Raw genomic sequence first — 60,948 nt, forward strand, 5'->3', positions numbered from 1 at the left:
TAATTTTGTGAGTCACTTAGCCTTCTCTGTCAGAGAGCTCTGGTACCACAATAAACTGCAGCTCCCAGGATTCCCTAGCACTGGGCCAGGGCAGTTAAAGAGGTCTCAAACTGGATGTTTTCTGCAGTGTGCTTTGGACCTGAGTCAATCAAGGATCCCATGCTCTGAATGTACAAGACTTGAGTGGCATAGTATAGTGGGCCCACAGTAAATGCTGGGGTTTCTTTTCTTTTCTTTAATTATTTAGAGTATTTATACCCCACTCATCAGGCATGAAGGCTCTCAGAGTGGTTTACAGATTGTTAATTTGCTAGTTCCAGATTTGGTTTGGTTCCAGGACTCCCTGTGGATAACAAAATCCTTGGATGCTTAAGTCCCATTATATACAAAGGCATATAAAATGACCTGCCATATATAAAATGGCAAGATCAAGGTTTGGGTTTTTTTTGGAATTTTAAAAAATATTTTCAAGCTCTGGGTGGTTGAATCTGTGGGTAGGGAAGGCTGGCTGTATTAATTTAATAGGTATGTATATGTACGTACACACACACACACACACACACACACATATGTATTCTGCATGACAGCTATATGTGTATTTACCATGCATTTCTGTCTGGAATAATACGTATGCATGTTGTGTATGGTATGAGTCAAATTTTTTGAACAATGCTGAGATGACCAGAGGATGGACAACTCATCATGCACCAGTTGTGGGCTTCTTGGAGCAAAATGTTAGCTGACCCTAATCAACAGTTGGAGTGTTCTTCTGGGAGTCTGTGTATTATTACAACAGTACTGGCAATCCATGGTTGTATTCATTGATTGATTTTACAAGTTCAGTGTTTTCAGAAGAATGCCTTTTCTGTAGCCACTAGGTGGCACTATGCAAAATATTATGGCTTACTCAGTTCTAGTACTGTGCTGTATTTTCAAAATGTCACAAAGCAACAGCTTTGAAATTTCCCAAAAAACAGCTAATTCTTTTGGTGTTGATGTTGCTCTCATTCTGACACCAAGTGAAAATGTGATTCACTAAAGTCTTTGGGCCCTAGTTAGTTTTACACAAACCATCACCAGTACACAGTTTTAAACTATTTTAACAATCATAAAACTGTCTTTTTGAATCCTTAAATTGTGCAGCGTGTTTTTAGCCTTTTAAAATCTTTTTGTTTTTGTTTACTTTGTTTTAAATTAGTCAAGTTATTTCTATTGTATACCCCTCTGAGATCTTTATAGTGAGGGCAGGATATAACTAATTTAAACAAAGCCATAAATAACAATTCTTGGTGCAAGAATTAGGGAGAAAATTGTATTATTATTAGGACATAAATTGTGGCACATGTGTATTATAGAGCAGATTATTCAGTTGTAAACTCTGTGCCCTGCTCATATAACTTCAGAAGAGCAGAATTTAACTTAATATATCCTATAGAGGGTAAAATATAGAATAAAAAATAATGTAGGCAGTTAGAACTGTGAGTGTGTGAGTGTCAGCCGAAAACTGGCTACAGTCATGACAATCTGGCAAGAATGCCAGATACATTAGATAAGTAAAACTCCTGTTCAGCTCAGTTGTACTTAGGAAGTGCAGGTTCTCAAGAAGCAAAGACATCAGTAGGTTTCAGACAGTAGAGAAACCATTATATGTACACTAACTGTACATTAATTAGATAAGAGCTAGTAAACATCTTGATTATGAGTTAGCTGATGCAGATGTAAGGAGAGGATAAAAAGAAGCCTAGATAGAGTTATCAGAGTGGTTCAGAAATGTCTCCAATGTAGGAAGAGAAGGCAACAACATTGTATTCCAAAAATGCTTGTGGGTAACATACAAATTTACCAGTTGAGTTCAGTAAGTAAATGGGACACACCTTACAGGCATATCCACTTGTGAATCAGGAATACAGAGACCCTGGGAAAAAAAGGTTAACTTCTATTAGTTGTCCCCAAATCCCCCCTTCAGATCGCTGAAATGCATAACCTTTTTAAACCATCAGAAATTACACACCGATGTACAGTGCATAGATAATTTAATTTGTGTGGCTTAAAGTCACCGGATGCTCATGAGATCAAGTGGGAAGGCTGATGGCAGCTATGATATCTGTTTGTGACCAAAAATGTAGTGATTTGGGAAATAATCAGCACTACATCCTGAAATGTGAGTCATGAGAAGGAAATATCCACATTCCTCCTTGAAACTGCATCCAACAGCAAAGCCACAAATCCATCACCAATTATCACCAGTGCGAGAAGTTTGTGTGGATAATCAGAGGAGCCTTTCTGCATCATTTTTGTAATTTGTAACACAGTTCACAGATTCCAGACAAATCATCTATCGGACAGACAGACAAACAAGTAATGTACCATCCTTTGACCTTGATCCTGAAAAGATGGCTGATGGCTTTTGGTATTAAAGTAGATCTAACTGTCTAGGCTGCCTATTTTTTACAATCCCAACTGACAAGTTCTTATGATCCTAGTTAATAAAGTTTAAAAGGTAAAGGTAGTCCCTTGACATGAATGTCTAGTCATAACCAACTGTAGGGGACGGTGCTCATCTCTGTTTCTAAGCCGAAGAAACAGAGCTGTGGCCAGCATTGTCCAAGGACTGCTTTGGTGGTCATGTGGCTAGTATGACTCCACCGAATGCTATAACCTTACCACTGAGAAGTAGTACCTAATTATCTACTTGCATTTGCATGTTTTCAAACTGCTAGGTTGGCAGAAGCTGGGGCTAGTGACAGGAGCTCACCCCATCATGCAGCACCCGGGCCTTGAACTGCCAACTTGCCGATCTTGCAGTCAACAGCCAGCGTCTTAACTACTTGAGCCACTGCATCCCCATTAGTTAATAAAGTTACTGTCTTTAGTTAATAAAGCTACTGTTTCAGTTTTAGATTTATCAAGCAGATTTCATCTGCATTTTATATATATGGCTGATTTTACTGATTACTGTATTTTCTGGAGTATAAGACTACTTTTTAACCCAGGAAAATCTTCTCAAAAGTCGGGGGTCATCTTATACGCCGGGTGTCATCTTATAGGGCAGGTGCTGGACTGGAGAATCTGCGATTGGTGGAGGGAGCTCAAAATGGCCGCGGCCGCGTCCCCTCCATATGTGGCAACCATATGAAAGCAGGAAGGAGGCGCTGTACAAGTACGGTAGAATAAAATCTTGGAGACAGGGAGGGCTGGGCAGGCAGGGAGAACTGACCAATTCAAGCAGGCTTTGTATACAACAAGTTTTCCTGCTAAGTACCTGCATGTCATAAGCATTTGAATTAAAATTACCATATTGAAATCAAATCTGATTTTTTAAATTTTTATTTGGTGTGCGTTGGAAGAGGGGTAGTCTTGTATGGCAAGTATATCCCAAACTCTATATTTTAACTGGAAAAGTTGGGAGTCGTCTTATATGCCCAGTTGTCTTATACTCCGGAAAATATGGTACATATGTTCTGGTCTGTGATAAAGTAGTGAGAGCTTTGTGTGATGGTTTCAATTGACTACAATTCTAGAGACCAGGATGTGATTCCTCTCTCAGCCATTGAAACCCATTGAGCAACACACACTCTCAGTCCCAGAAAACTCCATTCTGTCTTATGGTGGCTCCTTCTGGTCACCATAAGACAGAAATGACTTGAAGGCACACAACTTGAAGGCACACAGCAACTAAGTGATGGGGTGGTTGTGTCACCCCATCACTAGGACTCTAGGAGCCCAGAGTTTGAATAACCACTAAGGCATGCAAACCCACTGGGTGACCTTGGGCAAGTCACATTCTCTCAGCCTTATAGAAAGGAATAGCAAACCTCTGAAATCTTGGCAACTATACTGTAGGATAGGGTTTCTGTACGTTGGAGTCACCTTGAAGGTACTGTTACCGAGTTTGCATTTTTCTAAAATTTTGGTGTGTGGTATTCCTCAGATCCTCAAATGGACCCTGCTTTGCAATCTGCCATTATTCCCAAAACAGTGGGTCATGTAGGCATTGCATTCAGATGAGGTCAGCCTCACAAGACCTCTGGAAAACAACACCTTCAGAAATTCCCCACAGGAAGTTTGAGAGTTGTTGATGGGACTATCATCATCTCCAACAAACAAATGCTTGTCTCAGATCTCTCACTTGATGAGTCTGTGACCAGACTGCCACATCTAGACAGTCTCAAGCCTTTGTTTACATCACCCAAGAAATCAAACACCTTTGTCCAGGTTTCAGCCAAACAATTACGCACCTTTTGCCAAGGCCTAGATTCTGCCTTTAAAATCCCCTAGATTTCCCCCCACAGTGTGCCAGTCTGGATTTCAGGGGAAAGTTCTGTGCCTCTGAACTCTGATTAGCTCCAGCCCAGTCATGCATTCCATGACTGTATCTCATCCCCATCACATACCAATTGGACTCTGGAAGCAAGCTTCTTCTAGAGTAAGTATCCACCCTTACTTGTGCCTCCATCTATTCAAACCTCCTCCCTAATTTCCTGAGCCCTGAATGAGTGTGTGTGTGCTTGTGTTGCTGTGTGGTTTTTCCCCTTTTAATAAAAATTAGACTTTCATAGAAGAAGCCTGTCTCTGCTTCATTTCTTAACAATTATTTGGTCCCTCGGTATACAAATTGGGAAGCAATTTCACAGGGCACTCGTAGTCCGCCCCCTCTCAATTTTGAGCTAGTTAAAAATTCCCCTAATTAGAGTTTTGACTACAGTACATAACAACAACAGCAAAGTGATAGCAAAGATATGCCCCTACAGTTGCTGAACTATAACTCCCAGCATTTCTCACCATTTGCTCTGATGGACAGGACCAGTGGAACTGCTCTCCAACAACATCTGGAGGGCATTATGTTCTCCACCACTGCCTCAAAGTATCTCAGGTTGCTATGTAAGTTTGCATTGACACAGTTTTTTCTAGGGCTGGTTAAGTGACAGGTGAAAAACCAATTGTTGCAGAAGAACTGGAGGCCTAACTGGATCCCTCTCTCTCACACTATTTAACAAATTATGATTTACACAGGAGATCACAAATCTAACACAACAGTAGGGATGATTCCAGGAGAGAAGCAGACTGAGGAGATCATCACACTAGGGTCAATTCCACAACAATTGCACTATTAGAAGATAGCAGAAACATAGCACTATAGCAAGCTATACTTCCACACAGTCACACAATCGTGCTATAACCATGAAATAAAAACAAAACAAAAATGGAGCCACATCCTGCATACAAAAGCCAGTCGCATTGCTCTATCATTAGTTTAACATCATTGGATGTTTTGTGCATGCGTCATTATCAGGCTACTGTGCATATCTGAAAAATATGCTTTGGCCCCAAACACAACACAATAAAAATTCTATATTTTTCAGTATCCTGTTCAAATAAAACAGTGCCCTATACCTCAAAATAAGACAGAACTCTACTCTGAAAATGATCCTAGCAATGAGTGGAAGGGGTAGCCTTGAAAACACAACCGTTTTCTTGCTTTGCTTGCATGTCATACAAACTCAGGGAGTGATGCTCTTACAACTATGGGAAGTGTAGTTAGGAGGGCCCATATGTCTGTCCTGCAGGGTTTATTGAAGTTACAGCCTTGCATCACTTAGTAAAAGTAACAGAAGTTTCAGCATTGGAAGCCTCAGATAGAGTTCCACATTGGTCTGAGCAGTGTGTTTAAATTTTAAACAGAGAACACGAAAACCCCATCTATTCTGGCCATTTTATATATTACGTATCTGACAGAATTAAAATTGGGGAGTGTTCTTGTGCCTTTAATGATTGTGTAAAAGAAGGAATTTCAGCAAGTGTTGCTTGCTACCTTGTTATGGGATAAGCAACACCTGGTGAAATTTCCACTTCTATACCAACTATTACAGTATAAGAGCCAAATCTAGTTTTCAGTCTGGCCAACCTTATACTAAGATAAGTGCTAACGTTTTAACACAATTATCTTAGAGAAAATAATGCTACTTTGAAGATGCCACAATGCTAACCATAAGTCCCTTTTGTGCAGCAGTGAGCAGCATCACAAAGTACCTTCCAAAAGTAATGTTTAAAATGCTCGTAGTGACCTTAACTAGTCCTCTGCCTCATTAGTAATAACCCCATGGTCAGTATTCAAGCATGCATTAACTCCAAGTTCAGTTAGCTTCTGAACATCCAATAAAGATGAGTGCTATCTGCCCTGTTGCCTCAGGTAGCAAAATGCCTTAGGCTACCCTTGCTTCTCAGATACAAAACTATTTGCTGTGAGGACTCTGGTGGAATGAGCCCTGCTTAGGAGAATAGCAACCCTATAACCTGCACCTATGCATGCTTTAGTCAGAAGAATGGCTCATTTTGTTTTCAGTGTATCAGTGCTTGAGTGTATATGGTTTCAAATCTCCTGTCATTCTACAACGACTCAATAATTTTCATAGGGTTTTCTTAGGCAAGGAATAGCCAGAGGTGGTTTTGCCAGTCCCTTCACCTGAAATATGGCTTATGACACCTGGTATATTTTATTCATCACCATCATCATCATTTATTTATTTATATAGAGCAGTCACTGTACATGCTGCTTTACAAATAAAAGAACAAGAAACAGTTCTCTGGCCTCAGGCTTAGAATCAAATTAAAAAATGATATGAAAGGAAAAGGGGGTGGCATCCAGGGAGGGGACTATGTCCAGCAGATTTATCTTCTTCTTTCCTTTCCAAGGCCTTGGTATGGAGGAAGGGCCTTCCATCTGCTTCTGGGCCTAGACACAATGGAGCTGGGGCTGGCTCTTCTTCTCTCTCTCCAAGTCCAGGGTAGTGGCAGTTGGGATGGAGGAAGGGCCTTCCATCTGCTTCTGGGGAGAGGCATGATGGAGCTGTGCCTGCCTCTACCTCTGTCTATTTGAGGCCAGGGCAGTGGCAGTTAGGATGGAAGGAGGGCCCTTCATCTGTTTCTGGGCCTAGTCATGATGGACTCATGCCTTTCACCTTTTTCTCTCCATCTGAGGCCAGGGCAGTGGCAGTTGGGATAGAACAATGGTCCCCAAACTGTGCTCTTTAAGGGATTTTGGACTTCAGCTCCCAGAATCCCAAACTATTGGCCAAAATGGCTGAGGCTTCTGGGAGCTGAAGTCCAAAATCTCTTAAAGGGCACAGTTTGGAGACCACTGGGATAGAGGAAGAGCCTTGCATCTGCTTCATGGTATCAGTTAGTGGTCCAACCAGGGATGACCCTCCTTAACTTCCCAAATCAAATGAGATCTGGACTGGTGCCTTTACTCCCCAATAAATGTTGGACTATGGAGACCAGGGTCTGAATCTTGGCTCAGCCATGAAAACCCACAATGTAACCTGGCAACTTACACTCTCTCAGCTTCAGAGGACAGCAATGGCAAACCCCTTCTGAAGAAACTTGCCAAGAAAACCCTGTGGTAGGGTCGGGTGAGGGTCAGACTCAACATGAAGGCCAACAACAACAACATGTGTAAAGGCTCAGAGCCTGACCCTCCAATGTCACCTTCCTAAGGCTGTAACACATTCAATATGTGCAACTGCACTGCACACCTGACCTTTTCAACAAGCAACCCAGAGGAGTGTGTGGGGGGAGGGGTGTCAAATGAGGCCACTGCCCCTCCAAAACAAAAATTGTGCCACCACAAATGAAGCTTTCCTTCAGCCTCCAAGTTTCTAACATTGCAGAACTGGCCACTAAAAGTTGCCCAAGCCTAGGAAAGTTTCCCTGCTCCAATTTCTTTCGATGCTTATACCTGATTTCTAAATGCTCCACTGATATATTTTAATTTACTGCAATCCTAGAAGCTTGGGTCCTGAAGGAAAATGTCATGGGGGGGGGGGGCACTACCTTCCTTCCCACTCTCCATAACTACACCCCTGGTGTAACTTACATTTCTTTCTCCTCCTGCACTAGATTGAGCCCCAAAAGCAGCAGGGGAAACAGTCCTGTGAAACCTAAAAATGTGCATACTGCTTTGTATGATGGTCATTGGTGATCCTAATGCAGTGGTCCCCAAACTGTGCCCTTTAAGAGATTTTGGACTTCAGCTCCCAGAAGCCTCAACTTGGGGACCACTCTATGGATCAGGGTGACCTCCTTTTCTAGGACATGTCCTACATTTCAACCTTGAAATTCCAGGAGGAGTGTCCCCCAAAATGGGAGGACTTGACCCAAGGCAAAAACTCAGCACACTCCTGGAAATATAAAATTCCTGCTCCTCAGTCCTGCTCCAAATGGAGGACATTTTGAAATTCCTCTTGGAAGGAGCAGGACTGAGGAAGAGGGATTTTATATTTTCAGGGGTGCGCTGAGTTTTCCCCTTGGGTCATGTCCTCCCATTTTCTGGGATGCCCTACATTTTGCAGGGCCCATGTCCTCCTTGGTGGTTCACTTAAGATGATAAACTCCTGGAAGAGAGAAGAAAAGAAAAGAGAGGGTTTTTTCCCCTCTTCCTGACCCAAATCTGGCCCTTTCTAAGGGGTTACGTTGAGCTCAGTGCTAGAGAGCTGGAGGGGGGCCAAGCCAACCCAAGAAACAGCATTAGCTGGTGGTACTGTGCCAGGGATGGCCTTTTGGGGAGGATCACTCGCATCAGGCCCCCATTGGTCCACAATGGATCATGGAACACCCAAGGAGGAGGAGTTGCCAGGAGCGGCCTTTCCCTGCTGGCCAGGCGTTAGGAGGAGCCACAGGGGATGCTCTTGCCTTGAGAGGACTCCCTGCTGCCTCCCTCCTTCGCCAGCATCATCATCATCGCTTCAGGTAACTATCTCTACTGGAGTGGGAGAGGCTTAGGAAAAGGGATCCGGGATGTGTGTGTGGAGAGAGAGAGAGAGAGAGAGAGACAGGCAGACACACAACTATGAATATATATATATATATATATATATATATAGAAAGAAAACTGTGTGCATATATATATATATATACACACACACACACACACTTAGAAAACAGTTTTCTTTCTAAAGAAAAACTAAAGAAAGAAAACTATATATAGAAAGAAAGAAAACTGTATATCTGCATATATATATATATATATATATATAGTGTGTATACACACACACATAGAAAACAGTTTTCTTTCTAATATAGAAAAAAACTAAAGAAAAAACTATATATATAGAAAGAAAGAAAACTATGTGTGTATATATATAGATAGATACACTATATATATATATATATACACACATAATTTTCTTTATATATATATATATAGTTTTTTTCTTTAGTTTTCTTTATATATGGCTTTCTTTACATAGTTTTTTTTTCTCTCTCTCTCTCTCTATATATATACACACTCACACACACCTATATACACATACACATATATATTATATATGTTAATATATATAATATATACTATAATATATAATAAAATGGGTGGGTAGGTGTAGAGAGAGAGATAATATAGAAAGAAAAAGCTAACTGTGAAAAAAGATACACACACACACACACACACACACACATATATATATAGAGAGAGAGAAACAAAACTAAAGAAAGAACTATATACGTTTATAGAAAAAGCAAACAGAGAATATATATATATATGTATATATACATACTGTGTGTGTGTGTATGCACGCGCACGCGCACACACACATGGTTTTCTTTCTATAAACAGTTGGCCCTCCATTTCCACGGGGTATCTGTTCCAGACCCTCGTAAAAACAGAGGCTAGTGCGTATTCAAGCTTCATAGGCATATTATATATGTTAAAATATATAATATATTCTACAACATATAATAAAATGGGTCGGTGGCTGTAGAGAGAGGCCTCTTAGGCTTGAATAGGGCACGCCCCGGGTACACCCCTGGGCGTGTGCGCCATTAGAAACAATGGAGGTCACCCATCCATGCATAATCGAGGTCACAGATCTCTGAGTTAGGAAGGGTGACTGTAAATATATTTCTCTCTCTTTTTCTTATATATATATATATATATATATAATTCCATTTTTGTATTATTTTAAACTTTAACTTTTAAGGCAGGGTGACCAGATGTCATAACCTTAATAGGAGAACAAGGAACCGCAAAATGTAAGATGTTCAAGAAAAAGGGTGGGCATGACCAGAGAAAATAATAAATAAATATTTTTTTATTTCTATCCCGCTTTTTGCCAGGCAATCAAAGCGGTATACAACAGGTTAAAATACATTCATATATACATAATGCCCCCCCCTTAAAACAAGATTAAACAGTATAAGATTAAAAACTACATACTAAAATCCGAACAGTCCAAATAATGATCACGATCATGGGCAGATTTCAATAGATGGGAAATCTTATTTGTGTCTATTCCAGGAAGGCCTGCTGGAAGAGATTGGTCTTAATGGCTTTTTTAAAGCTCTCTAGATTGGAGGACATTTGGGAATTCCTCCTGGACAGAAGGATGAAATGGAGGGCATGTCCTGGAAAAGGAGGACCTCTGGGCTCCCTGAGTATGTGATGGCATAATATTGCCTAAAATGACTCGAAGGGACAAAAATGTCCTATAACTAGCCAGATCCTATATGCAGGTTTACTATTGGGAAATTTCATTGGGTGTTTATGAAGACATGTAATAGGCCAAGGCTGAACTTGTACATGTGATGTATGCATGTATATATGTGTGCCTCTGTGTATGTATAAGTGTGTCTTCCTTCAAGCTGCCTGTTAATTTATGGTAACGCCATGAATTTCAATAAACACTCAGAGGTGGTATTGCCAGTTCCTTCAGCACCTGGTGTTTATTGGCGGTCCCCACCCAAATACAAACTAAGACAGACCCTGTTCAGTTGTCAAGACCAGATGGGATCTTTAAAGTATTTAGCCTCTCTCTATGTAGGTATGTGTGTATATATACCGAGAGAGAGAGAGAGAGACTTATTTCTTTAAAAAGGCTCTCTCTCACACACACACAATGCAAGCATGTATGTACGTATATGTATTTGTTGTTTTGTGCCTCCAAATCATTTTTGACTTATGGTGACCCTATCATAGGATTTTCTTGGCAAGTTTCTTCAGAGGGGATTTGCCATTGCCATCTTGTATGTGGATTACCCAAGGTCACCCCATGGGTTTTTATGCTCAAGCAGGGAATTAAATTATGTTCTCCAGAACTGTAGTCAAACGCTTAATCTGCTACAGTATACTGTGTGTGTGTCTGTGTGTCTCTCTGTGTATATATATATATTGGTGTGTGTGTGTGTGTGTGTGTGTGTGTGTGTGTGTGTGTGTGTGTGTGTATAGCCAGCACTCCTTACTCATGGGTTTTTTATCCACGGATTCAAGCATCCACTGATTAAAAATATTCCAAAAAATTATAAATTCCAGATAGCAAACCTTGATTTTCCATTTTTTTATAACACCATTTTGCTATGCCATTATATTTAATGGGACTTGAGTATCCATGGATTTTGTTATCCATGGGGGTCCTGGAACCAAAACCCAGCGGATAACAAGGGCCCACTGTATGTGTGTGTGTGTGTGTGTGTGTGTGTGTGTGTGTGTGTCCACTTCTCCCAAGTTTGTCCTGGATCCCATTTTGTATGCCCCTCAATTTCATCTTTAGCAACCAAAGAAGGCAGAAGCCAAAACATTTTATTTATGTTATCTTTTTCAATCCTGTTTGTTAATTGCTTCAGTATGTCTCTGTATTTGTGTGAATGTACTGATATGTGTGTGGAAGTGTGTGGAAGTGTGTATGTGTGCAGATATAAAAACCTGATTTTTTTGGGGGGGGGGTACTAAGTATGTGATGCAGTGATTCATGGAACAGGGGTGGAACCACAAGCAGGCTTTGTGGCTGTGATCCTGTGCACACTTCCCTGAGAGTAAATCCCTGGAACTGACGAGGGAGCCATCATGTGTATTGGATTATACTGTTAGTATGCCAGCTTTATAGGTGGTGATAGTCAGCTAAGCATCATAAACCCACTGAAAAGAGAGTGAGGGGGCTGCAGAGATTCACAGTTTGAGGTTTCATGAAAGAGCAGCATATTGTTACTTAATTTACTTTGTTGCTCTTGTATTTGGAAATGGGGATAACACGGAGCCAGAGAAAACAACCTGGGGAACTTTTTACCCTCTGGAATTTTTTGGACCCCAAAATGCCTCACTGTTAGCCAAGCTGTCAGGGGCAGGTGGATATCAAACTGCCTACACAACTGCACAAAATCCTGTCCTATAATTTGCAATCAGCTCTTATTACTTGATGGTTTATGTGTTTCAGATTTTTAAATATATGTTTTTATTCTTAATCTGAAGAAGAAAAGTATATATTGTGCAGGGGTGTGTTGTTGTGTTTCTCCAATACTCTTGCCAAGTTCTTTTCAAGTGGAGATTAACCTGTTGTTTTGTTTTTGCAGAGAGAAAGAGTTCCTGAACTTCAAGTGTAAATGGCAGGTAAGTTGCCTTTTCTTTTTAAGGTTGTCAAGGTGGAGAGCAAAGTCTGGCAGATTCTCAAAGATTCACCCTGACCCACTGAGGATTGTCTAGTCCACAAGGTGCTTATGAAGATAAAATGGGTGAGGGGACAACTGTGAATACTGTCTTGTACCCACTGACTAAATTGTGAGCTATGAGTGAAACTTTTGAAGAAAAACTACACAGCATCCTGCAATCCAGAATAGGTTGTTTCTCCAGATTGGAAACAGTTTCCTACAGAAAATCACATACACCCTCACTCTCCTTGTGCCAATGCTTGCCACTTTTGTTTCCCATCATTTTTTTTTTCAGGGAAAAAAGTATTAATTGTCTATGCACACCAAGAGCCTAAATCTCTGAATGGGTCCTTAAAAACCGTTGCAGTGGAGGAACTGAGCAAGCAGGGCTGCGACATCACTGTTTCTGATCTGTATGATATGCAGTTTGAGCCAAGAACAACAAGAACAGACATAGTTGGTGAGTAAAGACTATGCTTTGGACATCAGACCATCAAAAGCTAGTTCTTAAAATTAGGTTGTGCCTCTTACTTTATTTCAATCTTTACAGGATAATTCGTTGCTGTTACTCATCACAACTGATGAGTAGAAATTCAGCTCTAAAAAGATAGCTCGCACACACTGCTTCACAGTGTGGGCTCATTCACACTACGAAATAACCCGGTGTGGAAACCGGGTTATTTCCAGGTAATTCATATTTGCATCAAGTGCACTTAGTGCAGTTTTCTGGGGGGCTGTTAAAAAACCCACTTAACACAGTAGTTTTGAATCCAGCACTTTTACTGTGCCTTTTAAAAAGAACCACAAATGAGAACGCACTCTCAATTCCACTCAGAGCACTCAAGAAGGAAGGTGTTATGTGCAGAGAGGCAGAACATACATATCCCACTGGTCTTGCCCTGCTGGCAAAAGTGTCATTTTTTTCCCTCTCAGCATTTGGTGCGGGGGTCAAGAAACTGGCTCCATAAATGCAGTATTTTCAGATTTCCCATGCTTCAGAAAATGGTCCCTTTAAAGTGCCATCTAGCTTTTTTTCTCTTCTGCGGGTGAATCAGTCCCTTTATCTGCACCAGTGGCTGATTCCCAGAGCTCACAAAAGCCAGGGAGGGAGTTCTCTTGAGAACATGATGAGATGGTGGACTTTTTTTTAAAATAAAATTTGACAGCTTATGCACACCATTGTTTTTGCATTGCTGCTATTCTCTATCAGTATGAAAGTACCTTTAAATACTGACATAAGTAGTATGGCAAAACGCACATCATTTGATTGACATTTTAAAAAACCTGAGAATGATCAAACTCATTCAAAATGGAGGCTCCATTTTAAATCAATACTACAGTGATGTGCATGTCAATAGGATTAAAATACCAATGAGAGATTCAGTCGTGGTAAACATAGTGGGAACTTCGATTTGGTATTCCATAACTGAATCTTCCCAAATCTCCTCGGTATGCAAATGTGAGTGTGAATGACTGCTGTGTCTTCAATCACGCATACATTGTTGATTTAACCTTTGGCTAAAGTTTGCTTGGAATGTGTATTGGCCATAGGAGTGGTCTGCAAGGGGAGACCTGTAGAATAGTGCAGTGCTACCACATATGTGAATGACTAATGAATGTGTTATCAGTAAAGGTATCAAACGTAACCACACTCTGAATTGGGTGCTGCTTGCTTTTGCGTCCCAAGATGCCTGGCAGCCTATTCCCTGTGCAATAGAATAAAGCTATTTTTTACTGCAGATTCCTGACTTGTCTTGCTTTTTGGCTTGGCTGGGCAAGTAGAAAATGGAGAGGGTTTCCCGACAAGAGAGTGTTAAAGGAAAATAGGTTGTTGCTGTTTTTAATCATACCTTTTCCACATCTTTTTATTGCTCTTCTTTTTGGAAAAAAATGCTTAGGATTAACAAAAGAACAGCATAAAACTTGAAAAATTCCTCTTCAAATAATTCTTTAAAAAGTCCTTGAAAAGTTACTAGAAAAGATAACTTGTTACAAGAACCTCAGAAACTTATTCACCTTTGTTCTGTACTTCTTAAATTACTTTTGATGTATGATTTTTAAAGCCTTTTTTATTTAAACACACCATTTAAAAATTATCAGCTCAAAGAATTCTCAGACATTTAAAAGGCTAGTAATTTTATGGTGGCACATATTTGCCATAACCTGATGTGGAAACTGGGTTATTTCCAGATCATTCATATTTGCACCAAGTGCACTTGGTGCAGTTTTCTGCGGGGCTCACAAAAAAACCACTTAACTCGGTACTTTTGAATCTGGGGCTTTTACATTTAAATTACATTTAAATTATCCCCTTCATTTGTCCATTGGGCTGACATTAAGGGGGGGGGGACATTTCATTTGAATTGGGTCCATTTCATTTGAATTGTGACCTCAAACAGCCCATGGTCTAATACATTTGGTATCCTTTTCCCCTCTGGGAAATAGTCTTAAGGGGCTAACCTCTGCCCCTTATTTATTTGTTGGTGTAGGGTGGGTGGGGGGAGGTCATGGACGCGGGGGATGCATGGGCTGGGGAGGAAGGGGACGACATCACTCTGAGCGGAGCTCCTATTGAGGTTGTGTGGGGCAGGGGGAGGTATGGCGGTGGGAGGAGGGACTTGCGTTCCAGGGGAAGGCGAGATAGATGCCTCATATCCATCTCTCCTTCCGGTCCCCCTCCCAACCTAAGGGACCTGAGGGTCGCTCCAACCGTGCCACAAACCCTGTCGCTGCTCCTGTGCAACGCCAGATCAATTAACAACAAGACCCACATCATCCACGATCTGTTGGAGGACCGAAGTTGTGATCTGGCTTGCATTACCGAGACCTGGCTGGGGCCTGAAGGGGATGCTGTGTGGGCTCAGGCCCTGCCTGCCGGGTTCTCGGTGAAGGACCAGCCCAGGTTAGGTGGGCGGGGGGGGTGTGTGGCCTTGATACATAGGAACACCGTGTCCCTCACTAGGAACCACATCAGACAGACGTCCTATATCGAGTGTATTTACCTGACCCTTAAAGCTAGGGACAGTCTAGGGATTCTGTTGGTGTATCGGCCACCCCGTGCGCTAACGGACTCCCTTAACGAGCTGACACAGCTGGTCGCTGAACTGATGCTGGAGACGCCCAGGCTACTTGTCCTGGGCGACTTCAACATCTCCCTCACGGCCAGCTACGTTCCACCCGGTGCGGCTCGCGAATTCATGGATACCATGGCTGCCATGGGCCTGTCCCAGCTAATACAGGGTCCTACGCATTGTGCGGGTAATACTCTCGATTTGGTCTTCTGTTCGGATGCGGAAAATCCGTGGGTGGAAATATCTGATATTTCCCCCTTGCCATGGACGGATCATTTCCTGGTTGAGGTGAAAATCAAGGTCTCTACCCAGATCCCTCCCGGGGGTGGTGGACCTATTAGGATGGTCCACCCTCGAAGGCTAATGGAACCTGACCGGTTCCAGGCAGCCCTAGAGGGACACATGGTTGGAAGCGACGGCGATTCTGTTGATGCCCTGACTGGTATCTGGAATACCGGTCTCTCGAGGGCTATACACAGTATCGCTCCCAAGCGCCCTCTCAGACCCGCTTCCAAACGCAAGCCCTGGTATACGGAAGATCTCCGGGCAAGGAAGCGGGAGCTGCGACGGCTAGAGTACCGTTGGCAGAAACACCTTCGCTTAGACGACAAGACTCTCCTAGCCCAACGGTTAGAGGACTACGGAGAGGCGATACGAGCAGCAAAGAATTCATTCTATGGTGCTCGTATCGCGTCCGCGGAGTCGCGTCCAGCAGAGCTGTTCAGGGTAGTCAGGGAGCTCACTCAGCTCCCTCCTGCCCTGAACCAGATCCTTGAACCTTCTAAGGCCTGCTGTGACTTATTTAATGACTTTTTCGTGGATAAAACTTCTCGGATAAGCGAAGGTCTTAACGCCGACATTCAGGCAGAACCTAGCGTAGAGGCGTCCAGGGCCTCCGTGGACTTAGTTAAGCTGGATCGGTTTGAGTTGGTTAGTACCGAGGATGTGGACAAGATCCTCGGAAGTGTTCGGAAGACAACCTGCTCTCTCGATCCCTGTCCCTCGTGGCTAGCAGCCCAGGGGGGACCGGCTGTAACTTCATTGTTACGCCGGATAATTAATACATCTCTGAGGGAAGGGCAATTTCCATCTGTTCTTAAATTGGCCCTAGTAAGACCTTTATTAAAAAAGCCCTCCCTCGACCCCCTGGTGTATAATAATTATCGGCCAGTTTCACTGCTGCCATTTTTGGGGAAGGTGATCGAGAGGGCGGTTGCAATCCAGCTTCAGGGGGTCTTGGATGAAACGGATTATCTGGACCCATTTCAAACTGGCTTTCGGGCGGGTTATGGGGTTGAGTCGGCCATGGTCGCCTTGGTCGATGATCTCCATCTGGGCATCGACAGGGGAAGCGTGTCCCTGTTGGTGCTCTTGGACATCTCAGCGGCTTTCGATACCATAGACCATGGTATCCTTCTGGGGCTCCTGGCAGAGGTGGGAATCGGGGGCACTGTGCTCCAGTGGTTCCGGTCCTACCTCTCCGGGAGGTCCCAGATGGTGCAGCTGGGAGACGTGTGCTCCGATGAGAGGGCCCTTAAAACTGGGGTCCCTCAAGGAGCCATTCTGTCTCCCATGCTATTTAACATTTACATGAAACCGCTGGGAGAGATCATCCGGAGACATGGGGCGCGGGGTTATCAGTACGCTGATGACACCCAAATAATCTTCTCTATGTCTCCGACTGATGCAGTGACTGAGGATGGCGTCTCTCCTCTCGTGGCCTGTCTGGAGTCAGTAATGGGCTGGATGAGGGAAAACCGACTCAAGCTGAATCCAGAGAAAACGGAGGTACTCGTGATAGGTTCCCTTGGTCCAGGAATGACGGTGGTTCCACCTGTCCTGAACGGGGTCACGCTCTCTGTGAAGGACTCCGTGCACAGTCTGGGGGTGCTTCTTGACTCGTCCCTTCGCCTGACTGCTCAGGTGAATGCGACGGTCAAGAGCACCTGCTATCAGCTTTGGCTTATTCGCCAGCTGCGCCCATACCTGGCCCAGAGGGACCTTGAAACTGTGGTACATGCCCTGGTAACCTCGAGACTGGATTTCTGCAATGGACTCTACATGGGACAGCCCTTATACCAAACCCGGAAGCTTCAAATGGTGCAGAACATGGCAGCTAGGCTGGTCACTGGCACGTCCAGGGCCAGCCATATAACACCGGTTTTAAAAAACCTCCATTGGCTGCCCATTTGCTTCCGGGCGCAATACAAGGTGCTGGTGATGACCTATAAAGTCCTAAATGGCTTGGGCCCAGGATACCTGAAGGACCGCCTCTCCCCGTACATTCCGCCTCGCACCCTCAGAACATCTGGGCAGCAACTCCTTAGGGTTCCCGGGGCGAGGTTATCCTCCACCTCTAGGAGGTCCTTTTCCATCGCCGCCCCGGCCCTTTGGAATACGCTGCCCATAGAGCTCCGCTCAGTTACCTCCCTGGCCCAATTCAAACGGGATTTGAAGACCTACCTGTTTCAAATAGCATTCCCCGATTAAGTCCCTATAGGCCCCCCGCCGCACAGGCCGCACAGGCAATGGTTTGGCTAACCCGGGGGCTTTTGTTGTTGTTTTTGTTTTGTTCTTTGTTTTATGTTGTAGTGTGATTTATGTAATTTTTGATATGGTTTTTAATTGAATTTGTGTATTTTTAAATGCTGTAAACCGCCCTGATCTTATGGAAGGGCGGTATACAAATAAAACGTTTATTATTATTATTATTAATTTCTTTCACTCCAAAACTGTGGTACACAACTGTCCAGTTTTAAAAAAAAAACACTAGATCATCAACATGGATGCAAAAGGAAGGAATGCTGTGACATCTTAATGACTGACAAATTTGTCACATTATTGGCTTTTTACAGACTGTAACCTCCTTTGTCATACACAAGATGTTCCAGATTTCAGGTCTGCATGCATAACACATTATTTAAGGTGAGATTGTAGAGGTCAGAGGAAAATCAAATGCAGGAAGGAGGCAGACTGACAAATACATTATTACATTATGTGATCTCTTCCAACTTTATGATTCTATGAACATTGGCCATGCACCAGAATTTGTTGAGAACCAAACAAATCAATTAACACATGCAACGGGATAAGAGGTCATCATCCTGATTCAAGGCTCTGTTGGTAGACTGGAGCTTGCTAATTGTTTTGCATGTAGTGCTTCTTGCTGGAAGACTGTCAGTTACTTTTCTTCACAGGCGATCTTTACAACCCGGAACAGTTTAATTATGGAGTTGAGGCATGGGAGGCTTGCAAAAATGGGTGCCTGTCTGAAGATCTGATTGAAGAGCAGAGGAAAGTGAAAGAAGCTGACTTGTTGATTTTTCAGGTCATTATTTTTAAAACAACCCCTGGGAGAAATTCTGTTTTAAGTCTAGATCAGGGATGGGGAGCATGCACCTTCCCAAATGTTGGACTGCAGTTTTCTTGATCCCTCACCATTGATCCCTCCACTATTATTGGAGAAAGTATGCTTCTGTATATCAGTTGCTTGAGAACATGAGTAGAAGGGTGTCTTGCTTATTGGCCACTGTGAGAAGTCATTGCTATACTGTATGGGTCTTTGGTCTGGCTCAGAAGGGTTCTTACAGTGATTCCAATTTCATATATAAATATAAAGTTGGCTGCTCTCAGATGAAGAAGCTTGTAGTTGTGCTGAAATTAGTCTCTGCCACCTGTAATCAACAAGAGGCTTTGCCAGCCACTGTGCTGTGTGTCAAAGAAGTCCAGGAGACATAGTACTTGGTTGGCAAAATGTACTTTTGATTTGTGAAATTCTCTGTGCGTTTTGCTATTTCTGAGGATGAAACTGGTGCTTCCTTAAAGCCAACAATATTCTTCCTTTCTTTTTTTATCCAGTTTCCTTTATATTGGTTCAGCATGCCAGCAATCATGAAAGGTTGGATGGACAGAGTTTTCGTCCAAGGATTTGCTCACGATTTCCCAAAGTGTTTTGATTCTGGTTTACTTAAGGTATGTTTACCTGGTCTACAAGATCGGTTATACATGTGGATAATTTTGCCTGGCTTTGTCCTCCAATATTCCACATAGAGGTTGTCATCCCTGCACACTGACCCAAGAGTGAAAAAGGCATTTTTAGAGAATGACAGCCAGAATCCAGCAAGTAACTGTTCTAAGGGAGGGAGTCTGACTGCTAAAGTCCACACTGTTTCTGCCCAAGCTCCAGGTAAGCCCTCCTGAAACAAGGGCGCAGTACAGACTGCTGAAAAACGGCGGCCTGCCAGCACCTGCTTTTCCTCCGGAGGGAAGCCACAGCTGCAAAACCAGGTTCTTTGAAAGCTGCAGGGGTGGCGTAACGAGTGTGCCACTGGCGCACTCATTACGTAAGCGCCATGTGGCACTTGCATAACAATGGCAGCACTCGTGTATACAGGGCGCCGCCATTATTATGCCACCATCACATACTAAGGTTGTGGGGTGTGCGGTTGCTCCACCCCTGCGCAACCCTAGTATGTGGTCAGGCCAACTCAAGCGCCGGTTTGGACTGCACCAATATGACTTACCTCCAAATGAATTAGTGTGGGCCCTTGGAATCCACTGGAGTTTGGTTCCAGGAGCCCTAAGGATATCAAAATCTGTGGATACTCAAGTCCTAGTATATACAATGTAGTAAAATGGTGTCGCTTACATAAAATGATGAAAAACCAAGGTTTGCTTTTTTTATTTTTTAAAAAATATTTTCAAGCTTTGGTTGGTGGAGTCTGTGGATGAAAAACCATGGATACAGAGGGCCAACTGCAGTTGGAATCAAGGTCCATGGCTTGTGTAGACTGGAAAATGGGTGTCCCTCATCTTTTTGCTGCATTTTCACTGTTATATAACCTTCTTTGAATATTATTGTAAGAGAAAAGACAGGCAAAAATGAGAAACTCAAGAAACTTAGGGCTGAGACAGAGTGCAGAAATAATCCAGCTTGAAAGCCTTTAACTGCCCTGGCTCAGTGTTTGGGAATCCTGGGAATTGTAGTTTATTGTGGCACCAGAGCTCTCTGACAGAGAGAAGGCTAAATGTCTCACAAAACTATAGTTCCCAGCATTCCCTAGCATTGAGCCAAGGCAGCTAAAGTGGTTTCAAATTGGATTATTTCTGTTTCGGCCCTTAGTTATTTAATACGATTGCTGTAAACATTGGGGCACTTACTACCAGAATATCATCTGGGATGCTGAATGCATTCTGGTCTTGTGGCACGAACCGGCAGAAGCTTGGTTAAAAAACCCAAACACTCAGCCTATTTCTAGTTTGGTTGTGTTAGTGCAGGGGTCGGCAACCCCTGGCCCGCGGGCCACATGCGGCCCCCCAAGGCCAGGGGACCGGCCCGCGGCCGGTGCTGCCGCCGCGGCGGCAATCGGCGGCAGCACCAGGCCCTTGGGGGGGCGCCAGCCTCCTCCCTCTCGCGCGAGCCGCTGCTGGCGCGAGAAGCCTAAGGCGCCGCTCGCTCGCGTGAGCGGGTGGAGCCTTTGGGGGGGGGCCGCTGGCCTCTTCCTTCTCGTGCGAGCTGCTGCTCGCGCGAGAGGCCAAAGGCGCCGCTCGCTTGCGCGAGAGGCCAGGACCTTTGGGGGGGGCCGCCGGCCTCTTCCCTCTTGCACGAGCCACTGCTCGCGCGAGAGGCCAAAGGCGCCCAGGACCTTTGGGGGGGCCGCCGGCCTCTTCCCTCTTGCACGAGCCACTGCTCGCGCGAGAGGCCAAAGGCGCCACTCGCTCGCGCACGAGGCCAAAGGTCTCGCGCGCGAGCGGGCAGGACCTTTGGGGGGGCGCCGGCCTCCTCCCTGTCGCGCAAGCGGCCGCTCGCGCGAGAGGCCGAAGGTGCCGCTCGCTCGCGCGAGAGGCCAAAGGTCTCTCACACGAGCGGGCAGGGCCTTTGGGGAGCCGCTGGCCTCCTCCTTCCTGGACCTCTGCCTCCAGCAGGTGAGGGAAGTGAGGATAGGAAGGAAGGAAGGAGAGAGAGTGGAAGGGAAAGAAAGAAAGGGAGAAAGATAGGGAAAGAAGAAGAGATGGAAGGAAGGAGAGTGGAAAGGAGGGAAGGAAAGAAAGAGGTGTGGAGGGAGAGATGGGGAGAAGGGAGAATGAGAAAGGAAGGGTGGGAGGAAAAGGAAGAGAGAGACGGATGGAAGGAAAGAAAGGAAGGAAGAGAGGTGGAGGGAGGGAGAGAAAGGGAAAGGGGAGAATGAGAAAGGGAGGGGGAAGGAAAAGGAAGAGAGAGATGGGTGGAAAGAAGGAAAGAGATGAAAAGAAGGAGACAGAGTGGAAGGGAAAGAAAGAAAGAAAGAAAGAAAGAAAGAAAGAAAGAAAGAAAGAGCTGTGTGGAGGTAGAGATGAAGAGAAGAGAGCCAGGAAGAAAGAAGAAAGGAAGGGGGAAATGAAGGCGAGAAGGATTGAAAGATGTGTGGAGGGAGATATGGGGAAGGGAGGGAGGAAGACAGACATGAGGGAAAGGGGGATGTGAAGGGAGACATAGGGAAGGAAGGAAGGAGAAAGAGAAGGGGAGATGGGAAGGAAGAAGGGATGGACCTCTGCCTCCAGCAGGAAGGGAAAGAAGGAAGGAAGGAAAGAGGTGTGGAGAGAGAGATGGGGGGAAGGGAAGGGAGCTAGGAAGACAGGAGGGAAGGAAGAAGGAAAGAGGAAGAGAAAGGGAGAGGGAAATAAAGGAAGAGGTGGAATGGAGGGAAGGAAGAAAGGGGAAATAAAGGAAGAAAGATGAATGGAAGGAAAGAAAGAAAGAGTAAAAGGGAGAGTGAGAGAGGGGGAATAAAGGAAATGGAGGAAGAAAGGCATGGAAGGGTAGTAAGAAGGTGAAAGGGAAATAGAAAGGGAAGAATAAGGAAAAGGGAGGAAGAGAGAGACGGATGGAAGGAAAAAGAGTGGGAGTGAGGGAAGGAAGTGGGAGAATGAGAAAAGGAGATGGAAGAAGGAAAAGGGAGGAAGAAAAGAGAATGAATGTGAGATGGGGGGTGGCAGGTCTGGCAAAGAGGGCCAGGCCTCTAGTGCTGGTGCCCGCCGTTGGCTTTTTTGCGGGCCCCTGACAGGGCCTGGGGCCCGTCAGGGGCCCGGAAAGAGGGCGAGGCCTCCAGCACTGGCCCCGCCCCTGGAGGGTGGAAGCTCCACCCCCAGTGTGTGGCACCGCCCCCGGAGGGTGGAAGCTCCACCCCCCCCGGCTTCGGCCCCCCAGTTGTCTGAGGGACAGAAACCCGGCCCCCGGCTCAAAAAGGTTGCCTACCCCTGTGTTAGTGGATCCAAAGTGCTTTCTTAATGCACCATCTTAATGCAAGATCATTTTATATGTGCCCTGGCACAGAGATCAGCTACAAAATCCTGCATTTAAGCATGCCTGTAAAATCAAATTGTTAGACACAAGAGACAAGGCCTCCTAGGGGATCATTCCACTTCTGGAGAAGTATATCCTAAGTGATTTGCAACAGCATGGAGTTCAAAAACTATTTATACCCCATGGCTGGGCTTTTTGTTGGAGTTGCGGTCTCTGCCAGCATAAGGCACCAAGAGCACTCTGATTTTAGATTGTTTTTAAGTGATGATTTTTTAAATTTAAATAGAATTACAGAAGCATTTTCCCCCTTTCCATTCCAGAATAAAAAAGCCTTGCTTTCATTTACCACTGGAGGAGATAAAGGAATGTATTCAAAAGAAGGAGTCAGTGGTGATATTCGTTGGGTTCTGTGGCCCATGCAGGTAATAAGTCTACCTCCTCTGTCGTGGCTCTTGGCTGACTTTGACTGCTATGCATAGATCAGAGCTGCCCAAGATATTTTGCTGTCTCAAGGGAAAATACCCCTTTGCATGAACCCCAGTGCTAGCCAGCATGGGAATTGCCCCTTCTTTTAACACTGACAAGGGGAGAGGGTCCTTCTTAATGCCTGAGTTGAAGCTGTTCAGAGCAGTGAGTGGTTCTTAACATTTGGTTCTCCTGATATTTTGTACTTCAGCACCCAGAAGCACCATCCAGAATGCTCAGTGGTAATGAGTTCTAAGAGCTGAAGTCCAGGAAAGGAAGGATCAAAGTCTGAGAGCTGGTACCGCAAAGTAGGCTGTGGTCCAAAACACATTGCAGAAATAATCCAATTTGAGACTGCTTAAATTACCCTGGCGCAATGCTAGGGAATCCTAGGAACTGTAGTTTTGTGAAACATTTAGCTTTCTCTGTCAGAGAGCTCTGATGCCACAGTAAACTACAATTCCCAGAATTCCCTAGCACTGAGCCAGAGCAGTTAAAGCGGTCTCAAACTGGATTATTTTTGTAGTGTGTTTTGGACCTGTGTGGAACATATAACTTTATCTTCCAGCATTGGAGAACAGCCATGGTGTTCAAGAGGACCTGCTGGGGTTTTCCACTGATGCTTCTACCATCTGAGATGGTGGCCTCTCTCTTTCCAAAAAAGAAAAGAAAAAAAAGAATTATCTTGTCATACATGTAGCTTGTCTTCTGAGCAGAGATTGAGCTATCCAGTAGCAATAATGTTCTGTATTACAAGGCTGTTGTGTGAAGCCAAGTCTGATTGCAACAAATGTGTAACAAACATTTACTCAGTGTCTGAAAACTATTATTTAGCAGTCATTGTTCAGCCAACATTTCAAAGGGTAGTTTAACATACCAAAGGTCAGCATCCCTTTGTGTTGGTTATGTCACCATTCACTAGTGCAAGGCAGATGGACTTTCCAAAGAAGACAGAGGGGGAAATGATTTTCCATCTTGTCACCAAGAATTGTACAGTTAGATGCTATCCAACAATACTAAATGCTCTGCTCTGTATATTGATATTTGGAAGGGAGAAACAAAACCCTTCAGAGTGTATTGGGATTTTTCAACATGCCTGCCTGCCTGGTCCTTCTTACTTGAAGAATGCCTGCTTTAAAACCATTGTTTTAGCAATCAGCAAGGGGCTAAAACTGGGATGAAGAACCTCAGCACAATAATCTCATCTGTAGCACCCAGACTGTAGGACTCCCCTCCTAGATGGGTTCAACTGGCACTCTCTTTCTTTTCTGAGCTTCAGGCAAGCTGTGAAGACTTTTGCATTCTCTGGCTTTTGGGATGGGCTACGTTTCACTGAATGTGTCTCAAGCTTTCATCCTACACACTTTTACATAAGCAAGCTCCAGTAGGGCTTGTTCCTGAAAGGGCGTGTGTAGGTTTGCATTGTTGCAAAGCAATCCTACTTAGAGTGGACCAGCCACTATATCAAGGACCCCCCGGATCCACTGCCCCCCCAATCCACTGCCCCCAGGAGGGGCATACTATCCAATTTGGGAATCACTATTTATGCAAGGAGCTAGCAAGTGCCTCCTTGCATGATACCTTTGCAGTGGGTGTGCAAAGACAATTGAATAGTTCCCTGGCTTTCATGGCCACAGTGGTAGAGCAGGACATCATAAGCCTATCCTTACACATTTGGGGGGAAAGGAGCAGTCGTAGGACTTTATCACACAGGGAAAATTGGAGGTTTAAATAGTGATTATCCCATGAAAATTCCGCGATTGCAATTAAGATTTTCACACGACATTGCAATTAAAGAGCCATTATCCTGGGAATAAATAGGCAATAAACAGCAACAAATCAATCATGGGGAAATCCTATTAATGATTTGTTACTGTTTATTGCCTTTTTATTTCCTGATTATTCCTGTGATAATGACTCTTTAATTGCGATGTGTGTGAAAAACTTAATCGTGATCATGCGATTTTCACAGGATAATCAGTGTTTAAATCCTCAATTTCCCCCCAATATTCCTCATGTGATAAAGTCTTTAATGTCTTGGGCTTAGCACTTCTGTCTTGCTGTCTTCATTAATTGTGTTGTTTTGTTTTCATTGGATGTTAGTGTTTGGCTTTAGGTAAGCTACTAAAGCAGAGCCAGCATAGTGTAATGGTTTGAGTGTTTGACTGTGAAAAGACTATCAAGACCAGGGTTCAAATCCCCATTCCACCATGAAAACCTTCTGGGTGACCTTGGGCAAGTCAGACACTCTCAACCTCAGAGGCCATAGCAAGCCAGCTCTGAATTTCCCCCCAAAAAACCCTCTGTGATAGGTACACCTTCCGGTTGCCTTAAGTCAGAAATGACTTGAAGGTACAGAACAACAATAACAACAACAACAATGCTACTAAAGGGGACCTCTTTAGGACTAAAAACTGGGGAACAAATACTGATGAATAAATATTCAAGAATTTTCTTATTCAGAAGATTGCTATAAGTCAAAATCAATTTGATGATATTTAATAACAGCAGCAAAGCCTAAGAACTCAGATAGTCTGTCCTTCATGCAGAGGCTATACCTGAAGTTATTTCACAGCTAGTGGGAGCACAGTAGTAACTCCCTCTGTTTGGCTCTTGATAGTCCAGGTTGAATCCTTTGTATGTATTTCTTGAAACTGACCATTAGTTCTGGCTCCTATAAAAACCTGCTACTCCTTTCAGCTCACTATTTTGTAATGCTTGTTAGTGACCTAAACACTAAAGTCATTTGTTATGGCTTTCTGCCCCTCTTCCTCTCCCTTTTTCTTGTGAGTTCAGCATGGGATATTGCATTTCTGTGGCCTCAGTGTCCTGGCTCCTCAGATATGCTTTGCACCAGAATATGTGGCCTTGGAGGAGAGAAAGCAAATGCTGTCATCTTGGGCAAAGCGGCTGAAGACCATCTGGGAGGAGAAGCCTATAAACTGCATTCCAGACTGGTATTACAACATCTGAGAAGAAAGATCAAATATATGTTCTTCTTCCCACCTAGTTACCTTAGGTGGGGGTGGGGGTCATTGACTTCATTATTCTTCCCCCAGCCCACATCCTGAGCTGTTTTTCTGTATGGAATGAATAAATTTTAAAAAGAGCCAGTGTGGTATAATGGTTTGAGCATTAGACTGTGATTCTGCAGGCCAGGGTTTGAATCCTAGTTCAGCTATGTAAACCCACTGGGTGGCCTTGGCCAAGTTATACTCTCTTAGCCTTAGAAACTTGCCAAGAAAACCCCATGATAGGTTCGCCTTAGGATCACCATAAGTCTGAAATGATTTGAAGGCACACAGCAACAAAGATGGCTTCTCTCTCTCTCTCTCTCTCTCTCTCTCTCTCTCTCTCTCTCTCTCTCTCTCTCTCACTCACACACACACACATATATCACACACAAGATTCCAATAGATTCCCTCCTTTTAAAAAAATATATACCAGTAAATTCTGTGGTCAAAGTACTGTCCCTTCTGCTGACTCTTGATTTCATGGTTTCTTATAATGAATTACCTTACATCCAGTTAGAAACATTTATATTCCAGCATATCATACAAACATTATATTCAAGCATATCATATAAATGAAGTTTCTTAGAAGTTAATGGCAGCAAACATTTTGTTCAGTTTCTTCTCCAGAGACAAGAAGTCTGTTAAAGTACCAACAATTTCAGGCACCGAACTATGTCATATCATAAGGAGGCATTTGCCTAGCACCACTGCAATGAGATATGTGAGTCTGACATTATTACTTAGGAAGCTTCATACTGTGCCCTGCTTTCCAAATTTCACAGTGGTTTTCCTCTCCTGCTTATTCTTACAGAATGGGATTCCTATAATCTAGGTTTCCTAGTTTTATCTTTCTTCTTAGGAAACCTGGGAAGTATGGTTTAAAAAAGCACCTTGTGTATGGTCCAACAATATCCAGAGAGAGGGTAAAAATGACTCTAAACTCTCCAAAGTTGTCCACTCTTGGTATAGCCAATGTACTTTTGTCACATGCTATAAAATGATCAGAGCACACAAAGGGTATAAGTGAACTTACTCAATTTTGCAATATATTCTTCAGTTGTAATCAATTAGCTCCTTAATTTGGAAACGTTACTTTTTGGACCATAACTCTCAGTACTGCCTTGGGGTTGTGGGAGGTCTGGGTGTTGTCAAGAAGGGCAACTTTTCCAAGCTCTTGTCAATAGGAATCTAGAAGAAGCAGTCCTAATTATTTTATAATCTTTGGGGGGGGGGGATTGGCCAAAGAGCACAGCCACTTCTTTTCTTCTTGGTACATTCTCATTTATTGTGCTTCTAAGTACTGTGACAGCATTAGCATCCTGCCTTGCTTATTAGCAATTTCTATGCCTTCATGAGCATTCTATACAGCTGCCCATTGCATTATTGGTGCCAGGATATGGTATGGAGGCACATGATACAGCAAAATTGGCTAAAGCTAAGCAGGTCAGGGTAAGGTCAGTACTTGCATAGAGACTCAGCAGCCTGAATCTCAGTGAAGAGAGAATGAAAATAAATCATATAAGTAATAGAAACCTAAGCTTAGTCAAAGAATGCTTGTTCACAGTTGGAGAACCCCAAGTTCAAATCCCCCACTCTGCCATGAAGCAGACCCACATAAGATGTCCATCTCCGTGAAAACTTTCGTCTGCTCCTCAGGGAGGATTTTTGATGTATGCATGAAAGATATTTGCTAGGCTGAGAAGACATTAGATCTGGAGTGATTTTCAGGGGAACAGTTTATTCTGCAGCAACAACATTTTTTTTAAAAAAAATCTCTATGTCATAGAATCATAGAGTTGGAAGAGACCACAAGGGCCATCCAGTTCAACACCCTGCCATGCAGGAATTCACAATCAAAGCACCCCCGACAGATGGCCATCCAGCTTCTGTTTAAAGACCAAAGAAGATTCCACACACACCATGGGAGAGTGTTTCACTAGTGAACAGCTCTTACTGTCAGGAAGGTTCCCCTAATGTTGAGGTGTAATCTCTTTTCTGTAGCATGCATCCATTGTTCCAGGTCCTATTCTCTGGAGCAGCAAAAAACAAACTTGCTCCATCCTCAATATGACACCCCTTCATATATTTAAAGAAGGCTATCATAGCACCTCTTAACCTTCTCTTCTCCAGGCTAAACATACCTAACTCCCTAAGTCTCTCCTCATAGGGCATGGTTTTCAGACCCTTCACCATTTTGGTTGCCCTTCTATGGACACACTCCAGCTTGTCAACATCTTTTTTGAATTGTGGTGCCCAGAACTGGACACAGTATTCCAGGTGAGGCCTGACCAATAGAATGGACTCAATAGAAGAGATTAACATTCTTTTGATTCTCCAGCCCCTCTTCTTAGTCTCTGAGAAGTCTCATTCCTGATAATCAAACATCTGATTCTGTGTCAATGGAGGGCAGATTATGGGTGAGTGCACAGACACAGTTCATTATACTGCCTTTCTTTACTGACCACATGCAGCATCTCACTGTCTTGAGGCAATTCATGTAATCTTAAGGTCTTCACCAGGATACACTGAGCAGAGCCATTGAATGTATCCAACTTGTTGGGAAAGCTATTATTTTATTATTACTGCACTTTCTAGAATTGGCCATGCTGGTTACAGGCTCTGGGAGCTGTAGTCTAAAAAATAACTTTTCCCTGCTCTGTGACTTTGTGCCTGTTCTGGTCACCACTGCAATTATTTATCTGTCTTTCCTTATCCCCAAAATTAAAGGTCCAGACTATGAAAAATCATTGCCTTTTCTTGTCCAGTGGGATACTGGAAACACTATTTATGAACCAGCCGATGTCCCCCCACCCCATAGCTCTGTGGGCCTTGTCTCCTGTACTTCTGGGCCCCAACATGAGACCTGAGTAGCATCTCACTGTAATGTTGAAAATTCGAGACCAAGAAACTCGTGATTTATTTTTAAAGATTATCCAGTGGTTTAACTCTTGTTTACCCAGATGTTTTGGACTTCCTCTCTCAGAAGTCACAGCCAATATGGCTGTTGGTCAGGGACTGTGGGAATTGAACTTTAAGAGGACCAAATGTTAAGAACTACTGTTAGCAAGCAAAGCTTGCTTGTTTATCCCAAAAGACAACTGTTATGTGAAAAGAACAAGAAAAAGAAAACATAGGAAGGTACATAGTGGAAAAAAAGACATAACAAGACAAGTCAAAACCAGCAATTCTTTAAAATCAAGAATAATAATAAGAAATGAAACGGGATAACTTCCAATGGATATGTAGGTTTAATTTGTATATTTCTATTGAGGAAAACAGTTTGTGGTGTGAAACATGAAGAAAAGATTGGTATGGTGTGGTGTGGTGTGGTATGGTATGGTATGGTCAAATAGGTCTGAAGAAAAACAGCTTCAAGTAGTATTTAATCCAGGGACCTACCATATGACTTTAAGCACGTCATGGGACGATATCACACGGGAGGAAGGTCTCCCAATTTCAAAAGAAAAGAAAATAGGGCCAATTCAGAAATGAACACAAGTATGTGGATGGTTATCACACCACAGAAGAACACAGTGCCCACCCCAAAGTCAAAGTAGTGCGAATGCAAAAGATGTTATATGAGTACGTACCCTTCGTAGTCTAGAATTCGAATTAACATCCCTGCACATGTGTAGTGAGGGCAGAATCGGATTGTGACCTCTTTACACTTCCTGCGGGGCTTGCCTCCGGTTCCCATGGTTTTGCCTTGTTTCTTGTTATTTGTTTATTCATTACCCTTTATTTCACGTTATGTAGGCAATTCACGTTATTTTCTCATTCATTACCTTTTATTTCATGTTATGTAGGCAATGCACTTTATTTGTGCATTCATTACCCCTCATTTCCTATCAAAAACAGCTGCTTTTCTTCCCAGCTGCCGGGGAAGACCTAGGAGCCCTGGAAGCCAAAACAAAACGGAGGATCATGAAAATTGATGTGGGGGAATACCAGGGCCACTGCAGACATGCATATCACACCAAACAACACCGCATTGAATGCAAAGTAGCCTGGCAATAGGATTTGTGAATTCCCTAGTTCACTGAATTTACTCAATTTTGGATTGATGTGGAGTTGTGTTTGGAATGCATTTCCATTGTCAGCGATTGCATGTGATAACTTATCACACAATGACATGAATACCCATGATTGCGTTCGGGATGACATTGGATTTCCTTCATGTGATAACAACTATGGCCTCTCCATGCTCTCCATCTGTAAAACAAGTGTAATACAGTTGTTAGTAAATAAAATAAAGGGCTGTGAGATTCTGTGGAAATGTTTGATATAAATTGTAATCAACAGGGAAGGCAGTAGACTACTTTGACTTCAATAAAGTAACTTGCTACACTTTTGCAAGCCTGTCTGTTCTGTAGTCTGCTAATAAAGCTCAATATAGATTAAATCTTAAAGTAAAGTAATCTTTAATTTTACCACAAGATGTCGCTTTTGGTCTACACATTGCCACATAAAACACATTGGCCTTGATGATGCAGAAAAGTAAAAGAGTGGAATCCAGTTGTTGCACAATTCTTTATCATTGTATGTTGCCTCTGATCTCTCTGCAAAACAAAGGGTGTGTGTGGCTGCATGCAACCCATGTGTTGATCATCTTTGTGGGAAACTGAATTGTCACATATTGCATTCTTGCATTCATTACCGCTTAAAGCCAGCTCCTCCATTACACACACGCACACACAGAGAAAGAGATTTTCATCATCCATATGTACCTACTAAGAATTACATTTTTCTGATTAGGAGAAATTTAGTTCACAAAAATGTATACCATATTTTTGTATCTTTAAGTTGCCTCATATCTCATCATTTTCAATTAGAGTCTCTGTGCAATGCTAATCCAGTCTTAAATTCCCAAAACAAGAATATATACTATATACTCAAGAGGATCTCTTGACAACTAAGCAGAATTTCTCAAGTTTTATGCCACTCACTTATTAAACTATGATGTAATAGCAAATTTTGAAGTGTCAGTGTTGAAGTGGCAAATTTCAAAGTACAGTCATGCCCCCCAAAAGAATCCAAACATCTGTGCTTACATTTTACAGTAGTTGCATCAGAAAACAAAATGGGTACATCTGCATGATACAAGCAGTCAATAGAATTCAGAGACATAGCCGTGTTAATCTGGAATATCAGTATACCAAATTTACAAAAGCTTATGCTACAACTTCTTTTGCAGAGTTAGCAGGCAAATGGGATTTAAACGAGAGTTAAACTAGAGAAAACCAGGAAACATTGTGTGATAAACTTCAGGCATTCCTGGTTTTCTCTAGTTTAACTCTTGTTTAAATCCTGTTTCCCTGCTAGTGTGATAAAGCAGTTAGTGTCAAAGGTGCTACAAGATCCCTACACCATACAAGCCATCAGTAATTGCCATGAATTCCTCTAAGATCCATATTCTCCTTACCATTTAGGAGTCTCCCTGCCTTCTTTTCTGCCAGCTATCAGATTTGTTGTTATTGTTGTTGTGTGCCTTCAAATCATTTTGAATGTATGTTGAACCTAACATAGGGAGCATAGTGTTTTCCTGGCAAGATTTGTTCAGAAAAAGTTTGCCTTTGCCTTCCTCTGAGGCTGAGAGTGTGTGATTTGCCCAGGGTCCCCCAGTGGGCTTCCATAGTTGAACAGATCATTTGAACCCTGGTGTCCAGAGTCATAGTATCATACCACTACACCATGCTGACTTTACTACAGATTTACAGTCTACCAAATCAAAGGACTATCTGCTCTGCTGTTGAGAGCCCCTGAGGGAAACTCCAGAGGTTGGAACAAGTTGCAAGCCACACAGTTGCCTATAACTACTTTAGAGTTCTTCGTAAGAGGGGCATAATGAGGTTACGGTTCAAATATAATATGAAAGAAAATACATTTTGTGGCTATAACAAGAAATATGATCTCGTTATTTGTCCTGGTTACTTTCCTGAATATTTTTTAGATTTGTTTTCAGAATGGAATTTCTTAAGTTTTATGCCTTCCTCTTATCAGTCCTAAGATATTTTTTTTGTTGTGTGCCTTCAAGTCATTTCTGACTTATGGAGACCCTATCAAGGGTGAATCATGGTGAGATCATGGGGGTTTCTTGGCAAGATTTGTTCAGAGTTGGTTTGCCTTTTCCTCCTTCTCAGGCTGAGAGAGCATGACTGGGTTTCAATAGTTTCTTATTTCTGTATTATTTATGTCTATCCTCAAAGTTTCTTCCCTTGTCCCTTTTTTCGTTTGCACCTTTAGCCACAGGGGTTCTTGCAAGTCATAGAAGATGAGGTCCAGGTTCATAGAGTATACACAGCTAAGATTTGATCTGAGATCATGCAGAAAACAATGTAGCAGGCCACATTTGTGTACACAAGTCCATTTCTTTCCTGTGTCCAGATCTCTCTGGCTGAAGAACTCAAACTGAAATTCAGAGGTTATTCATATGGTGAAAATAAATAATCCTGGTAGAATGTGTGTTGAATCTTTGTTGTTCATATGCATTTCAAATGCACCCAAGTAAGTTGAGAGAGTCTGCCAAAAACCACACTTAACCAGGATACTCGATCTTGGTTTTTCCCCCTGAGTTTTCCTTAAAAAAATGAATTGTTGGCTGTGTGAATAACCAGTTTGAATAGACCTGGGCTCTGCATGCCTTGAATGTGTTTCAAATATATACCCATCATCAACTTCATCTTTATTCTCAGTGCTGAGCAACAAAATTTGCAGAGATGTGGAGAGATGGAGTTCCAATTAAAAAAATAGTGTGAACAACAAAACCAGAATGGATGAGTGACATATTCACACAAGGCCTGAACAGATGGGCAGAAAAAGCTGGCTTCTGCACAGTTTGGGGGGTGTAGCCATTAGACAACACACAGCCCCAAGATGTGTGAAAGATGCACTGAAGTTGCTTCTGGGCCGCCCAAACCTGGCCCAAAAAGGAATCTGCTCCAATTTGGGCCAGAGGTGGAGGGAACCTTCAGGACCGCAGCTTGTGTTTGCTGCAGTCCCGTTGGGCAGGGGCAAGCTGCCCCTTTGTAGCCATTTGTTTCTGCCCTTAATTGTGCTAAAAAAAAGTCTGAATAACTCCTCAGGGTGGGCACTTTCTGGGGATAAGAATGGAGTACATTGTTCCTTTTCTTGACCCTTGCACTCTTGCCCAACAGCCCCAAATTTCTGATTGTACAGATAAATTTTGTAACATTAAACACATGCATGGGAAGTTAGAAGCAGTAGGAAAAGAGGAAGGCTGCAGGTGGATAGACTCATCAAGGAAATAACAACTCTGATTTTGCAAGACTTGAGGAGGGCAGCTGATAACAAGGACTCTTGAAGGTCTCTCATCCACAGGGTCAACATGGGTGCATTTACACTGTAGAAATAATTCAGTTTGGCATCACTTTAAATCTTTTAATGGAATCCTGGGATTTGTAGTTTCACAAGGTCTTTAGACTTCCTTACCAAAGAGTGCTGGTGCCTCAAAAAACTGCAAATCCCAGGATTCTGTAGGATGAAGCCATGGCAGTTAAAGTGGTGTCAAACTGCATTATTTTGACAATATAGATCAGGGGTAGGCAACCTACAAATGAGGTGGAAATGGTGAGTAATTGTATGAATAGTTATCACATGCAATTGCGCAAAGAAAGTGATATCACAAATGCATAGTCTCTGAAAATCTGAAAGTAAAAAGATGCATGTTAATGCTTCTTTGTGACCACTTTAATGGCGGGTTATGTGCAATGTCATGTGAAATCGTTCCACGTAACTATGTGATTTTTCTGGGATATTCATGGGATAAACTCCTGATCTCCTTTGTCTGATAAACTCCATAACGTTTTAAATTTTAACCTTGTAGTGCTTTAAATAGGTCATTTAGTTTTTAAAAAAATTCCAAATTTTAATTTTTTTTAAAAAAATGAGACTCACTGAAAGAAAAGTGGGCAGCAGGAGGTTTTATATACTTCAGTCTACTTCCTCAGATGCATTTGGGGGAGTGGAAGTGAGGCACAGACATATATATGCCATTGGTATGTGAGGATGGCCCTTCAGATTACAAATCCGTTGTGCATGGAAATGAAGTTGCAGGTCCAATTTTAACAATGGTCATTAGTGCACAAAGACATAGGAGACTGGTCTTCTTTGTGCATGGCTTCCACGCCACCAAAGGCATTTGAGGAAGTAGTAGACTGAAGTCAATGTCTTTCTTTCAATCAAAGTCTCAAAGGGGCTACAAGATCTCTGTTTCAGATGTGTTTCTATATTGTGAGCCACCTTGGGTCCCTTTATGGGAGAAAGGCGGCAAAGGAAATACAATAAAATAAACCCACTCTGAAGAAATCTGGCCAGGGAAAGCCCAGGACAGGGTGGTCTTTGGGTGGCCATAGGAAAGGACTTGAAGGCACACAACACACACAGCCCCTCAGACCTTTGAGCAGGACTGGCTCCAAAGGACAACCTGAGATGATCTTGTTTCCTGGGGGAAGGATGAAGGCGGGGGTTAAAGGCTGGACCTCCTTTTTTGCCTTAAACTCCGCCCCAGCAAAACTTCCGCGAAAGAGGAAGAAAGTCAGGAACAGGGCGATCTCTGTCTCTGGAGAAGGAGGAGGAGGAGGAGGAGGGAGGAAGGATTCAAGGACCCCAAAAGGGGCTTCCCTGGTAGAGGGAGCAGAAGGTAAGGGGGACACTGGGGGGCCTTTTGTCCTCCGCCTTTCCTTAGGGTCAGGGTGAAGCCTAACCCAGGACTCCCCATCAGGGGCAGGGCCCCTTTGTCCCCAGAGAGGGACCCCCCATGGCCATCCCTGGGGTCCCAGTTCTGGAGATGTGGAGGGGACCAGGGGCACTTGCCTTCCTGGCTGATGATCTGGAAGCTGAAGGAGAAGGAAGGGGAAGGGAGGAGGAAGAGGCGAAAATGAAACCAAGGCATCCAGGAAACCTCTTCCAAAGAAGGGGGAAGCCCTGCCAGACACCAGTGACGTCACAAAGGGGATGGGGGAGGACCCCTCTGCTCCTGTACAAACCCCTGTAGCCTCTGGGCAGAAACACTGTGGCATTGGCCTGTCTCTCTTTGAAATGCTTTAAGAGATGTTGGGAGTGAGGGGAAGCTCAGTTGGAGAAGGAAGGAAGGAAGGGTGCCAGAATATTTTTTAATTAAAATTTCAATTTTAATTTTTAAAAATTTTTTAAAATTTTAATTTTTAAAAAAATTACTCTTTTTACATTTTCTTTAAAAAATATGACATTTTAACCCAATCTTCACTATGCATATGTAAATACATTTAGGCTGTAAGTAGAGAGATATTGTCACACCTTTGAGACTCACTGAAAGAAAGAAATTGGCAGCATGAGCTTTCCTACACTTTGGTCTACTACTTCCTCAGAGGCATTTGGATCTGAGATCCAAATGCTTCTGAGGAAGTAGACTGAAGTTTAGGAAAGCTCACGCTGCCAATTTCTTTCTTTCAGTGATTCTCAAAGATGCAACAAGATCTCTCTGCATACTGATTCTACAGACTAACATGGCTGTAGCTTTGGATTCTACCACATTTAGGTTGTGCATATGATATTGTAATTTGAAGGCATAATTTTAATTTTGCTAGTTGTTTATGTCACAGCTGTTAGCATGTCAATTCAGTGGTATATGGGAATTACAATTTACAAGTAACATGAGTGCAAAAAAGCATGACTAAGGATTCTGTATGGTGGGAAATGAGAGGAGGTCAATGGGGGGGTGACACCATGAGTTACCGCACCAGGTGACACCAACCCTAGGGATGCCACTGCCATAGGTGACCAGATCCAGCATTCACACCCACAAAAGCAACATCTGAGTTGGCCAGGGTGACCCGATGTGTTCTCCTCCTCACCGCTGAAAAGGGCAAGGCACCAGTGGTATCCATAGGGTTGGTTTCCCCTAGTGGGGTAACTCATGGTGTCACCCCCTCATTGACCTCATCCTCCCATTTCACACCAGACAGAATCCTTAGGAATGTTTTTTTTCACTCATGTTCCTTATAAATCCTCCTTCCCATATACCACTTTGAATATCATGTTAATTAATAGTTGTGACCTAAACAACTAGCAAAAATTAAAATTATACCTTCAAATTACTATATGCTATGCATCATCTAAACATATTTACATATACATAGTGAAGATTTGGTTAAAATGTGATGTTTCTAAGTTAAATTAAAAATTTGAAATGTCAACATTTAATTTTTAAAAGATCTGGAGCCTCTCCTTTCTCCTCCCACAGAGCTTTCCCGACTCCCACCACCCCTTAAAGCATTTTAAAGGGAAGCGGGTGAATTCCATTGCCTATTTCTGCCAAAAGAGAGGTGTTTGAGGAGCAATGGTGACACCCCTCTTAGGATGTCACCTGGTGGTTCACACTTCCCTAGTGACACCACTGCAAGGCACCACAAAATGGTGGGGCGTCCAAGGAAAAAGTGGAGGAAGTGGCCAAAAAAAGCTACAAAGATTTATACAAATATTGAATCCATGCTTCGTAGCCATGCTCCAAATGGCGGACGTTTAGGATTTCCTCCTGGATAGAAGGTTGACATGTAGAATGTGTCCTGGAAAAGGAGGGCCTCTGGTCACCCTGTGGCTGGCCAGTCAAAAGGTGCAAAATACACCAGGCATGCTTTCAAAGCTTGACGAGTACCTTCATCAGGCAAAAGATTTTTTAAAAAAATCATAGAAGAAGAGAGAAGTCACACACTCTCAGCCTCAGTGGAAGGCAGTGGCAAATTTGCTCTGAATCAGTCTTGCCATCTGGGAAAGGTGGAGAAGAAAGAGGAGGGCATGGGTCAGGGAGGTCATCTTCCTTGCCAGGCAAATCCTCTCTTCTAAGGATAGTGGGAATGCTATGACTTGAATTCCAAGATCACTTTCCCCCTGGATCTTCATTTCAACAGCCTGACAACCTCCTGTTAATTAATTTTCTGCTCCGCTTGGATCGTTTTGCTTTCTGTGAACAAATCTTCCCAAGAAAACCTTATTGGTAGGTTCGCCTTAGTCAGTGGCGGCACTAGGGTTAGTGTCACCCAGTGCGATAACTCATAGTGTCACACACACACCATTGACCTCCACCCATCCCACACCAGACAGAATCCTTAGTCATGTTTTTTGTAGTAATGTTACTCATGAATTGTAATTCCCATATATCACTGAACGTAATAGCAATCGTTGTGACATAAACAACTAGCAAAATGAAAATTATACCTTTAAATGACAATATCATCCACACAATAACATACTTAAATATATTCACATGCACATAGTTATATGTAGTTAAAGTGAAAACTTGGGAACATGTGATGTTTTTAATATACTTTTTTGAAAAAATTAATTTTAAAAAAATCAAAATTTATAATTTATTTAAAAACAAGACCCTAGGGCCTCTCCTTTCTCCTCCCACTGAGCCTTGGCCTGCTCATCCCATCTCTTCAGCATTTTAAAGGGATGCAGGTGAATGCCACCCCCATTTCTGCCCAAAGGCAGATGTGCAGGAAGCAGTGGTGGCATCCCCACTCAGGGTGTCACCTGGTACAGTTTGTATTCCCCACATACCCCTAATGATGCCCCTGGCCTTAGGGTTGCCATAAGTTGGAAATGACTTAAAAGGCGCACAACAGCAACAGACTGGAGGAACACAACACTTAGGGACACAACCTAGTAGACATAAGACAACAAGGTTTTGCTTTGATGGAAGTGTGAATGCCCCCTTAGAATAAAGATGTTGTATGGCCACATTCTAAGTCCTCACTGATAATAGTAATGTGACTGCAAACTATGCATTTCTGTAGCCATCATCATGACTCAAGAGGTGATACCCTGTACGCCAACTGATGGCTCTGATAACTAGGAGGTGATGGGAATTGTGGTGCTACACAATTGGGGGGCACCAGGTTTGGGAAGGCAGCTGTAGTGTACATACTGACTTGAGAATAAATCCAGTGAAATTCAATAGGGCATATAGGGTAGTATAAGCCAGTGTTTCTTGTCACCCAGCTATTCTAAGTTTGTTCACTGAATTGTCAATTAAAAATGTGTGTGTGTCTGTGTGTGTCCTTTTCCTCTTAGCTCTTCCTCTCCCACAGTTACAAAAATTAAAAAAATACTGCAGAAATACAACAAAGAAACACAGTACAATAAAATAGCTAAATAGCAAAGAGAAATGGGAATTGAAATCAAGCTCATGAAACCAAAAAAGCTCTTACTTCCCTACTTTTAGCCAAGAGGATTTTGTAGTAACTTTGAGACTAATTGAGAGAAATAAAGAAACTGGCTATGCCTTTGGATTCCCTACTTTTAATTATCAGATGAAATTAGGCATGAAATTCTGCATGCTGTGCACGTCAAGTTAAGCAAATTCCTTGGTGTATGTAGTGGGCCTGGTACAGCAACCAGTTGGAAGTTCCTTCAGGTATAACTTGCTTTGTTAAGAGTCATAATTTAACTGTTAGAAAACTAAACCTTTCTTGCTGATATATGTCAGTCTGAGCCAATGTGATATATTGAATTGAGTGATGATTGGGACTCCAGTAGATCAGAGTTCAAGTCCCTACTCAGCCATGGATACACACTGGGTGACATTGGACAAGTTCTACTCTCTCAGCTTTAGAGGAAGGCAGTGGCATACTTCCTCTGAATAAATCTTGACAGGAAAACCCTATGGTTAAAACTAAGAGTTTGTGTTGCATTTGCCACATTAATGCCTTGTCAGCCATTGTATATTGCCTATGTATTCCTACTGAGCAGCAGTGGGCAACTCATGGCATTCCTGCTGCTACTGGACTATCATCAGCCTTAATCACCAATGATAAATGGTCATTGGAGTTAAAGTCCACCAATTTCTGGTCCAATGTAGCCCACTGTTATCTAAAATGAATGGGAAACCTGCAAGGGAAGAAGGATAGATCAGGGACAGAGATCTGGCCTAGCATACCAAAGGTCTTAGACTCATTCCCTGTCATCTCCAGGTAGGGGTATTTAAAACTCCTGCTTGAAACTCACCTGTTGGTCAGTTTAAGAAGACGAATGGTCTGGCTCAATATAATTTAGAGGTAAGTTATCATTTAGTGCACATGCCTTGATTACATCCAGTTTGGATTGCTAACACACACTATGTGTGTCTGCTTTTGGAAACTGTTCAAAAACTTCAGCAGATCCAAAATGCTGCAGCCAGGTTGCTGACAGTCTGGTTACATAGACTGTGAAACTCCCCTGTTCAAACAGCTTCACTAGCAACCAGTCCATTTCCTAGCAGAATTCAAAGTAATGGGTATGACCTTTAAAGCCCTGCATGGCTTGGATCCAGACTATCTCAAAGACTGTATCTCCCCATATGAGCCAGCTGGAATTTCAAAATCTGTGGGGGAGGGCTTTCTCTTGTGAGCTTATCGCATGTCTTAATAATCTGTTTTACCTCTATCTGGCTTAAGTCTTAATTCGGGCTGCATTTTATCAGAAGGTTTTTGCTGTCGAATCTGCTGCCTGAATACATCCCAGGTGCATCCCTGCTACCAGGAGCACTCCTTGCAGCTCTTTTTAGATCCAGGAGTTTTCCAGCTTAAGAAGCTGGCCACTGGAACACTCCTGGAAGTGGGGATGCATTCAGGCAGCAGATTCAATGGCAAAAACCTTCCAATAAGATCAGGATGCAGCCTGAATTAAGACTGAAGCCGGACAGAGGTAAAACAGATTATTAAGACATGCAATAAGCTCCTTGGTCTCACGAGCATCACAGGCATGTTTGGGGAGGACAGGAGAGAAAGCCTTCTCAGTGGCTGCTCCCAAGCTGCGGGACTCCCTTCCATGGGAGATCTGGTTAGCCCTCTCCCTGCTGTTTTTCTGGCAGTAAGTTAAGATCTTATTTAGGCAAGCCATTGATTGATTTTTTTAATCAATGGAATGGTGGAATGGTGTGGTGTTTTTATCCTGTATGTTTTTAAAATCATGCTTTAAATGTATTAAATGTTTTAACTATCTTTTAAAATAGTATGGTTTAATTGTTTCTTAACTTTTGCACTGTACATTTTTGCTAACTTCTGTTTTAAATTTTGTAAGCCACCTTGGGTCCCTTGTTGGGAGAAAGGAAAGGAATGAATGAATGAACGAACGAACGAACGAACAAATAGCTCCCTATGCTCCGAGAGCAATGTCTTATTCTAACTGGGTGGGCAGCTACCAGATTTTTCACACTAGAGAGGTGTACCTAGGCCATGTAATCAGAAATATATGGTCAGTGTGGAGAGGGTCTTTTCTGTTGTGACACTTCACTCCCCAAAGAGCATCATGTCAGGACCATTTTTTTTCCTTGCCCTTCTAACCAAATGAGACATTTTATGCTTCTGGTACTGTATTTTGTCATGTTTGTTTTCATTAAGGTCTTTTCTTGATTGTGGTCTGATCGTGCATTTATGTGAGCAACCTTGAAAATATTTATTTAAGGGTGTTATGTTAACTCATAATAAAATATATACCTAAATTGGGATAGTGGATTGAAGAAATGAGCCCCACCTCTGTTTTTTTATTGGAAAAGATTACAGGACAAAAAACATGAAAGAATGTATTCACAGTGGAAGAATGAAAGGAAACAAAGTCTCATGTCCTGTATAATGGTTCAAAAACTTTTATTTCTTAAAATGCCCAACACATTTCAGCCAGTCACCAATTAGTCTTCTTCAGGTGCAATTCTCGGAAATTTCTGGAGTTGTAGATTGCACTCTCAATGAAAGTGGACCTTCCTTCCGTCCTTCTAATACTCAGAAGGTCCACTTAGAAAATGCAGACTGCATTGGTAGTAAGAAATAAAAGTTTTTGGACTGTCACACAGTTTATGAAAAAGATTATAGCAATCCCTGGAGATTCTAATTCTTGGTTTTCAGAAACAGAGCCAACACGTCTTTCTCAGGACCATGCCCATTCATAGGTATTCTGCCAGGTGTTAAAAGTGATGGTGAATGTAGTTTCCAACAATGCTACGGAAGAGAATCTAAGATGAAGGAGTGAAACCTTTGGTCCTCCTGATGTTTTTGCAAAAAACTCCTGTAATCCCCATTCATCATAAGGGATTGTAGGAGACCCCCCCCCCCGAACCTATCTTTTCTTCAGTGCAGCCCTCCCCAATATGTCCATCTCCATGTTGCCAGAGGATGAGGGGATGAACAGAGATGCATCCAGATCTCTTCCTGTCACACTGCAACACAAGTCTCCCATATGCCTGCTGCAGCACCTCCAGTTACAAGAAGAATTTACATCTAGCACACAATGGCATGCCAGTAATGACTGGTACAGCAGGCAGGGGAAATGAAGATGGCATCTGTGACACCCCAAAATGAGGCATTAGGACTCCTCTATGACGTGAGCTAGCTAGAGGATCAAAGCATGATATAGAGGAATGTGCAATGAAGAGTATTCTCCAAAGAAACCTGTATGTATGATACAATAGGGTTAGCAAATAGTATACCAAGATTGGTAAAGTGCCAACTAAATAATTAATGAATCACAGAAACAAGAATTATAGAATCAGAGTTGGAAGAGACCTCAAGGGTTACCAAATCTAACTTGGTGCCATGTGAAACTACAACATCAAAACAACCCTGACAGAAGGCTGTACAGCCTCAGCTTAAAGACCTCTAAAGAAAGAGAGTTCACCACACTGTGAGGGAGTGTGTTGCACTGTCAAACAGCTCTTGCTGTCAGGAAGTTCCTCCTAATGTTTAGGTGGAATATCTTTTGGTGTAACATGAATCCATTGCACTGTGTATTATCCTCAGCAAAAAAAAGAATGCAACAAAAGCAGCAGAAAAAAGAATGCCACATCCTCAATACAACACACTTTGAATGAGACCAGTAGAAGACAAATTCCTGGCCATGCACAGTGAAATCCTGCTATCTGTAGAGCAGCTGGCTCTGAAATGACTTGGTTGCTCACAAGAGATAGCATCCACTGAGAAGGCTTTAGAAATATACAACCAGTGCCACAAACCCCAGTATCCATGGATTAATTATCCATGAATTAATAATAATAATAATAAACTTTTTATTTATAGCCCACTTTTTGTTTGGACAGTCAAAGTGGTGTACAAGTTAAAATGAAAACAGTACAGAACAAGCAATTATGGCTTGAGAATGCTCATATATATAATCAGTCAGGTACCCATATTCCAAAGGAACACATAAACTGCATTGATATATGTGAGGGACATCGTCCTGCCCTCTATTATGGTCTCAAAAGGCTGGTAATGAGCCGAACCATCAAACAAAGAGAACAGTCCATTTGCAAGGAGAGGACTGTAAAATAAAATAAAGGACTGTAACAAAACTACATGTTGCCATGAACAACTCAGAAGAAAGGCAAATCGAAATGCAAGGGGGTTACTGTAGTGGAAGCTCCTGGACAACCCTGGGCAAGTGTCATGTCAGGACATAGTGATGTAGAAGAGCACAGCAGAAATAATGCAATTTGACACTGCTTTAACTGCCATGGCTCAATGCCATGGAATTCTGGGTTTTGTAGTTTACTGTGGCCTCAGAGCTCTCTGACAGAGAAGGCTAAATATCTCACAATACTACAAATCCCACGATTCCAAACATTGAGTCATGGCAAACTGCGTTATTTCAGCAGGTGGACACAGCTCCACTCATCTCCTTGTTTCCAGTAGTATGGAAACTGCAGTGTTGTTGTGGGGGGGGGGGGGATGCACTGCAGAAAAGGTAGGTTGAGGGATAGCATTGGGTGATGTTACAAAGACATAGCTATCGTAACTACATCTTCTGATGTGGCATCTTGGCTTTTATTTATATGCTGCCTTTCTCCCAGCCTATGGCCCAAAGCAACTTATGAAAAATTAAAACCAAGATAAGAGTAAAAACTTGATAGTAAATAAGTTAAAACACAATTAAATAAGCTGTCATATTGAAACACTATTAAATTTCTGAGCAGCGTAAAATCATTTAAAAACACAACAACAGAGTTAAAAATATACCAACAAAAAAGCCCTTGCAACCAGTTAAATGCCTTTTTTTGACTGCGAGTGCTCCATTGAACACACTGGGATTTACTTCTAAATCAGTATGCCTAGGATTGCACTCTTTGTGTCACCTGTGAACTCTCTAGATCTTGGGAGAGTTTCTGTTTGGCATACAACTTCCAGCATTAAATAAATAAATAAGTAAATAAATAATAAAATCCATGTCTGGCCATGGTTATTAGGGGATTCTAGCAGTATAGCCCAAAATGAAATTTTGCTAAGTTCTGAAACTATCCTCAAAACATTCAAAATGCTCCATACCATATGCACGGCTTTGGCCATGGCAGTGGAAAGGGAGCCTATAACACACCTTCTGTTCTGTATTCATATTGCAGGCCCTGGATTTCCCCTGGATGAACTGGTGAACTGCCTTGTGAATTGCAATCATGTCCTTGGTTGACATCCAGATGAGTTCAGCAGACCTTTTGCAAAAAGAGCAGCTGGACGCTGGTGGTTTTGGAATGGTTTCATTGTGTTACCACAAGAGTCATGGACTTGTGATCTTAAAAACAGTGTACACAGGACCTCAACGCACCGAGTAAGTTGCAGAAAGGATGTAAACAGGAGAGGACAGGCTAGAGGTGCTCACCATCAAGCTTCTGGCGATTGCTGAATTGGGTCTTTCTTTGGCTAATTGGCTTCTCCTCTAAGTTTCACTGATGGCTGATGGTTTCCATGTCAGTAACCCACTCCAGGGTTTGATCTTTAAAGAACATCTGTCCAAGATGTTGAATCCTGTACTCAAAACAGGTGTTGAATCATATCCCCAGCACCTTGGACAACTCCTTCAAGGTTTGGACCGACATGGCCATCACTGCTGATTTTTCCAGGGTTTAGCCTTACCACAGTGGCTAACTCAGTGTATATTTTGAGAAGCCCCCAAATAAGACAATATCCCTCTCCTGTGGTTTTTCTCCAGGTAGTGAAAAGAAACAATATACATTTATTCAATGAAATAATTCATTTTAATTAATATTATGTTAATGAACATTGAATGAGTTTAATTTATTGCATTAATTAAACAAAAGTAAAAGTTTGTATTGTAAAAGTGGCCCACCATGGAATTGATATAAAAATGGAACAAGAGTAGAGATAATATGCAGCCTTGCTTAACACACTTCTCAGTCTCAATGGCATTGGTAAGGTGACCCTTACTTCAAGTGAAGTCCCTTCATACAATATGTGTATTAAATGGAGTAGACATTATTCAGCTGAGGATGCCTCCAATTTTCCCCACAATTTGGCTTCATGTATAGAATCAAATACTACTTTAAAATCTATAAAAGCAGCATAAGTAGGTGAAATATTTTTCAATAAGATGCTAAAATACTAGACATTGATCTCTGCTGGTCTGGCCTTATCTAAAGCCAACTTGCTCCTCTGAAAGTATATTTTCCTGTTCCAACTAGGCCTGCAATTTCCATTGTAATTATCTTGCATAAAGTTTACTCATTGTATTAAGATGATGAATTGGTCTATAATTAGCAGGATTGTCCTTTCCCCCCTTTTGTATACGAGGACAATAATCGCAAGCCCCGAATCCTTAAGGCTGCCATCTTTAAGGCTGCCATCAAATACTTGGTTTGAACTATCCCTCCTGTTCATATGGCTAAGTCAACTTTTGAACTGAATCCAATGTCTTTGGTCCTTATCTGTCTTTGGCAGTCATGCACCATAGTAATCCTGCAGCATCTCTTTTTCAGCTGTAACACTTCTCTTCTAGAAGAGGGCAGGATTATGCAGAAATTAAATCATGACCGTGTGGTCAAACTACTGGGTGTCGTTCTGGAAGATGGGAACTACTCCCTTGTGATGGAATATGTACGCAAAGGGAACCTGATGTCAGTACTAAAGGCGGTGAGTAGGGAGCATGACTGATAACTTGCAGAGAAGGTGACCAGTTATTTGGAAACAGCATGTAGAAAATTAGAAAATGATATTGAAAATATTGATGGCTGTCTGACAGTTGTGTTCATTGATATTTGCAGCATGGTGAAAATGGTTTGGATTTGTAATTCCCAAATGATGAAACAGGATGCATTTAGAATGCAAAGACAAGCTAATAACAAAAGTTAAGGACTCTTTGGGTTGGGAATATTTGTCCAAATGTTTTTGATGGCAAATACTACAATGCTTTACATAGCTAGGGCTTCTAGGCATCAAAGTCCAAAATATCTGCAGGAACAAAGATTCCTCACAACTAACTGTACATAGAATAAGGAACTAAGGGCCTTAATATTCCTAAATACTATAGGCTTTTTCCATGTGAGGAAAAATAATCTCAGTTGCAGTCATAAAAAAAAAACAACCCTGAAAACGAGATCATACATGTGTATTTACTTATTTATTGTACTTGCAAGTTCCAGAGTTTCAAATAATGTGGAAGGTTAAAATACCCACTGAAACCAGGAGAAGTATGTGAAAACTAAACTTGGTAAAGTTATTTAAGCTTGTCTTCTAGGTCCTTCAGATATTTTGTGCACACCTGCTGTAATTGTTCTTGGCCATGCTGCCTCAGGCTTCTGGTATCTGAAGCCCAAAATACTCTTAGAAAGGCAAAATCCACTGCAGATGATCAGATTCCTTTAATGCACTTGATTCCAAAGTCTTAATACAGTAGATGGCAGAAGATAGATCAAGTAGATCGCTTGGTGGCTTGTCATAGATCAGCAAGGATTTCTGACTCCCCAATAGCATGTACAACATTATTATCTCCCCATAACAACTAAATTATACAGTAATCCCTCCACATTTGCTGAGGTTAGAGGTGAAGGACATCCATGAATCTGTGTTTTCTCTAGTAACTTCTAGGTTCTCCAGCACAATTCTATGATCAACTTCTGGCAGAGTTACAATTAAGGACCTAGAGATTCCTAGACAGAACATATTAATGCAAACCACAAATAATCAAATCTGCAAAAGTCAAATCCGCAAAAGTGGAGGGTCAACTGTATTAAAATGAAGAACACATGGTGTAAGCCAAAGTGGATTTCAATATTTGGAGAGATTGTGAACTCTGTTTATTTCTGGTATGCAAAGCAAACTCATGGGCTCAAAATTCTTTGATTCATGTTCACCTGTGGCATACCTAGAATATTTTACATGGGGAACAGAGTTTTTTTCCTTCGTAGTCAAGAAAGAAAGGAAGAAAAAAGGAAGAAAAAAAGTGGAAGAAGAAATTCAACAGCTCTCAGTAAAGGGAAGATAGGAGTGCCAAGTTTGTGGCCCAGAGGAAAAGAGACTGGAGGAGCTAGGTTGATATTTTTGTTTTCCTTGGACCTCCCTTCACTCTTCTTCTCAGCTGAGTCAGAGGGGCTCTTGGAGTGTATCAGTTTTTTCTCTTCCTTCCCCCTTCCACCAGGACAAATGCAGAGGTTTCAAGTGCCTTAAATGTCACCCAGTCCCAGATGAAGAGTTATTTCCTTCTTCTCGTTGGAGTGAGGGAGGGGGCATAATGAAACAGTAACGATGGGGCTGCAATATCTGCACCTAAGGATTCTCAGCAAGCTTTCCTTTTACAAGACAAGAGCTCCAAATCTGCCTATATCAGTCCTCCTATCATAGATCCATTTTACCACCCAGTGGTGTACCTAGTATATTTGACAGACAATGCACCCCCTGTTTACCTGCACCAAAATTGGGCCAGTCACACTGCCCCCTTGATATGCCAGTGACTTGAAGTGCTATTAAAAGATAGAGTAGCCCCTCTAAGTCTGAAATCTGCTTTCCCCGTATTCTGTCCCTGATACACCAGTAAGTCAAACTCTTTTTATTATTAAAAACAGCAGATTGTTTTCACTGACTTCCCACCTGATTGTACATTAGCCATATGGGGGGGAAACATGTACAGTATTTTGAAACATATTAATTTTTGCTGTATTGCAGACTTCTATTCCTTTGCCGTTGAAAGGACGCTTCATCTTGGAGATAATTGAAGGGATGCTTTATTTAACTGGGCAGGGTTTAGTACACAAAGACCTCAAACCAGAGAACATCCTTGTAGATGAAGATTTTCATATCAAGGTATCGTTAGCACAATGCTTCTGGCTTGGCCTGTCAAAGGTGGTATATGAATTTTACTGCTAAACTGAAAACATGTCTGTGTTTATTAAACACATTCTTGCCCACTGAAGGATGAGATGAAGCAGGACAGGTAGGTCGGTTTTCTTCCCTTCTCCCATGTGCTGCATTGATTATGAAAAAATAACCATCATTCAACCTGCTTTATAGTTTGGTGAGCAAGCAATAATTCAGTAAGCAAATCAGTGCCATTGTTTGGCCCTTATCTGGTAATATTAGTTGAGAACTGTTCTCACAGAATGAGGTACCTGAGGATTCTGACTGCCTGAATATTCATTTTTGCTGCGATTACTGCATCCTATGGAATCCGGGGCTTTGAAATTTGGTGAGGAACTAGATCTGTCTGGCTGGGAATTCTCAATATCCTAGCAGATTCCTGGATTCCACAGGACATTGCCATTGCAATTAAAGCAAAATGTTGTTGTTGTTGTGTGTCTCCAAGTCATTTTTAAAATTATGATGACCTTAAGGAGAACGTATCATAGGGGTTTTTTTTTTGGCAAGTTTCTTCAGCAGGGGTTTGCCATTGCTATCCTCTGAGGCTGAGAGTGCGTGGCTTGCCCAAACATAAAAGGGCTTTTATGTTCAAGCAGGAAATTGAACCCCGATCTCCAGAGTCATAGTCCAATAATCAAACCATTACACCACGCTGGCACCTCTAAAGTGGAGTACAGTATAATACTATAAGTATGTTGTGGGAAAAGTGTTCTGGATTCTGACAGACCAGCTTCTTCTAGCAGCAATGACTGGACATTCCAGGGCAAGTCAATACCGATGCCAATTTTGCATATGTGTATGGGGGGGAAATAACAATTAAGCATTCAGTTGTAAATCAACTTAGATTCCCAGCTCTGAATATTTTTTTTAAATTTTCTTTCTGATCTAATATGCCAGGATGGAGTGTACCATGTGCCTTTTCTTTATGTCTGATTGTTGGCTCTCCCACCTAAACATGTCATAACTTAAACACACAGACTAAGGGGCAAAATAGACCAGCAGAAGGGGCAGCTTGAAGCTGCCCCTTCCAAAGGCAGATTGGGGCTGCAGCAATCACACGCTGTGGCCCCAATCTACCTTGAAGCTGCCCGAAAAAGGAGTGGCAAATAGCCACTCATTTTTCAGGCTGCTAAAAGCTGGCTTTTTCACCACAGCTGGAAGCCAGTTTCATGATGTTCTGGTGGCATGCTACATATAAACATCACTCCACCGGAGCATCATGAAGCGGCTCATGTAAATGGCCAGGCGGCTTCTGGGGAGTTTCAGAGCATGAGGTGTGTAAATGCTGTGCTCCCAAGCCACGCAGAAGGTGGTGCAAAGGGGCAGTCTGTTTTGCCCAACAGTCTTACTGCTGGAATAAGATGCAGGAGACTGCTGGAGTAAGATGTGGTCACATTCACACATAGTCATTAAGCTCATTTTGGGTAACTTGGGGCCACTGTCTTATCTCATAGTCTAAGCTAATTATAGGATTGTCGTGATGTAAGTTAGGAGAACCTTTTATTTGGGTCCCCAGAATCCTGCAGATAATATGACTAATGGCTAGGCTAGCTAAAGGATTCTGAGAGGTGTAGTCCAAAAAACAAAAGAAGTACTGTATTAGCAGTTAGGAAAAACTTCTCCACGCCTCCTTGCATGAGTATCCTGTATCAGTGGGATCCACCTGCTTGGTTCTCTTCCCATCCCAACTATTCTCCAACCTCTTTTGCAGATAGCAGACCTTGGTGTAGCCTGTTTCAAAAACTGGAGAAAGCTGACTAAAGAAGAGACCAGCCGACAGAGAAAGATCAAGAGCAATGCTGGCTCAAAAAGTAATGCTGGCACCCTTTTCTACATGGCACCAGAGCACTTGCGAGACATCAACACTACACCTGTGGAAAAATCAGATGTCTACAGTTTTGGCATTGTATTATGGGCCATTTTTGCCTGCAAAGAACCTTATGAAAGTAAGTATTCCCAATCAAGAATCTCTTCTTTTCTTATGCCTCCTGCTGCCTATAGTCAACTTCATATTCATCACCTTCAAGTCTACCTTCATGTTCATCACTATCACTTCTACCATTTACAGATGCTGTAAATGACTTGCACGTCTGCTTCTGTATCATGAATGGGGCCAGGCCACTTAAAAAAGAGGTAGAGGAAGATTGCCCAAATGAAATAATTACGTTAATGGAACAATCCTGGAAACAAGAACCAGAGAAACGCCCAACTTTTGCAGGTATTGGGGTGAATGGATCTGTCAGTTTTCCTTTTGGAGCTGTTTTCAATGCATATTCTTTCCATGAGATGTATTCTGTCATTTTGTGAATTTTCATATGTTCTTATCAAAACCCAAACAAAATTCTTAACCACCTGAACTGGCTAAATTCAATAGGTACAGCAATATACAGTCTGGACAAGACTTCTCTTATACCTCTGTTAAAAAGGAACTGCTAAAGAATAGGAGGCTGTCAGAAAAAAAAGAAGTGGCCATTCTGTTTCAGACCTACTAGCATGATGGAATATGCAGTGATTCAAAGCCCGACTTTTAAGAGTTAAGCATTCTGCCTAAATGGATAAATGTGTCCGTTTCACTTTCACCTACATTCACATTTTTAAAATCGGAAGCTCTTTCTGGTGAAGGTATGGAAAATTTGGTAATTGTGGATAATTTCTGTAAAAAAAAATATGAGTGAAACAAAATCCTCACCTATCCATTGAGAGGTTAATTTCTTTTTCAAAAAAATCTGTACTCATAAAAATTCCTTTTAAGAGTGCACATATCAGCATAGCAACTGGTGATTAACATGTTGTCAGTTCTATTTTTAAAAGACAACAAACATATTAAAACACATGTGGACTATTGGTTGCTAGGTCAGGGGAAAGTATGGTCCAGGGTCTACATAGGGACCCCCCCCAAAAAAAAGCCCTTTTTGGAATCTCTTGCAAAGCCCTGGAGTCCCCATTTAAAGAAAATAAAATCCAGATGAAAGATCACCGCAAAATAATCCAAATGGTTTCAAAACACTCTCAAAATATCTTCCCAACTTTTTTTCAAAAGGGTGAAACTACAGGAAGCAAAAACTGTTAAATAGCTTCCAATCACTTTTGGTTCGTATTCTTGTCCAAATTTCAGCCCTCCCAGGGTCATGTGTGTGGCCTCCACCACAGTTGCCTACCCCTGGACTACACAATATCGGTGTAACGTAAGTTAGTTCCAATAGTAAATGTGTTGCAAACAAAACTAATGCATCTGAGGAAGTAGACGGGACTCTACGAAAGCTCACACTGCCAATTTCTTTTGTTCAGCTAGTTTCAAAGGTGCTATAAGATCTCTCTACATACTGATTCTAAAGACTAAGATGGCTATATCTTTGAAAACAGAAGTAATTAAAGTTTCCCATTCCTGCTTTTAAGTTTGTGTCACTTTATCATTTCAGGTTAGGATAAATACATGAGAAGAACAGTGACATTTGGTTTTATTCTACATTTCTTATCTTTTTTTAAATTAGTTTACTCATTCTTTCCTACAGAAATCAATGCAACATATAAGCCATTTTACCAAGAAAAGTATGAAAAGTATGTTGAAGATGATGTGAAAAAGATAAAAGTAAGTTTTCAAACACCTAGGATTCAGAAAAAGAAAATATTCCTGAAGTTATACAAAGTGGTAATCATATAGTCCATCGGGATTTTTCCTTGACCAGTGGTGTCCCAAGATATATCGCCATAAAAGTTGTTTCTTTGAAATGACCACTTCTTTGTTTGTTTGTTGTTCTGTTTTGTGCATAGGAAGTGTACCCTGAGCCAATTGAACTTGTAAAAAGAATGGAGTCTCTCCAAATAGATGCTGTAGCAGAATCACCAAGCAATAGTGCCCAAACTGGTATTTATTTATTTTAAACATTTTTATAATGTCCTTCATCTGGTAGATTCATCTGGTAGATTACCAGTCACCACTACCTTTGAGCTGAATCATTACACACACACACACACACACACACACACACGCCGCGCGCGCGCACACACTCACTTATGGAAAATCAGGGCATAGTGGTAAAATACATAAAGTTGGCTTGTGGCTTTAACTTTTGTGGATTTGATTATTCATGGATTTGATTAATAAGTTCTCTTTGGGAATCTCTAGGTCCTCCAGCGTTACTCTGCCAGAGGTTGACCATAGAGTCATGCTGGAGGACCTAGAGATTTCTAGAGAAAACACTTCATTAGGCATTCATAGGTCTTCTACTGCAGTTCTATGGTCAACTTACACCTTTTGACCATAGAGTTGTGCTAGGACCTAGAAAATCCTAGAGGGGTGTTCCCTCACATAAAAAAAATAGTGGTTTTCTATTGGCAGTTTTTCAACTTTCATGGGTGTTTTGTGCCCCTAACCCCAGCTAATGTAAAGAGCGCACTGTATTTGCATCCAGCAGGTCCCAGGGCTCAGCCCTGATAGCTCCAGTTCAAATGATCAGGTAGCAGATTATGAGGAAACCTTCAACCTGAGATTCTAAAGAGCTGCTGCTTCTTAAATCAGCCCAACAGGGGTGCCCCACCATATGTTTTGGACCAACAACCCATTGACTTGGCCAGCATAATCCATAGTCCAGGAACAATGGCAGCTGAAACCAAAATACCTTGAGGTATTTTGCCCTCAAAATTCCTTGAGGCTATCAGGCTAGAAAGGCTGATAATTTGGTGAAGACCGCTTCCTATGTTCTATGAATCAAGGCTAGTATTTTTTTTAAGGCAGCAGCAGCTGGTTTTGTCAGGATTAAAGGAACTATTCAGGCTGCTAGATCTATTCTGGGAGTAGGCTTTAGCTGCACCTTGGATGGTTCCTTTTACACCTTAGATTAAAACCCAACATGGATTCACTACCCCACTGAGACTGGAGCTCCCAGTTGCCATTGAAAAGTAAAGGCAATTGAATGAGTTTCTCACACTTTCATGCAATCCTGAGCATGCCTATTCAGAAGCAAAATTCAATTGGATTTATTCCCTGATAAACAGATAGAGTATTGCATCCTTTAACTGTACAGACAGTTAGTTAGGGTCAAAATAAATAAAATGTTTCCATCAGAGTTTGGGGAAATGACAATTCTGGATTACAGCTCCCAGAATCCACAGTGGCTGGGGATTATGGGAGCTGGCTGGGGGGTTGTGGGAGTTATCATATAAAAAAGCACTTTTCTAATTTGCTGCAAACTGTCTTGCAGATCTCCCTGGTTCACTACATAGCTCTCAGCATCTTGAAGCCAACATTATGGATGAAGCCTTGTTTGCTGCTTGTCCAGAGAATGAACCTGTGGAGAGTTGTGAAAATGCCTTTGATCCTCCTGTGACATTAGAAAGAAAACTGCAAGATGAGCTGAATTACCACGTATATGGCAGCCGGATGGACAAACCGGAGAGCCGTCCTGCAACATACAGTGCCACTTCGTGGGATGAAGAGAGGAGGAAGAAGGTGTCTTATGATCCATTTGCAAAAGTGCCCACTGCCCCCCGGGCACAAGAGTCATATGTAAAAGCAGGAAATGCTGGCTCCAGCACCAGTCGTACTAATGCCTTTGCACCCCTTTACCACGCTCCTCCACAGTCAACACTGACTGGAACAACTCCAGAAAATGGAAATACATTATTGGGTACAATGAATCTTTATGAGGCAAGGCCTGCAAATCTCAGACCATCACGCAGTGCTGAAGATCAATACAGAATGCAGCCAACCAGTTCCTTCAATTTCAGTAAACTGCCTGTACCAGAATCTGGAATAGATCGTCCTCCTAAAGCCCTTGACTCTTACCATAGTGTTCTCAGAAGTCTAACTGGTGGAACCAGTGAGTAAAGTGGGTTGGGATCTCTGTTCTCAACCTGAGGGGGAAATGTACACAGTTATCTTTAAGTACATCAGGAGTGGGCAAGCTTCAGATTTGAGGGATCCACTTTTTTTGTTAGAACTTTGAGAGCCACTAACCAAAGCCAGGTGGAAAAACAGAGAATTAAAGAATTCTAAGCACAAGAATGTGTGTCGAATACCAGTATGGAGGGATCTTACAGTATTTTTACACAAAAAATCCATTCTTAGTTACCCCAAATAGCAGTATAATTTAGGGCAGGATAGGGCAAAGGGGATCTTTTTGTTGTGTTATTAAGCCCATGAGTGTCAGAAATCCATGCCAATCAGCAGCAACCTGTCACCCAGAAATCTTCTAGAACAGAGATCATCCTCCTGTGTGTGTGTGTGTGTGTGTGTGTATCTCCTTCCTCCTAATATAGGAACTCAAGGCAACTAGACTAGAGCTCACCAACGTAGCCAGTACTGAGAGATTATGGAAGTTACTGTTCAAAAACATCTGGGATGTCATTATTGCCCACACCAGATATAAAAGATCCTAATTCCCAAGATAATAATAATAATAATAATAATAATAATAGGATTTATTTATATCCCCCCAATCACTGGGAATCCAGGCGGCTTACAACAGTAGGGATAATACAAGGCAATAGCAATAAACAATAACAATAAACATAAAATAATAAACAAATGTAACATAGCAATACATAGCAGGCTGGGACCCTTTAGCAATACATAGCAGGCTGGCATCTGTTATATGACAGATGAAAATTGGTTCTTAGCTGTTTTGTAATTATAGTTGCTCTTTCCTGAAGAAAATTAACTCTGTCTTGTGGATACATCAGTCCTTCCCCACTTCCTATTCATCCCAGGCAGCTAAAACATAATATCCTTTCATGATTCAGTAAGTGAACTTTGTGATTACTACTGTTCATTGTTTTATGATATTTTAGTGTCACTCTTCAAGAAAGTTTAGGGTAGCATTTTTGGCTTTCCCCACCCATGAGATAGGTTAGACTAGTGTAGTAATTGGCTTGGGATGATAGGCCATATAGTACATACCTAAAGAGTGCCAGCCTGGGGAAGGCTTTTCTAAGGGTTTTACTATACTACAGTAAATGTGTGCTGAATAGAAAGTACACACCTAATCTTATATAAATGGGAATGATAATGGAGAATCATGTTTCTGAGTTGTCTGGTTTCCCTTTCCACACACATCTGTTAGTAATTTTTAAAAATTATTAATTCAAAACATGAACTATTTTTAAAGCTTTTATACATACATAATCAATTAATTGCTGCTTCCTTGAGTGTCCAAGTGGGTAGTGATTTACACTCATTGGTGCCTGGTACAATGTGAAGTGCTTTATCAAACTTGTTTGTTGAGAAGACCACTGTGAGGAGCTCTCTGGCTGCTATCATGGTTTTTAAATCAGGGCTGGAGGACATGTGAGCCTCCAGATGTTTTTGGACTGGACAGTATAGTGACTGGTGAAGAGTCATGAAAGTTGCAGTCCATCACACTCTGGAGGAATACATGATCTCTATCCCTGCTTTAAAGACTATGGGCTGGGAAACAAAGTTATGTGGCAATCAGAAGTTGGAAGACTAGAAGCCTATATGGTCTGTCTGGGAGCATTGTTTATCCCTAGCGTACTGGAGAGATGAATCCCAGGAGTCCACATCAGGTTATATACCTTGTTAATTGGTGAACAGAATTAATTATTTGTTCTCTTTTGAAGAACTGTCCATTTGTTTTAATTCTGATACATTTTGCATAACTGTTAAGGTCCTGTGGAATCAAATCCATTTATGAAGAGGAACTTTGCACATACTCCTACATACAAGCATAGTACAGGTAAAATAACATTTTGAAAAACAACACTAAGATGGGCAAGTTGAACTTTCTTTCTATGACCAGTATGATCAGTAAAATTAACACTTTTATTACTGTAAAGGGTGAGAGTTGCCCACCTATTGCACCACTATGGCATCAAACTGGGTGACTTCTAGATGTCTTGTGGTTCCTGTGCAATATTTTATTCATCTAATCCCACCACTGGCCATCACCAACTTTGAATAACTGCTGACACCAGATATCATGTGTCTGAACTCAAGCATTCCAATATCCCTTATGCATGATTCTCAGACACACATGCGTATAATAAAAAATAGTTTATTAAACAGAAGTTCAACATAAACCACAATTCAAAAAGGACATTGGGAAACTGGAGCGTGTCCAAAGGAGGGTGACTAAAATGATGAAGGGACTGGAAACCATGTCCTATGAGGAACGACTTAGCGAGCTGGGGTTTTTTAGCCTGGAGAAAAGAAGGTTAAGAGGTGATATGATAGCCCTATTTAAATATTTGAAGGGATGTCATATTGAGGAGGGAACAAGCTTGTTTTCTGCTGCTCCAGAGACTAGGATCCAGAACAATCGATGCAAGCTCCAGGAAAAGAGATTCCACCTCAACATTAGGAGGAACTTCCTGACAGTAAGGGCTGTTCGACAGTGGAACACACTCTTTCCTCAGAGTGTAGTGGAATCTCCCTCCTTGGAGGTCTTTAAGCAGAGGCTGGATGGCCATCTGTTGGGGATGCTTTGATTTAGATTTCCTGCATGGCAGACAGGGGTTGGACTGCATGGCCCTTGTGGTCTCTTCCAACTCTACGATTCTATGATAAAGTTAAATATTATTTATTTAACACCTCTAAATCCTGATTGACCCTAACAAACTAACTCACACCTTCCACTCATATTCCTAATTCCCATCTCTCACTCCTAGTTCTAACTGACCTGAGTAACTAATCTCTATCTCTGACCCTGGCTATCCTAACATCTCTAATTCGTATTCCTAACTTGGACAGATTCCTGTCTCACTCTCTCACTGTCATACAGGTCAGACTTTTTAAATATCCCTTCAAATGTTTAGCCAAGCAGCAGACATTCCCAACAATCCATACTTCCACTCCTTCCTCAAAAAGATCTTTACCTTATTCCCTGTACTATACTTCACAAGCATAATCATATATATTACCTTCATTTCTCTAATAAACACAGCAACTTTTTCTACAAAAGTCTGCATCATCATAATGGATCCTATGTTGAAAATTGCTCACTGAGGACCGAACATGTTCATTGAGCATGGAATGCTGACTGGAGGGAGAGTGGACTATCAGGAAGGGGGGATGTAATGGAGAATCTTGGGAAAGGACATGACTGGCTGTAAATATGAACCAAAAGCTTTCCCCACTTGAGTATTATAAGTCCCACCTCTTGGTTTGATCAGAGAGCAGTGCTTTCTGTGGTGTAAAAGTTGAATGCCTGAAGGGTCCCAAAAAAACAAATAGCACTGACTATGTTAAATAACATAATTCATCCCTTCAAGCCACTCCTTCCATGTGAGTACTCCATAAGGAGGAAGTTTGAGGTCCCTTTCTGTAATGCTTTTTAAGACAGAGAGACCTGGAGGCAGAATGCTTATTTGAGGCCCGGTCCCTAAGGACATGAACAATGAAGTACAGTAGTTCTCTTCAGGAAGCATGTTCATTGGCCTTGCAGATGTAACTAACACAAGTCAAAGGATTGCTCTTAATCTACCAGAGATGCAAGTATGGTTGTGTGAATCCATCCTTGGAATGGAAATTCTAAGTACTGATGTTGTTCCTTCCATAGTTTATGTGAAATTATGGACTACAGAAATGTGGTACATAAAGAATACATTTGTCATGCTATTAATATTTCTATTTTAAATGCAAATTATCTGTAAGCGCATTAAATGGTCATTATTCTTTAGTCATACTGTCCCCATTCTAATGTTTTTTCCTATGTGAAAATTATGCTTTGTTTTAAAAAAAATTAAGTGTGGTTGTTGTTTTAAATATCTTATATACAGGAGAACCTCAACTTTACAATATATATAACAGCAGTGGGATTCAAATAGGCTCTTACAATTACTTGGAAATTAAAGATCAGAAACTCCAGGTACCTAGTCCTCCAGCATATCCTCAATATAATGATGCAGATTACATGAAGCTGTATGGTAAGTTGAAAAGCATATCATTCTCCTTCCTTTAGTGTGTACTTTTTGCTTGTACTCCTCAAAGAATTTTAAATAGATCAACTATTCAGTCAAGCTATATCATGCTCAAACATTTCTATTTGATAAATTAAAGCAGGAGGACTAAGTAGGCTTTATTCCTCTGCCCTGTTCCTCATATGGGGAAGGAGTATCTCTGGGTATCAAGGTAAAACACGGGCTGGAAAAACTCCCACTGGTTCTTTATTCAGGGTCTTTTTCATGTAAAGGGTGTGTGATGTCATCTAGCTTCAGGACAACTGCAGAGGAGATGTAACTCCCAGGACAAATATGGTTTCCTGCCCTTCAATTAGAACTTAGGACTTTATCACACGAGAGTGAATCAGCCAAATGAGGGAAAATAGACTTAAGCTGAATCCAAATAAAATGGAAGTACTCGTGATAGGTAACCCCAATCCAGGTATGGAGGTAAGTTCACCAGTTCTAGATGGGGTTACACTTCTCCTGAAAGACTGCATCTGCAGCTTGGTGGTGCTCCTGGATTCGTCGCTTCAACTGTCTTCTCAGATTGATGCAACAGCCAGGAGTGCCTGTTATCAGCTTCGGCTGATACGCCAGTTGTGCCCCTACCTGGAGCAGCGGGACCTAGAAACGGTTGTACATGCTCTAATAACCTCTCGCCTTGATTTCTGTAATGCGCTTTACATGGGGCAACCTTTGTGCTACGTCCGTAAGCTCCAATTGATACAAAACATGATAGCCAGACTGGTCGCCGGAAAATACAAGTTCAACCATATTACACCTATTTTAAAATCACTACATTGGCTGCCTATTAGCTTCCGGGCACAGTACAAGGTGTTGGTTATCACTTATAAAGCCCTATATGGCCTGGGTCCAGTCTACTTGAAGGAACGCCTCCTCCCATACAATCCTTCCCGTACACTCTGATCCTCCAGGAAAAACCTCTTACAATCTAGAAAGACCAGACTGGCAGCGACCTCCCGGAGGTCCTTCTCTGCCACGGCTCCAAAAACTTGGAATGACCTGCCGGAAGAGATTCGCCAATTATCCTCACTCGAGGCTTTTAAAAAGGCGACAAAAACCTTTCTCTTCCAGCAGGCCTGCCCTGATTGATAATGTCCATAACCAATTGAATCCCCCTTTTATTGTTTTTCTTATTTGTGATTTGTTTTTAACTTTGATGTATTGTTATGTACCTTTTAAACATTTTTTTACTGTTTAATTTTATAGTTGGGAGGGAGGGGCTTGTTGTTTTTATTGTTGTATATTGTATTTACTTTGTTGTTACCCGCCTCGATCCTCAATCGGAAGAGGCGGAATATAAATAAAAATTTATTATTATTATTATTATAAATCCTGTGTAGAAATGAGATTTAAATCCGGGGAAATCCCACAAAAGCGGGATTGCTTTTAGACGACATCAGAGGCATTGAGCATTAATGTGACATTAACCCGCACAGAAAGTTGCAAGATCGCACCAAAATCCCGAAAGTAAAAAGCAACATAATTTTGCTCACTTTCTGTGTGAGTTAATGTCACATTAATGCTCAATGCCCCCGATGTGTCTGAAAACGATCCCACTTTTGCGGGATTTTCCTGCATTTAAATCCTGTTTCTGCACGGGATTTGGGCACTTAGCCTGCCATGTGATAAACTCCATAGTGTAGTGCAGTTAATGTTAATATAGTGTACAGTATAATTAATACAGTGTACAGTACATTATAGTGCTGTACAGTTAATGATGGTCCAAAACACACAGCAGAAATAAATAAGTTTGAGACCACTCAATGCTAGAGAAGTCTGGGAACTGTAGTGTTTGTGAGACATTTAGTCTTCTCTGTCAGAGAGACAGTCTTCTCTGTCAGAGAGCTCTGATGCTACAATAAACTACAATTCCCAGGATTTCCTAGCACTGAGGCAGGGCAGTTAAAGCAGTCTCAAACTGGATTATTTTTGCAGTGTGTTTTGGACCGATGTTTGGGAGACCTATTGAGGAAGCCTAGGATATATCCTCTAAATTTTCACAGATGTAAACTGAGAGACATGTGTCCAAATAATATCAGGGTATGGTCAAGATGGCAGAAGTTATTAATGAAGAATATGAGTCTACTGGGAAGGGCAAGATTCTACCCACTGCTCTTTTCTCCCCTTTCCTCAGTTAACTGAATGCAAACTACTTTTGCACTTTGAACTCAGCTTGAAACAACTGAAGTAATCCAAGGACAAAGGGAGCTTCATTGGACTAGTGCTCCTCACAAGGGGATCATGAGGATAATAGGCTGATTCCATGTGTGCCATTCTGTGCTTCTTGGAAGTAGGGCAGGATTGAAACATGTTAATCAGCAGTTTTATCACTAGAGGGGTTTGGGCAAAATTCATTTCTTAAAAGCATGTGATATATACTTTTAGCCATGTTTGCTTGTGTAGAACACCTGTACAGGAGAAGGAATCTTGAATGGCTCAAAACTTTCTCTTACAAGCAACTGCACAACATAGGCAAGTAGGCAGACATGCAGTTCAGTGTAAAAAGCTGCTTCACATGATGGCTGAATGTTGGCAGCAAGATGGAGCCCAGACTTTGGAAAAATGATTATTTTTTTACCTCAGCTCCCTAAATCTCCCAGCCAGGAATGCTGTTGGTTTCTGGTAGTTGTGGTCCGAAAATTAGCTTTTCCTTTCTGGGAATTGTGGTTCAAAAAGTAACTTTTCCATGCCGTGATGGAGCCAGTTTTCACAACTTGCTCATATATATATTTAAGACATTGTGAGGGTTGTCTCAATTCTTGTCTCTGAAAAGAGGAAAATTTATTGTCACTGAATGTTCTCCCTGCCCTTTCTCTGCCACCAGAGAGCACTGCTCTTGTTTCTGATACACATCTCAACATTGTAAGGGACAACTTGGCAAAGCATTGGAAACACTGTGCCCGTAAACTGGGTTTCAGTGATCCCGAGTTGGATGAAATCGACCACGACTACGAACGAGATGGACTCAAAGAAAAAGTTTACCAGATGTTCCAGAGATGGATAATGAGGCAAGGCAGCAAAGGTGCTACTGTGGGGAAGCTGGCCATAGCTCTCCATGCATGCCAAAGGATAGACCTCCTTAACAGTCTTGTAAAAATAAACCAGGAATCTGAAGCAAATAGGAAATGAGAAACAGCATGTGAATTCTGCTATTTGGAAGATAATATTTCTGTAACTAATATGTGGACACTTTTGCTTTTCATTGCCATTAAGAAATGCTCTGGAAGCTGCCAGGTCATCACCTTGATGTTGCCAAAATAATGATTAAAAATTATTATTGTTCCAGCTAGGCTTATGTGAGGTTTTTAACACCACACATGTTCTCTAGAACAATTCCAATAAATTTTAAAAAATATACATACTTTGGAAAATGTTCTCAAATTGTTAATGAGTTTGTACATTTTTAATAAAAAACAATATAAAAGGAAACAGGGCTATTTCCTCCTGAGTTTATTATAGGTATATTATAGGTAACAATGTCTGAAATATATAAATGCATATTGATTTTTATAGAATAATTTTTTTTCAGATACCATATATACTCAACTGTAAGTCAACCTCATGTATAAGTCGAGGACAGCTTTGGGGCCAAAATTATGGATTTTGATATGACATGTGGATAAGTCGAGGGTAAGATTTAGGGGCATATAACAAAGGATATAAAGGATAAAACA

General features: G+C 41.9%; 2 protein-coding genes across 5 annotated transcripts; both read left to right on the forward strand.

The window, feature by feature from the left end:
- The first annotated feature begins 8,665 nt into the window (after nucleotides 1–8,665).
- On the forward strand, nucleotides 8,666–32,669 carry LOC149316999 (ribosyldihydronicotinamide dehydrogenase [quinone]-like). Of its 2 annotated transcripts, none has more exons than XM_089516644.1 (7): nucleotides 8,666–8,748; nucleotides 12,340–12,376; nucleotides 12,710–12,874; nucleotides 18,683–18,813; nucleotides 19,344–19,457; nucleotides 23,088–23,189; nucleotides 32,490–32,669. In XM_089516644.1, exons 2-7 carry the CDS (start codon nucleotides 12,370–12,372, stop codon nucleotides 32,556–32,558), a joined length of 588 nt encoding a protein of 195 aa, XP_089372770.1. In that variant the 5' UTR covers nucleotides 8,666–8,748; nucleotides 12,340–12,369; the 3' UTR covers nucleotides 32,559–32,669. The 2 variants fall into 2 exon arrangements, with proteins under 2 accessions (XP_089372770.1, XP_089372769.1); XM_089516643.1 differs by lacking the exon at nucleotides 32,490–32,669 and adding an exon at nucleotides 26,029–26,283.
- Nucleotides 32,670–34,840: 2,171 nt separating this feature from the next.
- Nucleotides 34,841–60,664, forward strand: RIPK1 (receptor interacting serine/threonine kinase 1). Of its 3 annotated transcripts, XM_089516640.1 has the most exons (12): nucleotides 34,841–34,905; nucleotides 43,609–43,811; nucleotides 44,977–45,130; nucleotides 47,159–47,296; nucleotides 49,062–49,296; nucleotides 49,419–49,568; nucleotides 50,863–50,939; nucleotides 51,122–51,215; nucleotides 52,552–53,169; nucleotides 54,976–55,044; nucleotides 57,086–57,232; nucleotides 60,099–60,664. In XM_089516640.1, exons 2-12 carry the CDS (start codon nucleotides 43,660–43,662, stop codon nucleotides 60,401–60,403), a joined length of 2,139 nt encoding a protein of 712 aa, XP_089372766.1. In that variant the 5' UTR covers nucleotides 34,841–34,905; nucleotides 43,609–43,659; the 3' UTR covers nucleotides 60,404–60,664. The 3 variants fall into 3 exon arrangements, with proteins under 3 accessions (XP_089372766.1, XP_089372767.1, XP_089372768.1); XM_089516641.1 differs by lacking the exon at nucleotides 54,976–55,044; XM_089516642.1 differs by lacking the exons at nucleotides 34,841–34,905; nucleotides 43,609–43,811 and adding an exon at nucleotides 44,105–44,192.
- The last annotated feature ends 284 nt before the right edge of the window (nucleotides 60,665–60,948 follow it).

Source organism: Sceloporus occidentalis, unplaced genomic scaffold (assembly GCF_023333645.1).
Source record: "Sceloporus occidentalis isolate IW3139 unplaced genomic scaffold, rSceOcc1.0.p SCAF_3, whole genome shotgun sequence".
Classification (NCBI taxonomy): domain Eukaryota; kingdom Metazoa; phylum Chordata; class Lepidosauria; order Squamata; family Phrynosomatidae; genus Sceloporus; species Sceloporus occidentalis.

Coding starts and splice junctions, on each gene's coding strand:
- RIPK1 (XM_089516640.1), top strand. CDS start 43,660: ATGTCCTTGGTTGACATCCAGATGAGTTCAGCAGACCTTTTGCAAAAA. Junction 49,569..50,862: donor GAAACGCCCAACTTTTGCAG/GTATTGGGGTGA, acceptor TCTTTCCTACAG/AAATCAATGCAACATATAAG. Junction 51,216..52,551: donor AAGCAATAGTGCCCAAACTG/GTATTTATTTAT, acceptor ACTGTCTTGCAG/ATCTCCCTGGTTCACTACAT.
- LOC149316999 (XM_089516643.1), top strand. Junction 12,875..18,682: donor AACAAGAACAGACATAGTTG/GTGAGTAAAGAC, acceptor TTTTCTTCACAG/GCGATCTTTACAACCCGGAA. Junction 19,458..23,087: donor TTGATTCTGGTTTACTTAAG/GTATGTTTACCT, acceptor TTTCCATTCCAG/AATAAAAAAGCCTTGCTTTC.